Consider the following 72,089-nt stretch of genomic DNA (forward strand, 5'->3'; position numbering starts at 1 on the left):
AACCTATCAAGTAAAATTGCAGGAATTAAAAGGAGAACTGAAAAAAAATTGATTTTAACACACCTCTCTTACTTATTGATAGATCAAGCAGACCAAAAAAATCAATGAGAATATGGATTTGAACAACACAATTAACAAGCTTAGTCAAATAGGACATCCAAAGAACGTTGCAACCCAAAAACTTTTCAAGCACTTGTGGAATATTTAAAAATTTAATCACATTCTAAGCATAAAGCAAATTAAAAAAAATTTCCAAGACTCAGTATAATGCCAGCCACATTTTCTAAACACACTAAGTTAGAAATCAATACCAAAAGAATATTTTTAAAATCATATATTTCATATTTAAAAAGTGCTTCTAAATACATGATGGACTGAAGGAAAAAAGCCCAATGGAAATTATACTTAGAATTGGATGATAATGAAAATACTTCCTAGCAAAATTGTGGAATGCAAAAAATAGTTCTTGTGAAGAATTTATAACCTGAAATCCATAAATAAGAAAAGAAAAATTGAAAATAAAGTAAGCATCCAATATAAGCAGTTAGAAAAATAATAGTTGTGTAGAATCAACTAAAATAAGATAAAGAAAAGTGAATAAATTAACATACAAAAATAGAATTATTAGGATTAAATATATATATTTTTTGAAACTACTAACAATGTTGACAAACCTCCAGGAAGAGTGCCAAAGACCCTAAGACAAGAGCACTTCTGGTGTGTGCAAAGAACACCTGAAGACTAGTGTGTCTGGAGCAGAGTGAGTGAGGGTGGAGAAGTGATGGTGTAGGAGATGGGACTAAGAGATGGCTAAGGGCTAGATCACGTGAGGCTTGATAAGCCATTACAAGAAATTTAAAATTTTGGTTGATGTCTTAAGAAGGTTCTGGGGAGACTAGTTAAGAGTTCACTGTAGTAGTCTAAGCAAGAGAATGGGAGCTTAGACATCCTAAGTTGGATATGAGCTTGATAGATTTTGAAGGTAGAGCCAACAGGATTTCTATTTTGCTTGGATGTAGAGAAGTAGATGATAGTGAACTGAGCTACGGTGGCAGTCACAAAGGTGGTGAATAACTCAAGATAATTGGTTTCTCGACTGGCGGAAGAACTGTATAACTACACTTGATTTTATATGAATTTCAGTCTCTAAGGTCAGCCCATTACCCTTGAAAATCCCTTGGAAAGGTGCCATATTGTACAAATTCTCAGTATATTCTACAAACAGAATTCTTCCCCACTGTTAGAAAACAGTGCTGCTGCTTGATTTGAGCACTAACTTACCTTTAAGAGTCATATTGTATGAAATATATGTATTTTAAAACACTAGAATCCCAGTTAGTATGGTAAATACTCTATGAGAACCACCCGGTCTCTGAGACAGTCCAAGGAAACAGCAGATTCATGACCAGCACCTTCCACTCAGAATCTTACACGCATGAAGGAAAGAGCTAGAAGCAACCGCTCATCTTGTACCCTCTTTCTTTCTCCTCCTTCCCCTTCCGAATTCACCTAAATTAAATGTGCATATGACATACTTATCAATAAGCTCAGCCCCTTTTATCGCTAATGGACAAAGTTAAATTAAGCTGCTTCCGCAGAACTGGCTTCCCAAATTTTCATCATTGAGAATCAGGCCCATATCCCTGGTGCTACAGGAGTATATACATCAGCCTTGCTTTTGATTCGAAACTCTGGCATGCGGCTCCAACCCTGTCTGTCTGTCTCAGAGAAGGTTCCAATCAATTCTCTTGACTCCTTTCCTTTTTCCCTTACTTGTAGGAGACTTGCCCTAACTTAACACAGTTGCAAGAGCCACGCTGCTCTACCCTCCTCTTAGGCCTGGAGACCATGTTCTAGACCCACACCCTTCTCATTCTATCCAAGGATAAATCTGCCGGAGGACAACTATCTCCACCTGCTTCTCACTCATATTCTCCACTATGTTCCACCTACTTGATTGAATGTAAGTCTAGCACTACCTTGCTTTACAAATGACAAACTTCCAAGGTCAGTGCTTATGGTGACTCTATTATAGTTCAGCAACCAGTCTCTCCTTTTCTCTTAACTTTTGTGGGAGGAGATGATGAAAAGAAAGACTTCTTGGCAAAATTCAACCAGGGCTCCATTGATGTTGGGTTTGCATTGTGACTTTTCTCTGGCCTTACACATCATGTGTTTCTGCTGGCTTCTTAAAAAGCTTCTGTCCTCCACTATAAGAAAGTACCCTGAATAACTGATGTCCTTCAAGACTGCATCCCAGAATGAGAGCCACAGAGCTGTCCTGGATGTAACCCACAGTTGAAAGGGAACTGACTCAGGTTACCTGCAGACTTACGGCTGAGGAATGTATGCTTATCATTGTAAACCGTTGAGATTCTCGGATTGTTTCTTAAATTGCGTTACTGTAATAAACATCTGGCTAATGCAGTGTTATTCCCATTATACAAGTGAAGACAGGTACAGGAAGTAAATAACTTAGGCAAGGTGAGCCTGGAGACTCAGACTCAGCTCTTACCTCTGAAATGTCAGCATCCAATAGGGCCTTCCAAATACTTGCTCTCCTTTAGACATGATGCTTTTCTTATCTGTTGACATTTCAAGCTAAATTTATAATCATATTTTCCCACTTTTGTTTATTAAACATTTATTGATTTATTACCATGTTCTATATACAATGACAGGAGTTATCCTTTACTTCTTCTTCACTCTGGTGATGAGTTTCTGTCCAGGTTTTGATTCCATTCCTCATCCCATCTGCCTTATGCTGCTGTAGTGGGACTATCTTGTCTGATTTTGGAGTTTTAAACTAGAACAGAAATAGATTTGGCACTCTCAGTGAAAACAGGGTCATTTGACTATCTGGGGAGGATAGAGTTGGGTTGTATTTTAATTCACAGACAGAGCTTTATGATTAAAAAATAGTAAAGTTGCAAAGAAAGAAAAGTTATTTTGTAAAAAGTCTGCCAACATCATTAGTGTGATAAGAAAAACAAATAATATGTGAATATTTACCAAAAGATTCCCTTCCTTGTCTCCTCACTGTCTAAGGAGACACATGTCACTCCAATTTACATCTTCCCTTCCTCATTCTCTAAAGAGTCTGGGCTCCCAGCATTTCCTGATACTGACTTGAAAGAATAGGCAGAAAGAGACAGAACTGGAGAGACAAAAAGCTAGTAATGGAAGATGTGGTAGGCAGAACTTTGGCTCCCATGGCCTTTTCCTTCTGTGAACACAACCATGGTTGGGTGGGGTTACATGGCTAAGGAGGCTTTGCAGATGTCATTGCTGATGTTACTAATCAGTTGGGAGATAGGGATATTAAAATGAGATTATCCTGAATTACCAGGGTGGGGCCCAATGTAATCACGTAAACTGTTAAAAACTAAAGCAGTTAGATGGTTGAGGCTGAAGGGACAGAGAGATTCAAAGCATGAGAAGAATTCAGTGTGCTTAGATTTTTCCTCTTGTTCCATACGCAGGGTCTGTCTTTGCTGGCTTTGAAGATGGAGTGGGCCCCAGGCCAAGGGATGCTAGGGGCGTCCTCCTGTGAAAAACAACATTTGGCCAGCAGCCAGTAAGACTATGGTGAATTCAATCCTATATCTTAAGGAACTGGATTTTTTCTACCAGTCACCTGATAAGTTTGGCTGGCACCTTGATTCCAGCCTTGTGAAACCCTAAACAAAGGACCTACCCAAGTTCAGCCTGGACATCTGATCTAGAGAACTATGAGGTAATAAATATATATATCATTTAAAGGTGTGAAGTTGATGGTAATTTGTTATGGCAGTCTTGCAGGATTTCTTTTCCTTTGGTACCCACAGTCCTTGGTCATGCCACTTCGAAGAAAGAAGAGGTAGATCAGAGAGTGGTGGACAGTAAAGCAAAGCTTATTGAGCAATAGTAAAGTTTATTGAGTGATAGTACAAAGCTCCGGAAGAGGGAAGGGACCCAACAGGGTTGAAACATAGTTTCTAAGTCTAAGGGTTCTTATGAGAATGTTGGCGGGCTCTTTTTAATCTGATTAACCCTCTGGGCGCCTGTCATCCAATCAGGGTTTTGTCCATGTGCTCATCTACCTATCAGGTAAGTTGTTCATGTGGGAAAGGGTGGAGAGCTCCTTCCAGGGTGGTGTAGAGTCCTTTTAAGGGTGGTTTCCTCTTAGGGCGGAGGTTTGTCCCTGCGTGCCTTTCTTCCGACTATCCTTCATTAGCAGCAATAGAAAACTCTTCCAGAAAAGAAAGGGAACTTAAGTAGAAGTTGGAGATATTAACCTAATAAAGATCTAAGAGAGCTAGAATGAGAAGGACAGAGAAACTATATAGCTGGTGCTGAAAAGAAATTGGGGGAAGAGTTTTGGGGTGCAGGTGAGTTGGAGAAGAGAGAAAAGTGGGGTACATGCTAAACGGGATGCTTGTAAAGTAATTTCTGCTATGGACAGTGCTCCTTCAGATATGATTCTATTCAGAGAAGCTATGTGGGAGCCTGGGATATATTTAGTTCCTATAGGATGAGCTAGAGTTGGAGAATTAAAGTCAAGAATAAACCAAAAACATTTTGGTAAACCAAAAATTTGGTATGTGAGTGGGATGTGAGTAAGGCCTTGAACCGAAAGAAACTTGGCCCCCTGTGGGTGAACTGAGCCTCAGAGAGGGCCAGCAACACTTACCTAGGAAGTTTTAAGTTTTAGGTTTTATTGACATAAAACCTAATTTTAAAGAGTATAGTCAGCGGTGGTCTTTTGCAAAGCAGAACTATGTGAAGAGACACCATTCAGTTTGTTAAGGCATAATTATTGGTCATCGGTGATCTTTGCAAGTTTATATTTGTGAGCTTTGTATAGTTTACAAGACAGAAAGAAAGCTTTCTTTATTGTCCATTGAAGACACAATATTGAAGAATTCGAGGATGAACTGTTTTGTTTTTATCCTTCTCTCTGAAAACAAGTCCATAATCTGCAAGTTTTGTGTTGCTTTAGGAAGTACAGTACCTGTTTCCAGTAGTTCTGATATCCACTAGCAGCTAGAGAAATCCCAGGTAATATAATATAACATCAACTAGCTAGCCTGCATGGGGAACAGGTGCTGTGATTAAGTTTCTTTTCTGGGTAAATAAGAATAAATCAGAAAGCTTCTTTATTTCATTCCTTATTATTCGCAATCTTCATAAAATGTGTACATCTACTTTCTTGTGAATGGAGAATGAACGTAATTTATCTTTACTTTCCATTTGATGTGATAGGGTACACGTGTGGGATAAGAATTTGAGTAGGATGTGAGCTTAAGCTAAATCATCACTCAGATTGAATGGATCTGATAACCTTAATTTTAGACGTTGTGCTGAAAAACAAGGTAAGGTAAAGTTTCAGAAAATTGATCTGGTGAATTGTGCTGTGACTGTAATTTGTTTTTATGCAATATATGTTAAAAATAATATCTTTCTTTAAAGCTCTGGAAGAGAGAAAAAAGTTCTTAATGCATATAAAACACTATGACATGGTTTTCTAAAGCAAATCAGATCGGCATATTTTTCATAATATTCACAAATGATGCTAACCTTTAAAAAAACTATGCAATATTTTTCTCTTTAAAAGAAATTTCTCTTCTGTTGTCTCTCTCTCCCTCTCTCTTTTTTTTATAAATCCAAGGGAAATTTCTGCTTATATTGTCTTTATATTCTAAATTATATGATATTGCTTTTTCCAGAGACGTTGCAGGGGCTTACCCTAGGGTGAACATTAAGGGTGGTGTGGATGGTGCTTTAGCAGCTTCAGGCAGGCAATGACTGTTTCGATCTGTTCTGAATGCTTCTGAAAACCCTTTGCATGATTGCTTCAACTGATCAGTCCTCGGGGTCAAATTGGCCCCCTTCTGCATCCCTCCCACACTGATATACCCAGCAAATGATTACCTCCTAAAGAAAATCCAGAATCATTGTCTGAAAACACACCAGGGAATAGTCAGATGTATAGTATTTTTATTCCCCAACCATCCACTAGAGTCCTTGAATGCAAAATAGACCAAAAGTCAGTTTTAATGATTTTAGAGGATCTCATACAGGAGATACTTAAAACAGGAGAGAGTTGAAAGCAGTTAAACTTAGTGAATCAAAGTAAAGGTAGGAACTTTTAAATGACTAAGTGTGATACCAGAGGAGATTAGAAGTGATGACCATTAAGGTCTCGGGGCAAAACAGGAATAACTTGTGAAATATTGCTTGCTCTGAGGACAGCAGCAGGGCCAGGTGATGATTTTATGCTTTGTTTTTATTTATGTTCTTGAAGAAGAGAGACTCATTAGGTCAATATGATAAGTTTAAGAACAGTTTGTGCTTTAAGAGGAAAGGTAAAAAATGTTAAATGTACCAATCAAATGTCAAATAGAATGGAAATCACTTGTGCATCATGTCCACAGCACTCCAGGTTTGGTGGCTGAGATCGTGTGGCTGAAATTCTCCCAAAAGTTCATGCAGTTTAATGAGTGTGCTTTCTTCCATTCCACGTGGAAAGGAAAGCAGTAAACACTGAATCCATTGATACTGCGAGCGTGTGTAGGGGAGCAGACCTATGTTTCTTGGTAAAATCAATTCAGCATCACCCTCTGCTCTCCTCCACTGGGTTTGTCTTCCTAAGTTGCGTTTTATTTCCTTCTAACTCCACCATTTCCCTATTGTTCTCTTTCCTGCATTTGCCAAACTACATATGACCTCCCTGTTTTTACTCCAAGATCTTGCAGCCCTTTAACCTTTCCAACCTCAAGTATTCCCCACTCATACGAAGGCCACGGAAACATGTTTTGAAATAATATGCCAGGTAGAATGGTATCTCTCACCATTGAAAGATAAGTTACATTTGACAGTGAGGAGTATAATACTTTAGCATTAACTAGACCCATGCAATGTCTTTGTATAAATATTGAGAGTGATGTATTATAAATGTGTTCCCATTATAGCCTTGCCTAAAAATTAGATTTTTTTTTTAATTTGTCTTCAGAACATGTTGACTCGTAGCTCTCTCTCTCTCTCACACACACACACACACACAAATGGAATTGAATTCACAATATCCTGCTTGTTACCAAGTGCTCTGGGTTGGTTATATGGCATGATTAGTATTGATCCTGGGGGAATAAAACTAACAGGGCTGTTGTTTGTAGAGCAAAAGAGAAATTTATTTTTTTTATTTGTAGCTATCAGTTTTTAAAGGTGAGCAAATCCATGTCTTCAGATTAACGCTGGACATTTTCTTTATCACGTCTTCTTGGTGGAAATGTTGAGTGAAACCTTGGGTCTAGGAAAGGTTTTGTTATGAGACCTCTCACTCTGGGGCACTTTAGTAATTAACCATTTGTTCTCAAGAAACGAGGGTGGCATTTTGTTTATATTACTACTACAGCTCTTGAAACAAACAAAAAACTGATTTTGTTGAAGGTTTGGATAGTATGAAATGTGTTTAACAATTATTTAAAGGCAGTACTAATGCTATGAAAGTCGGGTCACAGAAAGAGTAAAGCTATCAATACTAGAGATGAGACAGAAGAGAGTGTGCATTTTAAAGTAGAATTTTAAGGCAAATTAATTTACTTCTGTACCATATGAAAATATTTTGGGTATTTTTCATAATTGTCCATCTACAAAAGCCTTTGTGTTGCTGGTAAAATTTAACACATGACTTTCACTGTTTTGACCTTTTTGAAATTATGCTTGTTTAAAGATGAACTAGTGTATTAAGGAGATTGTATTTTAATGTTTGAAGTTCATGTTATAGGCCACTTTAAAATGAACCATTTTTTGCTCGTCTTAAATTACAGAGTATTATAAAGAGTTTGAGGGAAAAAGATGAGATTATTTGAATTCCTTATACACGAAAGATATAGATAACTCTGACAAGGCATGATTTTATGGTGTCGCCTTTTGATACTGTTCAAAGACAAGAAACATTAGGAGTAGACAATGGGAATCAAGATGGTACAAATAAATCTGAAAGCATACCCTCAGGACCTAAAGACTTCCTGGGATATTCTCTCGGAAGCCACAGAGAATAAATCAGTCTGAGCCTTCCAATACCTCTATAAACTGCCCATTTGCTGCTTAACTTCAAGTTCTCTTGTCCTAGGACTGCTAGAGAAACACGTCAGAGTTTTCTGAACTGGCAACCCAGTAAATTTCTGGCAAAAATGATCACTCTGGTTGCTTTCCATCTTTACAGTGCATGCAATCTCTTGCAGCCTTGGTTTTTTTTCTCCACTTAGACACAAAGTAACTACATCCCTCTTCATTGCCCAAAGTATTCACCTTTTCTCAGATCTTATCCTTTTTGACTCCTCTTTAAAATAGATTGTGTTGTTTCTTTTTGAAAATCCCATTTTCATTGGAGACTGATTTTCTGAACTGCCTACATAGGCTTCTTTTTGTCTTGACATCTCCAAATTGTACTTTATCCCTAAGATTCTACCCCAAAATCTACTCTCTCTCTCTCTTTTTTTTCTTAATAGTCTCTGGAGATCCTTTCTTCTCTTATTATTATTCTTTTTTTCACCACCTCTCTGTATCCAACCTCCCATACAAGATATCTAGGTCTTTGTTTTCCAAGTATCATTTTTAAATCTCAGAATGTGTACTTCAAAAGCCCACCCCTAAACTTTTATTTTTTTTCCTTTAGAACTTTATTTCCATTTCTATTGAAAGCAACAATATTATTCAGCATTCCAGTTTCTCTACCCTCAAAGGTGACACACATCCACTGTATTAGAATGGGCTCCTGAGAGGAAGAGCCTGAGGCAGGGACTTGATGCTGTGGTTTATCAAGGGAGAGCTCTTCAGGGAACATCTGTAGAGACATGCAAAAAGCAAAACAGAAAAGGTAAAGGAGTATAGCAAAAATGTGGTTTAGGTAAAGGAGGTGGTGAGGCTCTGGAGTATAAACCAAACCATAGAATCGTTTGCCCTTGAGCACAGGAACTGGCCTTTTGTGCTCCAGTATCAATCAGTAAACGACTATAGGCCCTTTCAGAGATGGAGTGGGTAACTTCCCAGGAATACTCACTCCCATTCCATGGAAGGCAAGCCCCCTGAGACATAACAGCTGTGAGCTTTTAGGAGATTGGCATTTACAGCAGCTGATGGGTAGGTGTACTGGCCATGTAAATGGGATGTCTGTGAGCACTACCCTATCTATTACACCTACATACACACATCCTTCCTCAATTGTCCAACTCCACAGTGGGTAAGATATTTATTATTCCCACTGCTACCACCATAGTAATGACTGATCATATAGCACCTGGGCTTGTGTCATACTCTAATAATTGATTTCCACCAATTAATTTCTTCTAAACTCTCTCCTATTTCTAAGCACAACACTAATCACAGTTTTGGGGACACCTGGGTGGCTCGGATGGTTAAGCGTCTGCCTTTGGCTCAGGTCATGATCCCAGGGTCCTGGGTTCGAGTCCTGCATCGGGCTCCCTGCTAGGTGGGGAGCCTGCCTCTGCCTCTCTCTCTCTCTCTCTCTCTGACTTTCATGAATAAATAAATAAAACTTTAAAAAAAATAATCACAGTTTTGTTCTGGTCCAATGCTTTTAATGATTCTCCATTGCTTTGTGAAAAAGTGTAGGTTAATATTCTTATCAGCCAAGGTCTTTACCTATCTCTTCTCAACCTATCCTTCCAAGTTTACTCTAGAACATGTAACATGCATACTTCTCTAACTGGATTATCTCTTTTGTAAATATTTTTAAGACCCCATTTTATCTATTACTTATTAATTAATTAATTTATTTTTGCTGCTGTGTTCTACTACATTTGAAATGCTTTTCTCCTACAACCCATATTTTAATGACATGATGTGTCTTAACTTATTGTCTTTTTAAAAATTATTTATAATATTTACTTATCTACTTCCTGAAGCACTTAGTACTCACATGAGGCAGAGTAGATACTCACAAACCTGTTTTGCTCCCTACTGAATTATAACCTGTTCAAGATATCTTTTAAACAACTATAGTGTCTCTCATGGAGCAGCCCTCAGTATTTGTCTAATTGAATTGAACCACCAGAAAGTAGCCTATTTTTGACTACTTTGTCTACTTATCAGAATGTTTTCATAGCCACACAGTAGAATGTGTTGAATTTTTTGTTTAATGTTTCCTGAAGTAATTGAAACTCAGTAATCATCTTCTACAACTTATTATTGGAAATAACTTCAGAGAATATTAAAAATAATGTATAAAAATATGTTGGGAGGAAATCTGGAAGATACCATTTTCACCCAATGATCAGAGTTACCATCAATATTCATTTATGTTCCTCCTGATACGGTGAACACAGCATTAATTTTATGCATGCTTACTCATCTTCAAAATAACTGCACTGTATCCTTCAAAAACGTTAAGGTCAAGAAAAAAGACAAGAAATGTTCCAGATTAAAGAAAACTAAAGAAATATGTCAAATGCAATGTAGGAATCTGAATTGGACTTTTTTAAAAAAAAGATTTTATTTATTTATTCACGAGAGACAGAGAGAGAGAGAATGAGGCAGAGGCAGAGGGAGAAGCAGGCTCCCTGGGAGCCTGATTTGGGGCTCCATCCCAGGACCCTGAGATCATGACCTGAGCTGAAGGCAGATGCTTAACCAACTGAGCCACCCAGGCATCCCTGAATTGGACTTTTGACCAGAAAATAAAATAGCACAAAATATTACTGGAGTAATTAAAAACTAAATGTGGGCTATAGGTTAGATATATTTTGTATTAATCTTAAATATTATGATTTTGATAATTGTGTTCTTGTTAAGTAAGAGAATATCTAGTTTTTTTGTGGGCTTTTTAAAAAATATTTCTTTAAAAACATCTTAGAAATTGGCAGCCTAATTAAAGGCTCTGTGAATTCTAACAATAAAAAAAAAAAAAAACCTGCTTGGTTTAAACAAGGGGTTAGCACACTTTTTTTCTGTAAAGACCAGATAATAACTATTTTAGATTTTCCAGGCCATACATTCTCCGTTGTACCTACTAACTGCATTGGTAGTGTAAAGCAGCTGTAGAAAATACTTGGAACAAATAGATGTGGTTGTGTTTCAATAAAACTTTTTAAAGACAGGCAGAAGGCTGAATAAACTATGTACCACAGTTTATAATAACTGACCATAGCCTACACTTCGTTGATCACAGAAATTTTTTCCATCCAAATCCCAATTAATAACCTAGGTGCTTTCAAATAATAGACAATTTTTTTTTAAGATTTTATTTATTTATTTGACAGAGAGAGACACTGAGAGAGGGAACACAAGCAGGGGGAATGGGAGAGGGAGAAACAGGCTTCCCGCCAAGCAGGGAGCCCTATGCAGGGCTGGATCCCAGGGCCCTGGGATCATGACCTGAGCTGAAGGCAGACGCTTAACGACTGAGCCACCCAGGCACCCCAATAATAGACAAATTTAAATGATAGATAAATCCTACTTGCAAACAAAGATAATTCTTTTATTTATTTTTTTAAAAGATTTTATTTATTCATTTTAGAGAGAGAGAGAGAGAGAAAGCACGAGCAGTGGGGAGGAGCAGAGGGAGAGGGAGAAGCAGACTTCCCACTCTAAACTCAGAGCAGGGAGCCTGATGCGGGGCTCAATCCCAGGACCCTGGGATCATGACCTGAGCCGAAGGCAGACGCTTAGCCGACAGAGCCACCCCGGCGCCCCGAAAGATAATTCTTTTAAACAACTGTTTTTTTTTTTTTTTTAGCTTTACAAAGGATATATGGAAGATATATTACATGTTTTCCAAAAATATCAAGGTCATAGAAAAGCAATTTAATATTTTTATGTTGTATTCAAGAGAATGTCTAATTTTAAATACATACTGAAGTCCTTAGCAATGGAGGGGCACAACATTTCCAACTTTTCTAAATAGATTAGGAAAAGGAATATATGCATATATGTAGGTATATCTGTATATTGATATCTAGAGATGTAGACACTGAGAGGATGGATAACAGGAGGAGGAGAAAGACAAAGCAAATCGGACAATAGCTAAACTATTGGTGAACATGGGTGGATGGAATGTATATGGCAGTGCTTACATTATTTTTTTTTAATTTTTATTTATTTATTTTATTTATTTATTTGAGAGAGAGAGGGTGCACAAGTTGGGGGAGAGGGGCAGAGGGAGAGGGAGAAGCAGGCTTCCCGCTGAGCAGGGAGCCCAACGCAGGGCTCCATCCCAGGACCCTGAGATCATGACCTGAGCTGAAGGCAGACGCTTAACTGACTGAGTCAACCAGGCGCCCCCTTATATTATTCTTGCAATTTTCCTGTACATTTGAAATTATGTCAACATAAGAATTTATTAAAAATGTTTTGTGTTGTATAGATAGCGTTACATGATAAATTATATCTCATTTGACCAAAGCTCCCTTGCCTCTTAAAGACTTGCATATTCCAAATTAAGACTAGTTGCAAACACTGAAGTCATCTTTTCATTTTCATTCTTGTCTGTTGGGGAATTATGTTGACTTGTGCTATGGATCAAATGTTTGTGCCCGCCCCCCCCACACTCCTGTGTTGAAACCCTAATCTCTAGTGTGATGATATTTGGAAGTGGGGCCTTTGGGAGATAATTATGTTTAGACGAGGTCATGAGGGTAGAGCCCCCATGATGGGATTACTGCTCTTTAAAGAAAAAAAGACCAGAGACCGACCTTCTCAGCACATGTCAACACAAGGCTATGTGAGCATCCAGAGACAAGGTGAGCAGACATTCCAGGAAGAGGACTGTCACCAAGAACAGACTCTGCTGGCACTTTGATTCTGGACTTCCCATTCTCCAGATCTGTGAGATCTGTGTCTGTAGTATTTTGTCATACTAGCCTGACCTGACTAAGGCAACCTGATTACTTCCTGGCTGAAGTAAGGCACTGGTGTAAGTGTGCTTGTGGTCTGTTAAAAGGGCTCATGTGAACCATGTCTTAAAGTTTTACATTTATTTTCCCCAAGGCCTCACCACAATTAAACTATTCCCTCATTTCCTGCCTCATTTTAAAAATTTCTCCAAAAACCAAAACAAATTTTACTGCATGGTGTCTCTCAATAAATTGAAAGAGTTACTTGCTCCTTTTGGGGAGTAGCTGATGTAACAGAATTTACTATTGCTATCTCAAATTGTTACTCAGTATACATTTTATGTCATATTTTTATTACTCAAATACATACCTTATATTTCACTTTCTGCGTCATATTTTTATTTCCCAGTGTTTTACACAGAGAGGTCTTAATATTTTCTGAACTAATGAATACATGAATGAAAGATGAATTTATTTTCCTAAATTCAACTCAAATCATCACAACTGAAAGTTAGATCCAAGGGGAGCCTGGGTGGCTCAGTCGTTGGGCATCTGCCTTCGGCTCAGGTCATGCTCCCAGGGTCCTGGGATCGAGCCCCGCATTGGGCTCCCTGCTCAGCGGGAAGCCTGCTTTCTCCCTCTCCAACTCCCCCTGCTTGTGTTCCCTCTCTCGCTGTGTCTCTCTCTCTCTCTCTGTCAAATAAATAAAATCTTTAAAAAAAAAAGTTAGATCCAAGATGAAGCTTAATTCTGTTATGTTGGAATTTGTTAAAAAATGATTATTTCTGAATACACTAGAGTGCCTTAAAATGGAATTAAGGTGACTCTGATTATTAGGTACACGGCCATGAAATATAGGAAAATGTAGGAAAGTCATATGCTGTCTCTCAGCATAGGCAGAGTTTATAGCCAGTTTTACAGTGTTGTGGCCAAGTGTGTCCATAAAAGAGAAAGGTAAAAATTGGTTATGAAGTCGAGGAAGCCCATTTACCTTGGGATTTATGTTAATTTATGAAATTAGTTAAAGGGAAGAATAAAAATGTTTGACACTGGAAGTGCGTGCAGGGACTCAGTGAAAACTGTGATGGTTGAAACAAACTGCTCTGCCTTTGATGGTAGGGGTACAGATGAAAGGATTTTTTTTCTTTCTTTTTTGAAAATTATGCTTTTTACTTATCAATTACTGTTCTATATATCAGCACTCAATATTTTGGTGATTTTAAGCTGTTTCCAGAGGTTATTTCTTTGAAAATATTCTTCTAAATCTTATAGTACCTGCAAACTGTATATTCTTTTAAAAGCTAATCTGACACAGGGGCATGTGGGTGACTCAGTCAGGTAAGTGTCCAACTCTTGATTTCCGCCCAGGTCATGATCTCAGGGTCCTGGGATGGAACCCAGCACTGGGCTCCGTGCTCAGCGGGGAGCCTGCTTGAAGATTTCTCTCTCTCTCCCTCTCCCCAATTCCTATAAAATAAATCTTAAAAAAACCAAAAACTAAACTAAACTAATCTGACACAAATCGAATTTGCAACATGGAACTCATCCCCAGGAATGCTGTGAGCCAGGTTAATGTCCTGTTTGTCAGATATCACTAATAATAAAATAATTTTGCTGTTTGAGATATATCCCTCCGGCATGCAAAGAGCAGAGAGAGGACTGGCTATGAGGGACTGAGCTCACTGCCACCCCCACCATCCCGTGGAAACCTGCTCTCCTTTCCTCTGCCCACTGTAGCAGCAGGACCACGCATCTCCAAGAGGCAGAAAACCTACTCATCTTGGGTTGCTCCTTTGTACTAACATCATGCTACTAATCCTTAAGTGCTACCTAGTATATATTTTCTACTTATCCTGGGTCTTTGACCTCTTTGCTCCTACTTCTGTTGATGCTTTTCTTTATGGCCTCCCCACATCTCAATTAAATTATAGCAATAGCTTCAAGTCCCACTGAATTTATCTTCTGCAATACTGCAGGAGAAAGACCTTGCCTCCCTAGAGCCTGGACTTGTCACTCAGTTCTTGGATTACTTTAGTTGGTCCTACTTCACCTTGAGAATGAATTCTAGACACTTCGATGGAACATACAAAACTTTAGTCGTTTCTATTACCACTTTGCTATAGTGGACAATTATGTATTTTTTTCTTGACCGACATTAATTCTCTTTGTCTCTCTTTCTCTTCCCCTTTCTCTATTTCTCTTTCTCACTCTCTTTCCCTCTCTCTCATTTACCCGTATCTATCTATCTATCCATCGGAATTTGGTAAAAGGTAAACCTCTTAACTGCAAGTAGAGTTGATGTTATTGCCAATCAGGATGGTCTGCTCTCTTTGGCTAAATGATAGGCACATGATCCAGGACACACGCAATCAGACACTCTGAAAAGGTGATTTTTAGATGGCTATGCTGAATAATTGACAAGTGTCTGCATTTATCATGTCTCTTTGCAGTTGAACATGTTTTCACTCTTAATGGAATAATCTCGCATCTCTCCACTTCAATTCAAATATCACCACTTTGGGAGTTTCTTAACCCCACCACCCTGGGATACAGACCCTCCACTTGTCCTTTCACTGGATATGATAAAACTGTACTTTGAAGGCCCTTGTGGTTTTGACCAATGAGGTGTGAACAGAAGTTATTTATGCCACTTCTGGCCTGTGCAGTTAATTGCTGGAGTGGGAGCCTCCACGGCTCTTTCTCACTCTGGCATTGGCAATGATCGTGAGGGAGGCTGCTCTGTCAGCCTGGGTAACTGATTAGCAGACACACAGTGGGCATGTGCTGTGAGAGAGACATAAATCATTGCTGTTTGAAGCTGAGATTTTGGTTTCTCCTGAATGAAACCAAGTGAATAGAAACAGCATGGGATGGCCAGTAAAAAGGGCAGAGAAGAAATGAACTAAGTCACAAACAATATAAGTTAGCAAGTTTTATCATAAACTGCTGAAGTCTGATTTTATTTCACCCATATTTAATAAATTGCAAGCACCATTAGCTACTGTTTGCCCCAGCCCAGAAGGGGAACTTCTTTACTCTCCTTGCTGCTGGAAAGGCCACAGGCAACAATATTTACAGCCCCAGCCTGTCCTGTCCATTGTAAAGAGGAGTCATTTCACACAAGGATTGTGTGTACAAATCGAATCATACAATGTTCGGGGTGGGGGGTGGCAGCGGCTGGGGAGCAAAAAGAGGATGACAGCAAAAGAGCAGGAGAGAAAGTGAGAGCAAGAGGTGGGGCAAGAGAGCACGTGTGATTTCCCCTGCATTCTGCCCCACCGCTCCTGGGAACGTAGCCTCTTAAATGTTGGAGATGCATCAGGAAAATTAATCTGTTAGTTGTGGCATTGCACTCACCAGCACGTAGGTAAGAAAAGCATTTCATGACAGAAGCCTATAAAACACAATGCCCATTACTCCTGTAATCATATCACATAAGCAGCTTCATAAAGCTCTCATACGAGGCCTTCCTTAAGGGAGGGCGGCAAAGTGCTACTAATTATATGTGTGCTCTACAAAGAAATGTAGACATTCAATTAATGTTCGAACAAAAGCAATGTCTAAAAAAATAAATCTATCCCTCAAAGCAGAATTGTCCAGCCTTAAAGTATTCCAAAATACAACAGATAAATGTAGATAAATGCAGCGATTATGTAACACACTCAAATTCTCTCAAATTCTTTGTATTGCTATATGGCACGACAAAGCCATCTGATTACAGTGAACAGAAAAGTGGAAGACCGCTTCAGCATCTGGGGCTTGTAATTAGATCTCCTGGTTTATTTCCAATCAGGCACTTTTATGTTAGTGGTCTGAATAAGACAATTGCAAAATTAAAGTAGTCACATTTAAAATTATATTAAAGTATCACTAAAAGAAAATGAAAAAAATATTTTAATACAAATACACATTCATTTTAATAAGTGCTATGATAGGAACATTGCACATTATCAATATCGCTGATTGATTCATAACCTTAATCCCACATTAAGTGGCTGGCAATATTTACCACAAGATGGCAGAGAGTGAATGCTAATGATTTAACGCGAGTTCTCTTGTCCAGAATCACCTTATTCTAGTGGCATTCTTAGACTGAATCTCAGAATATGTCATGAATGAGGTTCTCTTATCACGGTCTCAACTGGCACAGCTTCATGGATTCCTAAGTCATCCTGCTCAGAGAACCTCATTTTCCCACCCATGTCCTTTAAGGTGAGAGAGGGAGATAGAGAGAGAGAAAGGGAGAGATTTTCCTTAGATTAATTCATGTTCTTGGAAGACCAAGATCCAGCAAATACATATAATATGATACTGTTAGGATAAAAATATACACAAGTAAAATGTTGTTTATTGATTCTCTATAAAGAAAGAATTAAAAAAGGATATTTCTTTTGTGATTTCAGTATACCTTACTGAATGTGGAGTATAGATTAATAGATTTTCAATAAATTTATTATTATAACCAATGAGCACTCTCTTCCTGTTTGAAGGGAAACAAAGCTAATTTAACCAAAACTGATTTTTCAATCCAGATTCCAATCAGTTCTAAACACCTGTTTGAAGGCATGAAATAAATTTCAATTTATTATGTGACAAAACAAAAGTATGTATATCCATCTTGTAGATTAGTTACATACATAAGCTTTGCAGTGACTCTTCTGTTAAAAAATAGGAATCACATCTTTTAGTGCTAAAAACTTAAATTAGTTTCTCAAACTATTTTATTTGTTATTGACTATGGTGATCCTGTAGAATACCAGTGTAAATTGGATACTTCATAAATAGTGATTTACAGTTCAGTGTATGCTGGAAACCAAGAACATTTTTCATAAGTTGGCTTTATTGTTTTCTGGACAATGATTGTTCTTGCCAAGCATGACCTTGGCTCAGAAGATGGATTGTATTATAGAACCTTAACAAGTCTGCTTTTACTTCCTTTTCATCATTCTTTCGCTTGAAGGAGAGTAGACAATCCATGCTCTATGGGAGATGTTGAATAGCATGTCATTGTGTGAAAGTTCTGCCAGATCTTAAAGCTGAAAGTTACTTTGAACAGTGAATTTGAGATCTGATCAATTGGGATTGGTTTTAATTTCCTACCTTATGCAAATGTTGGCATTCAGTGAACAAATATGATTAATGTTAAAGGTAAATACTAGATTGTATTGTTACCAAAGGATAGCTCTTCCCATATGTCCTCACATGTACAATACTAGAGTACAGTGCTAGGAGATCTTCCAATTTTTTTATGCTGTTTTTTTTACAGATTCACTAGAGACCCAATCCACTATTCCTACTGCCCTGTTAGGGCTTTTGTAATTCCTATAAACGCTGATAAGATACCCTAACTAGAAATTATTAGAAGCACAACATTTGCATTAAAAATGATGAGTAGTCACAGATAATTATTATTCTTCTATTGACTGAATTTATGGGTTTTATGTTTTTTTCTTCTTTTAAACTTAGAAAACAATGATTATCATTATATAATTATTAAAATATTTTAAGAATTTGTTAAGCAACTACTATGTTCTGAGAACTAGGTTAAGCAGTTTGGCTATATTACCTTTCATTTTGTGTCTCATATTGCTGATGGGGAAATTGAGAATTAGGGAAAGTTATTTGCCCTCTGCCAAAGTTCTGCTTTAGAAGTGGCAAGTGCCCACGCCCCTCTCATTCCATTGGATAAGGCAGATAGCTTGGCCAAACGTGTGATCACTACAATAGGGAGTCCCTCAGAAACCATCTCATCAGGAAGAGGCAACAATTGTTTTGATATAAAACCACCTAAGGTATGTGATAAATGCAATCACAGATGAGCAAATACAATTAGGGAAAATAGGAAAGGACACACAATACTGCCTGCTGGAGTCTGTGATATTTCCATAGAAAAAGTGATTGTCATAAGGAAAAGGGAAACTTCCAGGAAATAAGAACAAGATGTAGAAAGGCACAGTGATTTGAAAATTCCAGCTGTGTTTGGAGAAAAATGAGCAAATCAACTTGATTGGAGCAAAGACTTGCCTCTGAGGCAGTTATGGGAAATGTGGCTGAAAATGCATTTTCTGCCATATAAGAATTTTTGACTCTTTTAGGCAGTGTGTGTGTGTGTGTGTGTGTGTGTGTGTGTGTGTGTGTGTGTGTGTGTGTGTGTGTGTTGCTAGGGGAGGTGAAGGAATCAGGAGTTTTTATGTTCCACAGCAATGAAAGAGCTTGAACAAGGTTTTAGAAAGATCATCAGGCAGCAGTGGGAGGGAGAGAGGGAGGGAAAGACAGGAGCAAGCAATTTCTAAGACAACAAGCCTTCACTAATGTTCATTTTATGGTTTAAAAAAATGGCTAATGCAAACCTAAAATAAAACAAAAGCACGAAGAAGGTAGAGATGGAGAATATTGAAGGGAGTTTAAGATCTACTAAGAAAATGTTAATAGGATTATTCTTCTTTCAAATACAGATACTCTAAATATAAAGTTTTGCAAAGCAAAATTAAAATGTTTGTAAAAAGTGTGCTCATTGAAAGTACAGACTTTGTCATGGTATCAGTGGAATGTTAGGTTTTTTTTGTTTTTGTGTTTTTGTTTTTGTTTTTTCTGACATGTGTTACAAAAGGGACTACCCAGGTCGATTTTATGGGCAAAAGCTGGACAATGAAATATTGACTTTGCTTATATAAGTAGTTTGAACTGAACTTAACCTTATTATGGAGAACAGGGGCAAAAATTATAGGTGATTACTCTTTTTGTGAGTACTTAAAATGAAAAGACTTTTGAAGGCTTTCTGTTCTACTAAGGAAATTGAACAAGGCAAAACAAGAAGAAACAAAATCCCTTTTCCTTGGGATTGCACTAATTATTTATATTATGCCATATCTAAAAGAAAAATACAAGCTTTGATGCCGGTCTCTCAAGGTTACTGCTTTGTGGGTATTTTTTTTTTTTCTTCTGTGAAAATCTGAAAATCCTAGCTGTTTGTACCTCCCACATACAAAAAAATCTCCCACTGATATATTTAAGATATAAATGTGATTTCTTCCTTTCCCTTCTATTCCTATAGCATTTTCCCAATGTTAACTTTTAATACTTTATTTTTTTTCAGAAGTTTTAGGTTTATAACAAAATTGAGGAGAAAGTACAGCGATTACCTGTATAACTCCTACCCCTATCCCAGGCATAACCTCTCCCATTATCTACAGCACTCACCAGAATGATACATTGTTTACCAAGGATGAACCTACACTGATACATTATAATCACCCAAAGTTCATAATTTACGTTAGGGCTCACCCTTGGTGTTGTACATTCCATGGGTTTGGTCAAATGTATAATGACATGTATCCATCATTATAATATCCTACAGAGTATTTTCACTGCCCTAAAAATCCTCTGTGCTCTGTCTATCCATCTCCTACCCCTCCAACCCCTGCCAACCACTGATCTTTTTATTGTCCCCATAGTGTTGCCTTTTCTAGAATGTTACATAGTTAGAATCATACAGTATATGTAGCATTTTCAGTTTGACTTCTCTCACTTAGCAACATGCATTTGAGTTTCCTTCATGTTTTTTCATGGCTTGATAGCTCATTTCTTTTTAGTGCAGAATAATATTCCATTGTCTGAATGTACCACCGATGTTCTTTTCTTTTTGAGAAATATTGGGAACTCTTCATCATGCACTTGATTTAGTTTTTATAAACTTATGTAAAATATTATAATTTATTCATTGTGTATTTTCTATCCAATATGCACAATGGAATTGGAATAACTGTTTAGTCACCCATAAACACATAGTTGATTAGAAGTCCCAAGTTTATTTTTTAAAAAACTTTTAAGAGAGTCATTTTGAATGATGAAAAGCAAATCATTTAAGTGCACCTTTTCAAATCTCAGAAAGGTTCGGTTGCTCCAAATTTTCTAACCCGTACATTTTTTTTAACCTGTACATTTTTATTTGAAGCTAAATTTTTCAATTTAGGATCTCATGCTGTTTCCAAATCAATACCAGTTTCTGGAAAATCTACACTCTGCCCCACCATCACAATAAAAATGTGTATTTTGCTTCTTTTCTGTGAAATTTTGTATGGTACAGTTATCATCAGTTACATAACTATGTTTTATTCTTTGCTACTAGGTGTTGAATTCAAAATGTTTAAATCTCCATAAAACTTGAGAGTTTAAAATCTTCTTTAGAAATTAACAAAATTCTGACTTAAAATTAAACTTGCTGAAAATTCAAATTTTTCTTATACCTTATATATATATATTATATGCATATTTTATTTATTGTGATAATAAAATCATTTAACTTATTTTTCTTGGAGATTAGTCCTGGGATTCAATGTCCAAACTTATATATGAGGCATAGGTTTGGGAAGATGCACAGTGCATAATAATATCTGTGTGTATGTACGTTGAGTGTGACATATGCCTGGCACTGTAGTGGGCACTTAAGCTTATTGTTTCATTTAATATGCTTATCAGGCTGTGACATTATCATTCTTATTTTAGAGATGAGTAAACTGAAGTTCTAAAGAGTCACAAGTATTTCCAAGTTCACTCAACTAGCAAGTGACAGAACCAAGAATCAAACCCAGATATTATTTTTTTTCATTACAGTAAGAAAAAACTGTCCTATTATTGAGTATTAGGAGGTATGAGTGTATAGTGCTGATACATACTGCTGAAATGGACTGTCCATGTAAAGCTGAAGGTTTTCTTAGAGATGTTGCCCAGTATCCTTGCCCCTGATGTAGTCTCTCTAGGAGGATAGTGGATCTAGAAAGTGAGAAGAGGTCAAAGCAGAGGAGAACCATGATCAAATGCTTTTTTATTTGACTTGTGGCCCTTCTTGTAAGAACCACCATGGCCGGAAGAAGAGGTAAATTGAAAGGTTTCCCTTATATATATTTTGGCATATCTATGAAATATACACACATATGGTAGGAACCTACAAGATCAATAATTCAAGACTGAGGAGTAAGCCCTTGACGCTGGATATACTGTGAAGATATCTTTTTAAGAGACTCTGGTAGCTGACCCAAGGATGCCTGATTTCCCTTTGTTTTTTATAGAATAAGTAACATGTACCACTTATTGCATAAACATTTGCTTTGGTTTCCAATGCCATATATGTAAAAGTTAATTGATTGTAAATAAGATATTTTTGAGTGCACTTTTTTAAATAAAGTACAAAATTTAGATGATCATGGAATATAATTAATATATTTAAATTTTATTATTAATCAAGAATTACCAAGACAGAATGGAAAGAGAAGACTCATGAGGAAGAAGCTTTTTGTTTACTAGATATCCAAAATGTATTATAAGGATCCATAAACATGGCACTGTTCAGACTAATAAATCATTGTACGATAATATATGTGATAAAGGTGAGATCTTTAAATCTGTAGGGAAAAAGGTACTGGTCAATAAATTGTGCTGGAGTATCTATCTAGTCGAGGAAAAAAAAGTAGATCATTGTCTTGCTCTTTACACCCCACCCCCCAAAAAGGTCAATAAAGTCTACATTTGAAAATAAATTTAATGTACTGAGAAATAATGTAGGAGAACATTATAATTCTCTTTCTACTAAGCTTAACAGAAAGCTATAAAGGAAAAAATACAAATACAAATTCAAAACATTAAGATGGTAAGAGATATATAAAGAAAGTTTAAAAATAAATAAAATTTCACACATAAGTAAAAAAAAATAGTTAACTTTATCTCGAAACGGTGCAATATAAAAATAGTCAAAGAGGTGAATAGGAAATTATTAAGAAATAAAAATGTCTATAGATATAGGAAATCTTAATTTTTACTAGGAATTTGAGTGTTTCTAATTTATTATTTAGTATTTTAAAATAATAAACAAAATAGATTTTTATCTGTCAAGAGTCACAGAAGTGAAAACAAAATTTAAAAAGATATATGCAGCTGGGAAATCTGGAAAGTGGATTTATCTCCTGGAACTGGTACCACCTTTAGAAGAACAGAACTATCAAATTTTTAAAAGTTGCATGTTGTTTATCCTCGTAGTTTCACTTCTAAGAATCCATTCTGGAACACTAGATAACGGTAATAGTAGACTACTAGGATACTATGGTATTAGTTTGAAAGTGAGAAAATTCACTCCACATATTTTCTAGCAGAAAAAAAGAAGACTGAAGATAACATATCCAGGAATAGGGGAATGTTTGAATAAAGTTGTTTTTTTTTTAAATGAGGGGACTTTTTAAAAATATTTATTTATTTTATTTTAGAGAGAGGTAGCAAGTGGGCAGAGGGAAAGAGAGAATCCTCTCCTGAGCATGGAGCTTGATGTAAGACTCAATCCCAGGACCCTGAGATCATGATCTGAGCCAAAATCAAGAGTCAGCTGCTTAACCAAGTGAGCCACCCAGGTGCCCCTTGAATAAAGTTTGATACATTGGTACTGTTTAAAATTGAATTCTGCTGCAAGTGGTAGGAAACAAAAAAGCAAGAACACAAAACAAAAATAAAATTGAAATGGATGGCATGAGTTAGAAATAGATTCCTCTGTCATGTATGTGTGTGTGTGTGTATATATATATATTTATATTTTAAGTAAGCTCTATGCCCAACGTGGAGCTTAAACTTAAGACTTTGAGATCAAGAGTCACATCTTCTACTGACTGAGCCAGCCAGGCACCCTCAGTTCCTCTCTCATATAAATGTTGGGTTTATATGCCATCTCTAGTTCATGAAACTCCTAGGGGACACAAAATCTATCCATTTCACTGCCCCATCATCCATGTGGTGTGACCTGTCATCCTCATGGTTCAGCTTGGAAATAACCATGTTCAGTATGTAAATTGGAGTAATGTGTGAAGAGGAAAAAGGGTAAGGGATCAAGGCTTGTGTTAAGAATGATCTAGAAACTGCAGGAAAATATGTCTGTTCACATCTTACTGGTCAGAAGTTAGTCACATAGCCAAGGGTGTGGACAACATTCTTGATGGTCATTTGACCAATTAAAATTTGCATTACTTTAAGGGTGCCTGGGTGGCTCAGTCGTTAAGTGCCTTTGGCTCAGGTCATGGTCCCAGGGTCCTGGGATTGAGCCCTGCATCAGGCTCCCTGCTTGGTGGGAAGCCTGCTTCTCCCTCTCCCACTTCCGCTGCTTGTGTTCCTTCTCTCACTGTCTCTCTCTCTGTCAAATAAATAAATAAAATCTTTAAAAAAAATTGTATTACTTTAAACAAAGGGATTTTTGATACTGGTAAAAAGCTAACAGCCTTTGCTAAACATACTATAAATAAAGCAGCTATTGGTATACTACTTGGAAGAATAATATTGAAATATAATTGAGTTCAAAAAAGAGCAATTTTCAGAAACTTATTTCTTTCATGACTTTCCTTTGACTTTGTTCGCATGTAAATAAAATGATAATAATACTAAGTACTTTCTAGAATTGTCATAAAGATTAAATCAGATATAGTTATATTAAGTGCTTAGAATAGTGCTTGGTTCATAATAGATGGTATGTATTCATTATTATTATAATGATTGTTTAAAAATATTACATGTGGATGAGTACATGTTTATGGAAGTGCATTTTATTTATTTATTTATTTTTACTATATACACTTTTGTATTTAAAATATTTTTAAACATGCACTACTTTTACTTTTTTCTTAATCTAGTAATAAAAACATCTACCTGGATGAGTGTCAAAAGCAGTGTGTTTACAGATTTTCCTTATATAGCTTTTTAAGATTAAGTTAACAAAACTAGAGGTGTGAACTGTGCTCTTATGGTATAAAATATACTCACATCTTTTAAAACAGGGTACTATGTTGCATGTATTTGATTCCTAAAAGAATGTTAGCAGATAATATTTGGTAAAAGTACTAGAGGAAAAATATCAGATAAGGAGTAGATGAAAACAAAGTTTTAATTGTGGATATTCAATTTATCAATATACCATTTTATATGTCCCTATTAATAAAATGGCAGGAATAATTATTCATCTAAAATTTTAAAAAATTCTCAAAACTCTACTGTTGTCTTTGGTATTTGCTGTGACTCATGTATTTAAATGTAAACAAGTTGTATTAACGGACATTATAACTCATAATTGAAATTTAAGATTAGCTATAGTGGAAAGATCAGTTATCACAGCATATCATCAATTAAATGGAGAAATAATGAACTGTTATGATAAAACATTCTTATCAAGTTATCAGTAACTATCATAGGGGGTTTCATTTACATTATCATACACATATGCACGTAGGTAGTATATAAAATGTATACATTATATATATTACATACATAAAGGTGTGTGCGTGTGTGTGTGTTTTGAAATTGTGGTAAAATACAAAACATGAAATTTATAATTTTAACTATTCTAAAGTGTAGACTCTGGTGGTGGTTAGTACCTTCACAGTGTTGTGCAACCGTCACCACAATCTATTTCCAGAACATATTCATCAATTCAAAAGGAAACCTTGTACCCATTAAGCAGTCAGTCCTCATTCCCTCTCCCCAGCCTCTGGCAACCACTAATCCATGTTCCATTCCCACGCATTTACTTATTCTGGAGTTTTCCTGTAAGTGGAAGCATACAGCATATGGCTTTTTGTGCCTTCTTTCACTTAGCATAATGTCTTCAAAGTTTAGTGTTGTAGCATGTGTCAATACTGCATTTCTTTGGAGCCTGAGTAATGTTCCATTGTACACATATATCAGATTTTGTTCATCCATTTGTCAGTTGATGGACATTTGAGTTATTTCCACCCTTTAGCTATTGTGAATATTGCGCTCTAAATATTTATGTACAAATTTTTGCTTTAAGATTAAAAAAAAAAATCTTCCAGGTATACCTAGGAGTAGAATTGTTGGGTCATATGGAATTCTATGCTTAACTTATTGAGGGATTGTCAAACTGTTTTCCTGCAGTGGCTACACCATTTCACATTCCCACCAACAATGTTAGGTAGGTTCCAGTTTCTCCCAAACCTTGTTAATACTTGTTTTTTCCTGCTTTGGGTTTGTTTGTTTACAGTCATCCTAGTGGATGTGACCTGCTATCTCATTGTGATTTTGATTTGCATTCTGTTAATGACTAGTGACATTGAGCATCTTTTCACGTGCTTGTTGGCAATTTGCATATCATTTCTTTGGGGGGAAATATATATTCAAGTCCTACGCCCATCTTAAAATTGGATTGCTTGTATTTTTGTTGTTGAATTATAAGATTTTTTATATATTCTGGATACTACAGTCTTATCAGATATATTATTTATAAATCATGTTATCAGATATGTGATTTGTAAATGATTTTCATTCATTCTGTGGGTTGTCTTTTTACTCTTATGATAGTGCCTTTTAATACACACAGTTTTAAATTTTGATCCAATTTATCTGTTTGTTTTTTTTTTGCTGTTTGTACTTAACGGTGACATTGCCAAATTCAAGATCATGGAGATTTGTCCCTATGTTTTCTTCTGAGGGTTTTATAGATTTAGCTCTTATGTTTTGGTATTTGATCCATTTTGACTTAATTTTTGTATATGGAGTGAGATAATAGTACAACTTTATTCTTTTGATTTTTGACATTTGTTTCAGTTTTAATAAATTGTGTTATTATAATTAGCAATTTAAGATCCTGCAAATATATTTTGTAAGCCAATGAATGAAACTAAACTTTTCTGAGCACCATACATGTGCTACTGTGCTAAAAGCTTTACATGTTCTCATTTATTCCTCAAATAAATCTATAAGACACTGAATAAGAGCCAAAAATCAGAATTAAAAATCCTCAAAATTCTCCATAGCAATGGAATAATGCATTTTTAAAAGACTTTCGCTACTTAGAGCTATTTAAATTAAAAAAAAATAAGTAAGATAGTGGAATGTACGTAAATATCTCATTAATAGACATTTTTGTCTATACAATTGTAATATGTCTCTAGCCTCAACAAAGATTATATAATGACCATCTATCCCTAAAATTAGCATATTTTGTAGCTTTCTCCATGTCAAAAACTTAAGGTCTAATAAAAGGTAATCATAATTGTATTTTTAAATAACCCTTTTCACAAATCCTAAAAACAAACTAACATTGAAAAGTTATGCTCTAAAACTTGTATAAAATAAATCAAGTAAAGAAAATTCCAAAAAGAAAAAAATAGATTTGTTAGAGTTTATAATATGGTGATTGTGGCTTTTGAATTATCTCCAAATTAAAAGTTTCAGGCATTTTGGCATGGTGGAGTAGGCGCTGCAATGGAGAACAGCAGACTGAACCTACAGATTTCATCTCTTTATCCTAACTAGTTAGAATATTTGAGGACAAGACATGTGACTTCTCTAAGTAGCAAATTTCTCCTATGTCAAAAGTCAATGTCAAAAATACTTAACTATCACACTGTTCAAATTCCAATTCTTCTGTTTATTGGTTTGTTAAGTTATATGACTTTAGAGATGTCCCAGAAGCTCTATGGACCTCAGTTTTCTTTTTCTTTTCTTTCTTTCTTTCTTTTTTTTTTTTTTTTTGAGATTTTATTTATTTATTTGAGAGAGAACGAGTAAGAGAGTGAGAGAGCACAAGCCAGGGGAGGGGACAGAGAGAGAGGGAGAAGCAGGCTCCCCACTGAGCAGGGAGCCCGATGTGGGGCTCAATCCCAGGACCCTGGGATCATGACCTGAGCCGAAGGCAGATGCTTAACCGACTGAGCCACCCAGGTGCCCCAACCTCAGTTTTCTTATCTGTAAAATGAAGATTTCGATAGGCCAGACTTCTAATGCTTTGTACAAATTAGATATTTAGCTTCTTTCTCTCTTGTCTCTTTGAGCTCAATCTCCTCATAGTAAAATTAAAACCATACAATGAGCATTTATTTCAGATGACATACGAAGTTCTATCAAGGTTGAATGTCCTGATTTAAAAACTAAAGAACAATTTAGTAAATATGCATATTATAGATCAAAAGATGGTAGAAAAAAATCAATAAGCCAGCTCAGTCTCTATGGATATACAAATCTATTGCTTTCTTGGGACCCATATTAAAAGCTTGCTTTAGGGGAAGAGGTATATTCAATAGCAAGGAAGTTTAGCCTTCTTTTAAATGCTCGAGTGAACTATTCAGTTTCCCTCTCTGTCTTCCTTAGATATGGCTTTGGATTCTGCTTTTGATATAATGGCTCTGGGCAAGAAAAATGCATCTCTGATCCTTGGGGCACCTGGTACATCCATCTGCCCCTAGAGGAGAAAGGATCAGAGTGAAGCGTGACTCATAAAGCGCAACAGCTGAATGGGAGTGTGGAGACACGCACTGGATCAAGAGCAGAGGACAGCAAGTATTTGAAGAAGCAATAAGGTCGCTTCTTGCTCACTGACAGGCAAAACAGTAGGAGATAATTAGCAGTTCTGGGAAAGATCCGGGAAAATACATTCAGGAGTGGTAGCAAGGAAGGAGGGGAAAAGGTAGATAAGCAGAAGACAGACAATTTGAGGGTCTTTTGTATACAGAGATGATGGTTTATTAATCTTTGTAGGACTTACTAGACTCCTGGCTTGTAAGAGTCATTATCTGTTGGTTGAATTTTTGATAATCTTAAAGGAAGGAAATTTGAGGGACGTGGTAAAGGGAGGCCATGATAATTGCCTGTATTGAGCAGCAGCTGGGACTGTAATGGGTGGCTTGCAGTATCATAGTTCATTTCTTTCTCTCTCTGTCTCTTTCTCTCTCTCACACTCGCACACACATATGCGTATACACACCACCTGTGTGGAAAGAATTATTACCTTTCTTTTTAGAGTTGAGGAAGTTGAAGCTTGTAGAGCTTAAGTTATTTGCCTATGGCTACTCAGAGAATAAGTTGAAGTCAGCATTCACGTTCAACATTGTCTGGCCCCAAGTTTCTCAGACCACCTTTTATCACCTTGAGAATCCCGCCTCTTCCTCCAAGGTACTCATTAAATACCCAGGGAATGTGTTATTTAAAATTCGTAATGAGGCTTCTAAATATGACGAAAAACTTCTAAATATTTATCTTATTCAAATTCTTCTGATTATAATTTTTACTGACTTGATACGTAAACAATTTTGGAATTTATAAAATCCCTTCCCCATATTTTATGTCTGCTAGGCAAGCAGCATGAAAGCTGCTGATATTGATGGGATATCTTTCTTATAACTAATCCGTTTATGTAGCAGAGTTTCATTGAGTAACAGTTAAAAAAACCACAATATATAGAAAGGTGTATCAAGTGTACATAGAAAACTGGAGACGAATATAGAATATTGCAAGTGCTGATAAGGTTTTGATTGTATTTAAAGATTTTTAGTCATGTTTTAATTCTAAATTAATATGAACAAGTAAAAATACTACCATTGTTATGAAGATTTTTTAAAGAAGTTTCTTGCAAGACTGTTCGTTTGTGAACTTCATTATCCATTTGTCCGGAAATAACATGATGATATCGTTTACTCATTCAATAATTGATGTTTTAATTTCTTTACACAAATGGCATTTTACCTTTTTTTCCTGTTATCTCTTTTCTCTGGCATTTTTCAGTGCTGTTTTGATCGGATAATTAATGACATAAGTGTTTATTTAAAGGTGTTTTCTGTTTCAGGATACTCTAAAAAATTCCATTATTATCGCAGAAAAGTGCACTTCAACAATTAGCTGTTAAGTGCTGGCATAAATTAAGGCTCTATACAGGTAGACAAATGAATCTGTCACATATATAATTGCCAGGCAAAGTGGTTACACTTTTAGCCATTTTCATTGGTTTACTAATGCAGCTTTCTGTTCTAAAATGATAAATCATCATTTGTTAAGAAATCGGTCTTTCTTCTGTAGCAAAGGAATATGTTTTCCAGCCTTAATATAGAATCTTCCAGGATTTCAAAAAGAAAAAGTGAGGGCTCTTAATGGTGTAAAACAATGTCTTTTTTTCCTATGGTGCAGGTATGGTGCAGGTTCCTGGTGAATGGTTTATAATTATTCATGGACCAAAAATAGTGTTAAGGAAAGAGATTTGCATGCCCCAGACGACACATAGGCACAGCTGAATACTATAACCCCAGAAAAAGTAACTCCTGAGGTGGCAGAAGTTGAAATCTGTGTGAAATGTGCAAAGAAAGTGTTTTAAGAACAGGTCACCTTTAAATTGCCTTTAAAAAGCCTACTGCTTTTGTGCTTTGTCTATAGGGAGCCTCTGATTTTAATTTTTGACTGAAAGGCTTTTTCTTTTTTTTTTTTTTCACTTTTTTTCTTTTTCTTTTCCTTATTTGGCCTGGCAACATGGCAGTGACACAAAAGTTTTCATGGACAGGTTAATATATTCTCTGGATAAACCCAGGATACATTCTAAAATCAAAAGATTTAGCAGTCTACCTTTCAGTTTGCTGCAATTAATTGAAGAGCCCAGGGCTATGTAAACATTGGTACTTAAATGTCAGCACTTGGTTCAGGAGTTGTATTTACATAATCTGTTTACTAATTGCTGACTCAGTGCATTTTCATGATACTGAGCCTTGAACAGTCTGACTTTGGAGTGAACCTCCTCTTCAAACTTTGAACCTGAAGGAAGGAAAAGCCACAACCAGTGGATGAGGAGACAAAGTGGTGAAGCCTCCGATAAGGTTATTAGTGAAAATAGCTGTATTGAGAGTCTCAGCGTCCCTTGAATCATTGTCTCATCATTTTCTGGACTTCAAATAAACATCTGCATATGTGAGGGGTTCACAGAAAGCACTCTAATTGCGCAATCTCTGTGAATTTTGTAATAGTAATTTTCCACTATTTTTGACTTTTTCCCATTATTTAGATTGTATTTGAAGTTTCAGTTGGAGCCTGTAGTTGACAGTTGTTTCTTTCAGAAAGTACAATTCTCAGAAAGTCCCAGAGTGTCTGTAACCAAAGAATAAATCAGAGGAATGAGGTTAAAAAAAATATCTCAAAATGCATTACAGAGAACCAGCCATATTTATATTCAAAAAAGTAAAGTCTATTTAAAGGAGAGAACTTACTAGAGCAAGGAAGTACTTGACCACTTGTTAAGAGAATCAGAATATTACACAGGTAAGAACAAATGTGATGGAAGTTGTATAGACATACATTTCATAGAAAGTATCTCAAAGAATAACTGTGTATATAAGAGAGTGTTTCTCTCTTTCCCTCCCTCCCTCCCTCCCTCCCTCCATTCATCTATCTTGAGAGATAGATATAGGTAACAGATGGGATTAGCTAGCTAACATATAGGATTTTTATAAAAACGTGACTGTAACAGTGATGGAAAATTCCATGATAACAAAATTTCATGTTGTGACCCCTAATCATTATGGGATATCATTGAAGACCATAATAAGTGACCCTGAGTTTATCTCAATTAGATTTACATCTTTCTGGATAACTTCAGAGGCTTACAGAACTGGAGGACATGATCTAGTGGAAGATAGTGCAGAGGCTACAAGCAAGAGCAAGAAGGGGGGCTATTTTCAAGTGTGGTCATTAAGTATTCTAGCCATTTGAGATAGGCAGGGGGATATTAGAAAATAAAATAATAAAATCTTTAATAAAGGAGTTAGTTGATCTTAATAGCTTGACAGAACACCTGTGTTTTCTATCCTCACTCATTTTTAATGTCCTTCCTGAATACGTCCTCTTAAATTTTTACCTTCTCACATCTTTTAATATCTATTTCAGAACTCATTCTTGCCAGGAAGAATTGCATATTTAATTTCTTACTAAAAGAATGGCTTTTCATTCCTTCAATATTTATAGAGCCAGTTTGGGCTATATGAACTCATATGGCTAAGAAAACTTGGCTGGACAAGTACCAGAGGGCCCAAAGCATGAAGGAAGGAAAGAAATGATGACTTTCTTTGTCAACATTTTTAAAGTAAAAACAAGCCATCAGTTTAGTTCTGCAACCACTCCGATTGGGAACATGGATGCCTTCAACATTCTGAGTGAGCCATGGTTAAGCTCCAGGGGGAGCATGGAAACACTTCCCTGCTCCCGGTACTGCCTCTTGACAAGTGTCATTATATCACAGTCACATTCTTGCTTTCAGTTGACCATGCCATTTCCATTCTCCCTTAAGCGTAGCACACAGGCTTTCTATTCATTCTATTCCTTTTTTTCCTGCCCATCCAAACCCCTTCCACCTGTACACTCCAGCCCCCAACACACATGAGATCTGATCACATTTGAAATTACATTCACTATAAAGACCAGTTTGAAGAGGGAAACATTTTTTTTTTTTCATAATGCCTCCTAAGTAGTCCTCTTTATTATATTGTACAGCCTATTCAAAATCCTGACCTGCATGAAAATTCAGTGTATGTAACTCTATTACTACTGATTCGGGCAACTAATTGTTTCAAATAGGTTTCAGCGAAGTAATTTAATTAGAATTTGAATGAATGCTTATTTGAAGCCCAAATTCAGGCTTTATTTCTGAGAATTGTGCCATACTTAATGATGATGGAGGGCAATACACAATAAATGATGTTTCAAAATGCATTTGGTATTTTACGATATTCAGGAGGTAGGGAATGGGGAGAGATGAAAGAAGAGAGATGGAAAGAGTCTTTGTAGCAATCTGAGGTTGGCCAAGGTTTCAGGATACAACTGGGGAGCCAGTGTGCTACCCTAATATATTGGGAAATTCTTTTCTTCATCACCCACACTCACAAAAGCCTGTAGCAGAGAAATTTAATCATTCTTTGGTGGCATTCTGCACTCTGACTCAAAAGGGCTTCTTTAAATGCTAATGTGTCTACCTTACAACTGTGTCCTAGAACAAATTCCCTGAGTGGAATTCAGGTAGCTTCCTTAGTAGAAGATGATTTCCTGATCTTCAATCAGAGAAGCCTTATTTCTAGCAGGAGTCTCAGGTGAGGCTCTCATTTTACAATTTAGTTTTATCTCCTCACTTAGACACAGATCATATGATAGGATTTTTTCCAGTCTTTTTATCACTGATGTGAGAAAAGAGCTCTCTAATGCTGCTTGGAATTTCATTACTCTCTAGAATATATGTAAAGAAAATAATGGCCTTAGCAAAGCTAAATAGCTTTTCCTCCCCAGTTTTAGTTCTAGTTTTGTTACTGAAAAATGCCTATTGATGCTTGGAATTTTGTCTTTGGGTCTACATTGCAGTTTGCTTTTCCTACATCTCTAAAATTGCTGTAGCTAGTGTAGTGGTTCTTAGTCCCTTCAGGCTTTTGAGCTAAAAATGATAAAGTCAATAAAATATGGTCTGCCAAAAATGGACATGGTTTGGATGCCAGTTGATTATAAGAGAAGCTTCTAATCACAACAGTTCTCGTATTTGTTGATTGAGATGGTGATACAATTTTTAGCAAAGGAAAGGAAATCAATGTTTTCACAGAAAAAAATTTCTCTCGGGACTTCTTGACATGGTTGTGACATGCAAAAATGATGGATGCCCATGCTGAAATTTTTCAGCGACCAGACCTTTTATTTTCAATTAGATACTGTATTTTTGTTTTGTTTTTGGTAAATCAAACACTGGGCTGCAAGTCAGGACTCCTGGGATCTGTTCTTGGTCTCGTTGCAACTTTATGCATTGGGCACTTTATTGCATTCACTTTAACACTTTGTGGTATACTTTATTGTTTTGCGCTCTAATTATGCAGGAATTTTACCTGCCTGACAATATTTAAAGCTCATTCAGGGTAGATTGGGTATCCCAGTGCATTCATACTTTGGGAAGAATCTCTCCAGAAGTGGGCCTGGAGAATACACATGATAAAGATTATTGAATGAATTAAAGAATCAGAGGAAACATGAATGAAATTAGAATAACCGATGAATGAACTAATTTATTAACTTTATGTATCCATGTAAAAATATCTACCATATGGAACCTCATATGGAATGGTAGATACAAATGAGGTGACTACAAATTCTTTGCTACTTCTTTACCTTTGAAACTCTGTCATGATGTGATGAAACTCTCATCTTAGTGATTTGCTTGATCAATAGAATGCTGAAGTGATATTCTTGGGCTTCTCAGGCTAGCAAATAAGAAACATTGCATATCCTGCCTGGTTTTCCTGGAACACTCTTTCCTAGAGCTCAGTTACTATGCCATGAGATGTCTAAACCACATGAAGATACCATGTACTGGCTGTCTTTGATAACCCCAACTGAGCCCATAAGTAAAAAAAAAAAAAAAAAAAGCATCAATTTCTGGCCATATGTATCAGGATGAGTTAAATCAGGAGAGGGAAGACACACACACACACATACACAAGTATTTGAACAGGGAAAGTTAAAAACAAAGAATTATAATTATGGGGAGCCTGGGTGGCTCAATTGGTTAAGCATCCGACTCTTGCTTTCTGCTCAGGTCCTGGATCTCATGGGTCATGAGATTGGGTCCCATGTTGGGTTCCCCACTCAGCCAGGAGTCTGCCTGGATATTCTCTCCCTCTGCCCCTCTCCCCACTCAGCCTCTCTCTCTCACTCTCTCAAATAAATAAATAAAATGTTTAAAAAGAAGAATTAGAGGTGCCTGGGTGTCTCAGTCATTAAGTGTCTGCCTTCGGCTCAGCTCATGATCCCAGGGTCCTGGGATCAAGCCCCACATTGGGCTCCCGGCTCAGCGGGAAGCCTGCTTCTCCCTCTCCCACTCCCCCTGCTTGTGTTCCTTCTCTCACTGTCTCTCTCTGTCAAATAAATAAAATCTTTTAAAAAATTTTTTTAAAATTTAAAAAAGAATTATAAATTAGGGGGCGCCTGGGTGGCTCAGTTGGTTAAGCATCTATCTTCTGTTCAGGTCATGATCCCAGGGTCCTCTCCCTCTCCCTCTGCTTGCCTCTCCCCTTGCTTGTGCTCTCTCTCTGTCAAAAAATAAATAGAATCTTAAAAAAAAGAATTATAAATTATAACAAAGGATATAAGATATGAGGGGTTGATTAGTATAAAACAGAAATATAAAGAATATATCAGAGACAACATAACATACAATATCAGATATATTATTTAGTGTCATATGTATTTCCTTTTTTATTTATTTTTTAAAGACTTTATTTGTCAGAGAGAGAGAGAAAGAGAGAGAGAGAGCACAAGTGGGGGGGAATGGCAGGCAGAGGCAGAGGGAGAAGCAGGCTCCCCGCCAAGCAAGGAACCTGATGCGGGACTTGATCCCAGGACCCTGGGATCATGACCTGAGCTGAAGGCAGATGCTTAACGACTGAGCCACCCAGGCATCCCTTTAGTGTCATATGTAATAATAATTCTCCCTAGGGCTGGGAAAAAGTGCCAAAAGTAGAGCCAGCTCTCTTTCCCACCCCATCCCTGGCCTGGGCTGAGATCTCCAGACTTTGTTGGAGAACACACAGGTATTGAATGGCAGAGAATTTCTGTAAACTGCCAGAAATCTGTCCTCTAGGGAGTCAGGGAAAACTTCACAGGGAAATGTCTTGCCAGAAGTGCTCCACTAAAACACTATTCCAGAGGTGTGCTGGGCAAAGCTGCTTTTGCTGGGAGCTGCTGACCACCGTGTGCTGCAGGAGCCAGGTGTTAGAGGATCTGTACACACTACAGAAGCCTACAAGCACACAGGAATTGGAAGCAAAACCCATTCCTCCTGCAATGTCTCTCCAGTGACTTCCACTGACAAAGCTTCAATGCCAGCTGGCAAACAAAAAATATTTACAGGACCCAGATCCAATTTTGCAGAGCAGGTAAAAAAGGGAGAATTTGGAACGGAGTCAATAAATTCAGAACTGGTCCACCATGCAAATGAGCAGTCTCGGTCATGCTTGCCCAGGAAAGTTTTCAGTTAGCTCCAGATCTGGTAGCTGTATGAGAGCTACTGCATCAGAAACCAAAAATGAGAAGCCCCTGAGTCAACCCGCAGAACTACAAGACAACAAATTGTCACCTTATTCTATCAACCCACTATATTCTGGGGTGGTTTTCTTACACAGCAACAGATAACTGGAACATATATTATCAAGATAGCCTAATAACTTGTTTTATCTTTCATTTCCTCTTTATCTTGAGGCAACACAGAGACTTGGCAATTTTGAAAAACTACTTGTTACAAGTCTTCAATTGTGGTTTGGAGATTTATTATTCATGGATGGAAAGAACAGCCTGAAAAAGATAATGCTGCTTATACGATAAAGTTGAACCATATGTATCGACATTGTAATCTGGTGATCGCTTTGATGCCATGTTGAGGGAATGCTTTGTAGACAGAATTCCTCCTGAAGTGGCCTAATACTATATCTTATAAAGCACCTTTATTATTTATAATGGATTGGAAACGGCTCTACTTCATGCACTGATATCACTACATATTATGAAAATTAAAGGAGGAGCTATTAATAAAATTATATCCTTATATTATAGATAAGGTAGTCTTGCCAAGAAGGTAAGCTAAATGTAGGAAAAGTATCCTCTATGTGGTCTATACATCAATAGAGATATACTGATAAGAGCTCAAATATTTGAGGGTCACATGAAGACTCACTAGTAAGCACCACTATGAAATAGTGTTCTGGAAAAACCTACTCAAGCGTCAGGATACAGGTTTGACCAGCACTGAGGATTGTACTCCTAGAAGATGACAAAACAACAGAATTATTGGAGTATCTATTTCTCTAGAATCATTTGTCTTTTCCTGCCACAGTGTTTGGAAACTTTACCAAGGCCAGAGTACAGACAGGGATAATTTTTCTCTGGTTACCGTAACCAGTGAATTTAGTGGACTGTGTTTTGCATGCTTACACTGGTTTTCAGACTAAGAATCCATAAAGTCCACAGGTTTCCACAGGGTGGGATGTTATGAAGGAAAGATCCTTAAGCATCAGCCTTCAAATTCAGCTTTTGTTATATGTCTTATGATTGGGACATCACTTCCCACCATTGAATCCCATGATTTCCCACCACGAAATCTATGCTTTTGTCTGCATAGACACCCATTTTCTCCTTGTATACCAGAAGAAACTGATTTCTCCAATTGCATAGTGGGGGGGGGGGGAGACATTATTAATAAGAGTTCAGCAAGTGGAAGCTGGAACAATTCCAGGTAAACCAGAGTGTATGGGCATCCTATTCTGATGCCATTCCTTCTAACTTACCAAAAGACTTTTTCCTGAGGTAGCTTTTCTCTTTCCTACATTATCAGTCCTTACCCCTTCTCACTCTATAACATTCCGAACATCATAAACAGATGTTCTCATACATTTCCTAACTTAAAAAAATTCCCCCTTCAGGTGCATTTCTAGACTCTTTGTTAAAAATGTTTAACCCACACCATACACACACACACACACACACACACACACACACACACACACACACACAGTTACACACAATTTCCACTTCTTTGTTTCTCATTTGCTCTTAATCTACTCTTTTATTGGTTTCCATACCCCTATTTCAACTAACATCCTTGTTAAAAACACTAATGACCTACAAATTCAGTGAATGTTTTCTGACATCACCTTGCTAGATTTTCAGCAATGATTCACACAGATGACTATTTCCTCCTTGAAATATCTCCCTCTCTCTGCTTTAGAGACAGCATGCTTTCTTATTTTTTCTTCCTATTACCCTGCTCCTTCTAAGTTTCCTTTGCTGTCTTCTCCACTTAACTAATCATATTAAAATGACTCTAGGCTTAGTCCTGGCCTGCATTTTCTTTTTCTACAATACCTTTGGCTATGTGATCCCATTCATTTCTGTGGCTTTCAAAATCATTTATATGCTAGTGACTCACACTTATATTTCTTATCCAGACTTTTTTCTGAGCTCTAAATTTATATACACTTCTAATTTGCCTATTTGAATGTGCCAGAGGAATTTCCAAATTTGCACACTGAAAACAAAACACATCCATTCCATTCACACCTGCACAATCTAATTATTCCCACTGTTTCTATATTTCAAATAAATGTCACCATTGCCACGGTTACTAATGTTAGAAATGGAGTGATTCTTGACCTTTCCCTTTTCTGGTCTCCCGCATTTAATGTATCTATACTAGTTGTGCCTTCAAAGCGCATATGTCTGATCCGTGAATGTCTCTACTATCATCACCTGAGTGTAAGCTATCATCTACTGCTTGGATCACAGGACTAGCTTCTTAGCCAGTGTTTCCCCTTTTACTCCTGCCTCCCTCCAGTCCATTCTCCACACTCAAGCCATACCTATGTATTAAAAAGTTTATAGGAGATTATGTTGCAATACTGCTTAAAACTCTTGAATGGTTTCCCATTGCCTTTAGAATAAGATCTAAATTTGTTGCCATGGTCTCCAAGGCTCTGCATGATCTGTCCCCTGCTTCAACTTCCCTTCTCATCTTATACCACTCTGCCCCTTATGGTATTTTACTCTCTAGTCTCATGGCCTTTGGTCAGTTCCTAAGGTTTCCCATCCCCTTCACCAGCTCAAGGCATGCAATCCCTTGTATCCATGGTTTAATCTACCAGGGATGTTATCCCTCAGGTCTTTCTCACATGAAGAATTGAAAACAATTAAATAAATCATAGCCAATGCACATGATTAACCAGTATTCAGCTCTTATAAGGATGAAGTAGAATTTTACAGATTTAAGGAAAAAGCTCCAATCACATTTTAAATTTAAAAAGTAGGTTGTTTCTAATTAAAAAAGATATATGCACCCCATGTCCATTGCAGCATTATTTACCATAGCCAAGATATAGAAGCAACTCAAGTGTCTGCCGATAGATGAATCGATAAAGAAGACGTGGTAGACACACACATACACACACACACACACACAGTAGTATTACTCAGCCATTAAAAAAAAATGAGATCTTGTCATTTGTGACATCGTTGCCAGAGGGATTGGAGGTAGAGGGATGGGCAAAATGGGTAAGGGGAGTGGGAGATAGAGACTTCCAGTTATGGAAAGAATAAGTCACAGGGATGAAAGATACAGCATAGAAAATAGAGTCGATGGTATTGTAATAGCATTGTATGGTGGCAGATTGTAGCTACACTGTGGCAAGCCCGGCATGATATATAGACTCGTCAAAGCACTATGTTGTACACCTGAAACTAATGTAATGTTGTGTGCCAACTAGATTCTACTTTTAAAAAAGATACAGTTATTACTGTGGACCTCAGTTCAATATGACTGGTATACTTATTTTTTTTTAAAGGTTTTATTTTATTTATTTGACAGAGAGAGAGGGAGACACAGTGAGAGAGGGAACACAAGCAGAGAGAGTGGGAGAGGGAGAAGCAGGCTTCCCGCTGAGCAGGGAGCCCGATGCGGGGCTCGATCCCAGGACCTCGGGATCATGACCTGAGCTGAAGGCAGACGCTCAACGACTTAGCCGACTGGTATACTTATAAAGAGAGGAGAAGGACATGGAAAGGGAGACACACAGGGAAAAGACAACAGACATGTGACAACAGACACAGAGGTCAGAGTGAGCATCTCTAAGCCAAGGAGCACCAAAGATTGCTAGCAAACACCGGGAGTTAGAAGAGGCAAGGAAAGATTATCTTTTATAGATTTCAGAGCATGGCTCTGCCCATCACCTTAATTTCAGACTTCTAGACTCCAGAACTATGAGGCAATAAATTTCTATTATTTTAAGCCAAGAAATAATAACAATAAATAAATAAAAAGTAGGTTGTTTGCAACTTCCTGTGAATCTATGATTCTTTCAAAATAATTTAAAAAACAGACTGTAGAAAATATATAAAACAAGTATATGTATAAACTATATTAAAATGTAAAAATATGTATAAAACATGAATAAACACAAAACGCATGTCTTTGTGTATATTTTTTAAGGGCAAAAAAAAAAAAAAACAGTATGAAAAACTCCAAACCAAGTTGCCAAAAAGAAATTACTGCCTTAGTATGATACAACAGTGGGGCTATATATTTCAAGAAAGCTTTGCACTTTTTATACTATACACATTTGTTATTATTTTTTTACTGTAAGAATGCATCCCACAGAGGGTAGAGTTGACCAAGTTTACAAAGTCTTTGCTTAAAGAAAGCCTGCTTACCCCTTGACTATTTTTATGACTTTTAAGTGTATCATACACTATATGTAAATGAAAACTGAAATCAATAATTTAATAATTAACATTAATAATTAATGATCTTACTAATAATAAAAATTGAATCATCTAAACTCTGTTAGAGGCTAGTGAAAATGGAACTTTCTGGAAGAAAACTAGTGATTTTATGATGATATTGAGTGGTTAGTGATTGTTCTGTTGATGATTTTAATGAAAATAAAATGGACTGTGTAGAGACATCTTTATCAATGAAAATATATTACCAAGTTACTATTTGATATGTATCCTGTAAAACATCAGTAATGTATTATATACTTTTTTGAGAGTGAAAACACAAGTTCTCTGAATTTACCTTAAATTGTGCTAAAAATTAGATTTTTCTGCCATCAGGTATCAAACATAAGGTGGTGTGTTGTCCAGTAAAAATAACATGGATTGTAATTTAGGGAATTAGATTCTAGTGTAACTGAATATTTTGCCTTGAATAACTGAAAACCTCCATCAAACAGTCTTATCTACAAAGTGTGAGGATTCTACTAGAAAGCATTTTATAACTGGGTTACCTGGAACTTTGCAAACATTTGTTTAAAAAGAAAAAGAAAAAAAGTTTGAAAAATGCCAGTTTAACCTGTTTTGCATTTTTGTTTTTGCTCAGAGCATTTTCCCAAATATTTGACAATGTATTTTCAATATGAATCTCCAAGAGATGAGAGGTGGGTAAATTAGGCAAGTATTTCTCCACATGCATTTGATTACAGAACTCAGAAGGTTTCCTTTGGAATGGACTAAATAATATCAACATTCTCTTTCAGCCAGAATGGTCTATGCATCAGGGGTATGCCATCATGTTAAGTTAGGGATGTGTGCCTTTTTCCTTCTGCCCCTTTACTTGCCGTCTTTATTAACCTGACATTAATTTCAATACAAAGTGCATGCATTTCCATTCCAAGTCTCAGGAAAAAAGGAACTTGGTGCTCTCTAAAACTGCCTCTCTCATCACACTGTGTGTGTGTTCCGATCTGGTTATCATCATCAAATACAAGAACAAAGTGTCGTCCTCATGTATGAGGGGGCATGGGCTAGGCAATCCCTCATTTTCCTATTTAGATGCCATGGACCCTAGTAGGGAAGCTAAATTGGTTAGTGGTTCTCTGTGAAATATAGTGGGAAATCACTGGAATTAGAGGGAGATTTGTGTGTTGTGTGTCTCCTTTTGTATTTATTTAAATTGTGATGAAATATACGGAGCACAGAATTCACCACTTCCATCATTTCTGAGTGTACAGTTCAGTGATGTTAGGTGCATTCAATGTTGTGCAACCCATCACCAATATCCATTTCCAGAACTCATCATCTTGAAAAACTGAAACTCTCTACCCATTAACCAGTAACTCCTCATTAACCCCTCCTTCCAGCCCCTGGCAACCGCCATTGTACTTCGGAGACAGATTCTAGTTCAGCTCCATGTATGGCCATTTACTTCATTGTTTGATCTTGGGCAAATATTATTTCTTTGTCCCTGTTTTCATTTTTATAAAGTCAGAATAAAAGTATCCACCCTTTAAAAAAGCATCTGCTAGGGCGCCTGGGTGGCTCAGTCGTTAAGTGTTTGCCTTCAGCTTGGGTCATGATCCTAGGGTCCTGGGATCCAGCCCTGCATCAGGCTCCCTGCTCTGAGTGAAGCCTGGCTTCTCCCTCTCCCACTCCCCCTGCTGTGTTCCCTCTCTCGCTGTGTGTCTCTCTGTCAAATAAATAAATAAAATCTTTAAAAAACAAAACAAAACAAAAAAGCATCTGCTATGTGTAAACAATCAAATTGTCCTGGGGGGATAAATTTTTCCATCTATCTATCTATCTATCATCTACATTTGTAAGTACAATATACATTTATACATACACACATACATATATACATACACATACACATAGTTTTACCAAGTACATCGATTTCTTCAAACTAAACAAAATAATTATTTCCCTTGACATCATTCACAGTAGTTTCCTGACTTAAAAATCTGTCAAATTCTGGAAAATCCCTGAAGCCAGGGGCCTAGAAGCAGGAGCTATTATTATTTAATGATTTGGTCATTTCCTTAATTAAGTTTTTCTTAAATGTGAGAGTTATAGCCAAAGGTCCTTAAAACTATTTTTCCCATGTATATACTTTGTATTCCTTTTTTTATTCTAGGGCGTCTGTTAACTATTAACTTGTGATTTTTTTAAGCTATGTTTTTTGAGGCTGACAATACAACTTTTGAGAGTAAAAGCTAATGTGGTGTCTCAAATATCAGCTATAAACTGCATAATTTAAGACCACTCAACAGGTTTGAGTTTTTATAAGGCACTTAGATGTGCTATGTACTATGCTTGCTGAACTCTCCAAGCCCTGACTCCTATTCAATGCAATTAGAACAGTCTTGTCCATTTGTGTTTCCAGCAGCGCTGCAGAAGACCAAATATATTGACTTTTAGAAAATTTTCTGAGTTCAAATGTTTCTATATATAATTGAAATTGTCATTTAGCTATTGAAGTTATATATATATATTTAATATTTTTTTATTTAGTTGACAGAAAGAGAGCATGAGCACAAGCAGGGGGAGCTGCAGAGCAAGAGGGAGAAGCAGGCTCCCCACTGAGAAGGGAGCCCGATGCAGGGCTTGATCCCAGGACCCTGGGATCATGACCTGAGCCGAAGGCAGATGCTTAACTGACTGAGGGACCCAGGTGCCCTGAAGCTATATATTTTTTAAAAGCCCAGTGTTTGATCAAAATATTTCCCAATTTGGAGCTGAAGATTATATCTTATCAATCAAGAAAGGAAGTATATGTTGCCATAAAATTTATAAATATATAATAATGTTTCATCTACTATAATGAATAACCATTTCCCCTACTTCCTTTTTATTATGAATGTAATTGTTAATTTCCTCATAAATTCTCACTTATTTTATATTATTTCACACTTACCTTGCTGAAATGGAACAGCCAAAGCATTGGGAGTGAAATTGAACCCAAAATTTCACTCCATAGTTTTATGTGGGGAAAGGAGATGATACATACTGTTTGTTTTAGTGTTTATCTCATGCTATTTCTGTATAAGTTTATTATGAGATAAACTTTCTAAAGTCAAATAATATATTATGTTTTATCTGTAAAAAAAATTGGACTTTTTGTAATTTTTTAAATACCAGAGGATACCAAAAGCCTATCAAAGTTAATTTTAAAGTTTCATACATAAGTGAGTAGGAGCCTTAATTATATCTATTACAGGATTATCTTCACTAACCTTTTTTTTCTTCATGGACTGAGCATTTTCCTCTTGAACAGGACTTCCCAGAGACAGCAGAATTAGAACTTGGTATCTTTGTGTATGCAGCAGGTCTCCAGACAAGAGCACCGATCAAAAGAAGCTAGATTATGGGACAATAACAAATTTTCATGAAATCTCAGTAACCTAATGAAGATTTATTTATTACTTGTCCTCCATGTCCACTGCAGGTCTGTAGAGGGACTCTATTCATTATAGCCCCTCAGGGATCCAGGGTCGTGGAGCAGCCACCATCTTGAATATCGCCACTGGGATAGAAATCTCTAGAGAGTATCACATTAACAATTATGTGTACTAACATGGAAGTGATACATGCCACTTCTGCTTACAAATCATTGGCCAGAACTATTCACAAGGAATGCCTTGTCTATTCCTAATCACAAAGGACAGGGAAATGCAATCCTAACACGAGATGGGATAGTGAAGATGCAGAAATAGTGAGTAATGACTACCTCAGTTTTTGTGACCAAGTGCTCAAAGGAGCAGAAAAAGCATGCTATTTTGGTTTTTCATATGTGCTCTTGCCTTCTGTACCCTGAAGCAAACAGCAGACCCTGGCAGCTGGTGAAGAAGAGATAGATGAGGAAAAGACTATTTCTTGCCTAAGGGCTCATGTAATCATTCCAGCATCGTAGCTCATAGACAATATACCAGAATAAATAGCTACAAAAACATTTTTCTTGATTCTTTTAATATTGGTTATCACAGGCTTATCTCCATTGCCCTCTTCCTCATTTATATCCACAACACAGCCTCCAAGTTGTTTGGACATATCAAATGTTATAGAATGTTAAGGAAAATGGCAGAAATACAATACGCAAAGGAATCCATCATATATGACTTTCCCTTGCCTAGTCCAAGAGAAAAGTCCCAAGAGACAGTGTTATGATGGCAAATGTTTAACAACTGATTTCCAAATAAAGAAATCCAGATTTGTTGGACTTGTCCGTATCTGTGGTGCAAATCCTCCCACTGTGACAGATAATATATCTATCTCTATCTCTATCTCTATCTCTATCTCTATCTATCTATCTATCTATCTATCTATCTATCTATCTAACTATCTAGACAGATAACTGACTATGTGCTAACACTGAAAAGGAGTTGGGAGGAGACATTCACAACCAATTGGCTTTGACCAGCTAATAAGTCAGGTGCAGCACTGCACCGAGAAAAGCAACTTTTCATGGGGTCTTCTTAGTATGTTGTACCCATGTTTCCAAAGCTACTCTCCTTTTTTTTGTCTCTGCACACTCACAAGCACATCCTTCACAAGGACCAAACTAAATTTCAGACACAACACATAAACTTCTAATAAGGAAGAGAAACTTTTCTTATGCGTTATTTTTAAAGCCATTTCTTAAACAATGCTGTTAGTATTTTGCATTTTATCTCGAGAAAAGTTCATTCCACCCACCCTAGAACTCACCTCCTCCCTTTAGATCTCCAGGGAATAACAAAAATACCCATCCCTGAACCAAAGATCTCTTTATGGCTACTCCCTTTGCTACAGAAATCCCCAATTAAAGCTTTGGCAATTGGGGAGGTGGGGGGAACGGAAGGGTTTAATCTTTCCATTTGCTTCTTGTTGCCCCCAGATTGTGCAGGTCCTGGTATAACAGATCTCTCCCTCATATTCTGGCCCTAGTTACCAACCCACCAGGTGACCCATCCCCTTCCCATCACTACCACATCTGCAGTCAGTCCAGGCTCCTTGCTTTTTCCCAGATACACCACGATCATTTGGATCTTTGTGCTTAGTGCATGGAATTATCCTACCTCTAACACATGCACTTTTTGTGCTTTTTCAAAACTCAGCAAAACTCAGAATTCTATGTCTAGTTTTGTCATTGTGAGGACACCTCATTTTTCCTTATCGGTGTGGCTAACTCTCCTGCATAAGCAACCAGATATCACAGATATTAAATTTTGCTAAAATTTGCCTTATATCATATGTGTCAATATTTCTATTTGTTTTAATATAATTACTTTATGTAAGTCTTAACCTCTCCAAAATATGATAAATTCTTAATATTATGGACTCTAATTCTTTTCTATCTCCGATATATTTGGCATGGAGTTAAGTTGATATTTTATTAAGGGTTTAATAAAAACTTCCCAAATCAAATTACATGCCAAAATATTACTTATTATGATCCTTATGTTTTAAAACATGAGAAACTTGAGATTAAGGGCTGCAAATCATAAGAGCAGCAAAATAGAGTTGAATATGAATGGGAATTCAAATACTGTTGAGTCTTGAATAAATAAATTTTAGAAGCAAAATTAATAAAAGAATATTGATAACTTTTAAATTTTGTTTTAGTTTAGGGATTATCATTCAACACACCTAATTCATCAAACTTTTTTTTCCCCCCCCTTTTTTTTTTTTTTTTTGCTCATGCCAAGACAACTTACTGCTTGATTGGATACAGACCTACTCTGGAATTAATTTTATTTGTCTTATTATCAGTAACTTTTTTTCCACTCACCTGCAACTATTTTTCTGCTTCTTTGAAAAACAAAGATTTAGTTACCTGGGGAACTGAATTTAGTATTCTTAATAAAAAATCTCATGAAAAAAAGTAAGGTCTACAGTTCCAGTAGAAGTTAAAGTTGCTTGATGTAAATTTTAATCAACAAACATTTGTTGGATGTCTTCTGTGGAGAAAAAAACAAAATGAAAAAAAAAAAAACCCACCAGGGAAACAAGGTTCAAAAGAGATGCATATATGACTTTCATCTTTAGAAACTTGGAGGAGGTCATTGAGAGAATGTGACTTCCAATTGATCCTGGAGCTGGAACTGAGCTCCTCAGAAGCTCCTCACCTCCACCACCCCTTCCCCTGCTTTTGGAATGTATATTCTGCCCACCATTCTCACAGTGGGAGCTGTTTTCAAGGTTACAGCCTTGAGAGAGCAGTGTGTCATTGAGACCATGTGGATGGTCTGTGTGACTGAACCCAGCTAAGGCTTCTGTATAAACTTTCAAGATTCTGTCAGGCAAGTGTGGCTCATCCTGTGGCCCCATAGGACAAGTCTCATAAGTAAGTTCCCTTGCTTATTAAACGTGCCACCTACCAATCTGGAATGATCTGTCTCTTTCTTCAGTCTCTCCTTGACTTTCCTGTTCAAAGACCAGTGTGCAAACAAACTTACGTGTTTTTCAAACATATAAAACCATTTGTAATGAGAATACATATAGAAGGGCTAAATAGTTGTGAAGTTAAAGGATTTATGGCAAATCAGGGAAGCTTGCGTGAAGAGGCAATGTTGAACCCAGTCTTGAAAGAAGTGTAGTAGATTTATAAGAGAGATATGCCTTTTCAAAATTAAACATAGAGAAAATATAAAATTATTTTTAGAGATAAAAGAAAAAAGTAATTGAGCACTATTTATTTATAGTGATGTTATAGAATAGAGTGGTCAGTCCGTTAAGCATCTGGCTCTTGATTTCAGCTCAGGTGGTGATCTCAGCGACCAGATATCCAGCCCATGTTGGGCTCAGTGATCCATGGGAGTTAGTGTCTGGCTTGGGATTCATTCCCTCTGCCCCTCCCTCCACTCCTGCCTGTGTGTGCACTCTCTCTCAAATAAATAATAAATCTTCAAAAAATAATAATTATAGCTAAATAAGACATATCCACTGTAGTACAAAAATCAAGCTGAAGAATAATAAAGATGTGCATGGCTAGACTTGGGAATCCAGTATGGGAGAAATTTTTAAGTTCTAACCTGAGAAGATTAAATAAATAACAGGAAATTACTGTAGGCTTTTCAAGGGAAAAATACTATACAAAAATAATGTCTAAACATGATTATGCTATTTTAGTATCTTAGGTAGAATAATTTGATTGAAAGTTGATTTAGAAAATGCCCTATAAAACATGCCCATATATTTAACTGCTTTGGGGCATATTTTTATTATAGTGCCTTCTCTACAAAATCACCCAAAATTTAAGGGACAAATGTAATATCTCAATAAATGATCTAGTTAAAATCACTAATTTCAGGGAAGAACAATGTCAAAAATGTTTATTTGTTGAACTGACATCTTTATTTGTCTTCTTAACTTCACTGGGACCTCAGAGACCTCAGAGCTAAATTTAATATTTAAGTATAGTGATCATTTTGTTTAGAATTTCTGATATGATTGTCTCCCTATATTTATATGGATTTTTATCTTTTTTCTCCTTATATAAAAACCATATTAAGTACACATATATTTATGCTTTAATTAAAATCTTTTAGGAAGATAACCAAATTATAGAGTGAACCTTAAATCCCCCCTTCCCACACACACATTCTGTGAAAAAATAGGGACATTTTACAAGTCATTCACTCTTTCATGCCCTCATCAGCTGTATGTCAGTAACCTAAACTGGTAAGGAAAGTTAACTTTCAGGCCTAGTCTTAAACATTCTAAGATTTAAAGGCAAGGAGGATATTCTTTATTCCTTATATATCTCTTCAACTTCTACCTAATTCATGAAACTCATTTAATCGGAAACAAGCATGCTTAAAATCATATTTTAAAATGATAGTTAATTTCTTCAAGATAATCAGATGCAAGAGCATTGTATTTTTTAATCAAAATAAAATTTAACCTAATTTCCATCCATGATGATTAGTGGGAAGTCCCATATCGGTCATTTGGTAAGTCTTTCCTTATTTCTTGGAGAAGAAAACAAACAAAAAACAAAATAACAAAACCAAAAGCTTGAGGCTCATACAGTTGAAAGAAGTGACCGGATCTTCTGTCTTCAGATATTAGGCAACTCTTCTAGACTCTTTCGCTTGGCTTAGACTTGCATGTTCCATAGAAAAACAGGTACCTCTCTGACTGTACCAGCGACCTCCAGGCTAAACCCTGCAGCAACAGAAGGCCCTAGCAGGTAGGGTGTTACCTCCATACACTCATGGCCATGCTCACGGCCTTCTTCAGGCATTCCGAATTGGAACAATCCCTAATCCCTGCCACCCAAGAAAACCTGTCACTGACTCTCAGTTTCCTAGATCCAATCACATTCTCTCAAACCAACAACTTACTCAGCCTTCAACTCTTGTCTTCTAGGGTAGCCAGGTTAATATTTTGATAGGTTTAACCTTTCAAAGTAAGTTTCAACATTGGTGGTGTGGGGGTACAGGGAGACATATTAACCCATAGGCAATGAAAAAGCATATTTCATTAGGCAGCTTTTATTTTCTCTTTGTTTTGTTCAGTACTGTATCTCCAGCACTAAGGATAGTGACTTCACATATCAGGCTCTCAATTAATTATCTGAAGAAAAGTAGGAAAGAAGGGAGAAAGGAAAGAAGGAAAGCTGGACAGACAAAACTCAAATGAAAAGACATGGCAGTATTCTTAAGTATTTATAACAAAGTACAAATTTAATATCTCTATAGACAATCTGGTTACAATCAAACCTGGAATTGAAAAGAACTTTAAAGGTCAGTATTATAGCAGTTCTCAAGCATGAGAAGAACACCCACTCACAGACACATTTGGAAATGGTTACTGGCATTTTTGTATAGCACCAGGACTGGAGGATATTACTGGCATTTGATGCCCCAAGAGGTAGAGATACCAGCATGTTGCAATGTGTGGGACAGTCTTGTACAACAAAATCTTTTTTTTTTTTTCTTTTTTTTTTTAAAGATTTTATTTATTTATTTGACAGAGAGAGAATGAGAAATAGAGAGCACAAGAGGGAAGAGGGTCAGAGGGAGAAGCAGACTCCCTGCTGAGCAGGGAGCCCGATGTGGGACTCGATCCCGGGACTCCAGGATCATGACCTGAGCCGAAGGCAGTCGCTTAACCAACTGAGCCACCCAGGCGCCCTTGTACAACAAAATCTTATTCTTCCAAAAATCCGATAGCATTCCCATTGAGAAATACTTAAATAATCCTACCCATCTTTATAATTAAATCCTCTCTATAGTAACACTGTCAAGTGGTCTTCCAGATTATACATTTAGGCCTAAACACTCCTCCCGATGGAGAACATGCAAACTCCAAGCTTGTTACTTCCTTCGAGAGTTTTGATTATTAGAGTGAGGTACACCCGCAGAGTGGAAAGTGTAGAGTCACGTGCATAGGAATTTAAAGCACTCCAGCATTTTCCTTTCCCACTTAAATTAACTCTAAAAATTTTTCCATGTCAACAGAACAGTTTCCTAACTCTGCATTAATTCATTTATATGGCACTTCATCAAGGCATTCAAAGATAGCTGTATATTTCTATCTAAATTTCCTTCATTCCTAACTAAGCAAACTCCTGTTTCATTTTTTTTTATATAATTTGATTCTATTCTCCTCATTCTGCTTTTGTCTCTCTTAAGACTTTCTAGTTTATCTAAACCCTTCTTAAAGTGTAGGGCCCTGAGTTGAATCAAATATTCCAGGACAAGTTAGAATCACACAAAAAAGAGCAGAACCCTTCCCTGAATCATTCTAGATATTTGGCTTCTATTAATGCATCTTATTAATCACCTTATCAGTGTTTGCAGTCCCCTTTTATTCTTTACTCATACTGAATTTAGTATGGACAAAAATCCCTGAGTTTCTTTTTTTCCGACGTGTTCAATTGCTAAGCCATACCTCCATAATTCTACCCTCGTAGTGTTCCAAGATCCATTTTATTCTTGTAATCCTCATTTTATTGGACTCCTTTCAGGAAAGGAGTACAGTCTGTAAAAATTTTCTTTCAGTCTATTGTAAAACCATCTCAGCATTATTTCATCTCTAAATTTGATGTATGTATCTGCAGTCTCCTCAGTGAAAACCCAGATAATTTTTATTATGGCAATGCTCAGTCCAGAGCCATATGACAAGCCATAGGACACTCGTTTGATTAACATACGATTACTATTTCACCCAAGTACTTATCTGTTGAGTTTTCCCTTCAAACATCTCATATCACTCCCTCTTGGCTGAAAAGATATTACATATTTTAATAAGTATGCAGCTGAGCTCTAAATACACCTTCTCCACCATGTTTCTCCAGGTCTAACAATATGTTTGCTTATTTAGGAAAAAAAAAAAGGTAGACATGAATGTGACCTCTTTTGCGTCCTGCTAATTACTGATTATTCACCTTGCTGTTCACAAACTATCCTTCTATTAGTGTTAGATAATCTTGCCTAGCATCAAAGCCAAGGTCACTAGGCTATAGTTTGTGAAAAGTTTTCACTTCTTTTTTAGAAATACAAAACTTGTTCTAGCTTCAGTTTTTTTCAGCTTGCCTCAATATCCTAAACTATCCAATGTCATAAAAAGTAAGTCAGTGATTTTGATTGTTTAGTGGTATCCTAAGAGTGTGAATAGTCTGGACCCAGAAGACAAGCCCTTTCAGGCAGCCCAGTCTTCCTAAGATCCATTCTCTGATCTTGGGTTTCAGGTCTCTGGTACCAATGTAGTTCTGGGTTTTATATCCTGAAGAGCTTTCTTTTTAACTGAAGAAGTAGCAGCTAAATAGATAACAAAGAGTCCTGCTTTCACTGGGTCATTTAGTATAAAGCAGTGACTAAAAGTATAGGCTTTGAAATCACAACGCTAAGTTTTAATCAGACTTCATGATTTACCACCATTTTCCGGCTCTGTAATCTTAGCAAATCTACTTACCCTCACTGAACTTCAGTTTTCTCATTTGCAAAATACAGATGATTATAGTTACTGCACATGGTTATTTTAGGTATTCAACGTAATCATGGATGTCAAGTTCATAACACAGTGGCTGTCACTTAGATAGTATTGCTTTTTCATCAATGTTAAATCAAAGATCTTGTTTGTTTTACTTCCTGCTTGATGATCTTCTTGCTTTTGTCACACAATTAAATATTCATCTTTCAAATATGTTTGACAGCATTTTAATCAAAGGGAAATGACAGATTTTGTACATTTCTCTATTTTGATGATGCAGAAAATATTAGGATTACAAGGATATAATTAGGGGTATTTGGTAGTAGTTCCAAAGAATAGAAAAGAAAAAATCTAGCTGAATAGACATACTACGGAAATGAAGATCAACATTGCCTATTTCTTAATTTTGGTCACCTTTGCTTGCTTCTTCATTTGTGGAAGGACCAGATGTTTTCTGCATTGATTTCAGTAGTAGAAAAACTGAATGGGTATGAAGTTCATGAAGGCAAATGATGTCAGCAGCCAATATATTCACTTTCAAAACTTGGCAAGGGTTTTGCTTATAATCACAGTAACAAACTGAATATTTCCAACTGGAGAGTAATAAGTCAAAATGTTCCTAATTAAAGCCTAACCAATGTTCCGGCTCTTCCTATTCCAAATAAGTACATAAGTAAAATTTTCTGAAACATTTTGACTTTTCGAAAAAAGTACATAAAGTTTGCAAAAGTGGGAGCATGGAACAATAGAACAAGATGCAGAAATAGAAGATCTCTCTGTGGTGAAGTAATCACAGAACACTGAAGACAGTAGAAAAGTTATGGAGTTAAGGACGTGAATAATAAGTAATCAGGACTAGGAGGCCTTATCTAGGTAAAAGAGAGCTTTGTGAATGCTACAAGAGAAGTTTAAGCTCTTAATTAATTTTTTCATTAGAAAATTGAAACACCTTGATTTCTCTATAATTCTTACTCAGTGTCTATACCAGGGAGGTCCATCTTAAAATGAGGTCTTTTTATGCTGCTCTAAGCCTTATTATGAATGAAGCTTTCTCAAAGTTGAATCCTAAAAGATTGATCAATTGATCGATCTATCATCTGTCTCTACCTCTATTTCAGTCTCTCCTTAAAACATAAATAAAAACATACATACACTTAAATCCCTAGACATTTTTTGTCAGTATAATTTTTTTTTTGGTAGAGAATCTGAGACAAAGAATAAAGAAAATGATGAAAAATCACTATTAGGATAAATGAGCTATGGATTCTGATAATTTTTATTTAAGAAACAGTAGGAATAAGTGTGGCTTTTTTTCAATTGGTGTCTTTTGGATGATGAAGATTTAACGGGAAGATAAATAATCTACATGAATCCAGAAAACGGCCCTTGAGTGTTAATATTGTTCTTTTTCCTTTGGCTTTTGTGTGATGAGCCATTTATAATTTTTATAAAAGCTACCTGAGAGGACAAATGTAATAATGTCTTGAACCCCTAGGCAGAAAAACACCACATAATTATAATTACATCTTTAAAATATTATTACCACAGTTTTGTCCTAAAATTTTTGTTACTTACAGGGAAATCTTTTTGTAGGTGAATCCCCCTGGCTATCCTGACTGCTTCTTCCCCTTCTGTCTAGAAATATTTTAAATGAGCTGAATATGATCTCTCAGGGAAGCAGAGTGTCTCCCTTTGGAAAGCAGCTGGATTAGGGGCACTTGACCTTTCTGAGTTGGGTATGCACAAATTGACAATAAAAATCTGAAAGGAAGAGAAAGTGAGCTGACTGGAAATTCTCTCTTAAAGACTTAGATACCGTTGTTCACTGAATTTGTTCTAATTAACATGGTTAAGTTCCAGGATCTAAAATGAAGATAATTTCTTGTTGAAATAGATATATTTACAAATAAGATCTAGATGACAATTGTGGTTTTTCAGGAGATGAGGGTGCTTGTTTCTTAAATAATTTATTCATCATTTCAATAAATATTAACTGAATGTACTCTGTACTAGTTAACTGGTGACACAATGGCAAACAAAACCTGGAAGATACAGTCTAATAGCAAGACAGACTGATCAGATGTAATATTATAATCATTTCAAGTCCAATGAAGAAGTACAGTGTCTTGAGAGTACACAGCAGGCGTCCCGACCTCATAAGAGGGGTGGTGGTGTTTAGAGAAAGTTATCCTGAAGAATATACATATGAGTAAGTCAATATTATCTCATTGTTTCCAGCAAAAGGCACTTTGTCATCTAATTATGTTTTTCTTTGTTCTCAAAATACCTTCTATGATGGTTTACAAGACAAGGACAAGAGAAGCCCCTTTATACTGGAATTCCAATCCCCTCTCTAGCTTGCTGAAGAATTAAAAATGGTATGGTTGGGTATTACAAAGTATTAATATAATTGGTTCAATGATGAGCAATTAAACTTTAGCTCTTAAGGAATATCATTGGGATTCATTAGACCGAGTCCTGTCTTTTTCTCCCTGTTGTCCTGTCGTGACTCCTAGAAATCCAGAGTGGATATTATTTTCATCTACTGATTGACAATGAGGAAGTCAATAAGACAGTGTTTTCTAAACAATTCTATGGAACGCTGCCCACATAAAAATAAAACAAAAATGATCTCAGCAGTCTTATTAGCAATTTTAGAATGTAGCCAAAGGCTGTGTTCATAGAGACCGAGGTCTTTCAATGTGTACAAATGACCCTAGAGTAGCCTATGTTTCACTTATCCTTGTAGGAAAAGTTTTCATTGCCATTGGACTGGACTCTATCCGTTCTGCAAATAGTGTTGTTCGTTTCTGTTTCTGTCATTCAAAGTATCTCTCACGAGTTCTCTTTTCCATTTTTAAAACACAGGGCACATGAAGGATGCTATATAAAGTCAAATTCATTTTTATAATCTCTGATGGCGTCTTCATCCTGTTAACTGTTATTCTGGGATTTTGTAGCCACAACACAAAGAATAGCAATCAACAGCAGAGTGCAAGATGAGATGGGAATCTATGCCTGATCACCAGACACTGCATCTTCGGTGAGACTCACGCTTTGCCTTCTTACTGTCCATTTGCAGAAAATGCAAATAACCTTTTAATGACAGTGTGTACTCAGTAACTTAATTTTGCTTCTTTTTCACTCTAGAGTTTAATTGGAATCTCCAAAAGGTCAATATTTTTTGATTTGGAATAGACCACTTCTACATGAACTTAAAATGATGGGCCCATTAAAGTTTTTGTGGAGGAAAATTTCAAAATGGTGACACCAATTCTGTTGTTTGGAACTGTTTTACCTTCACACTGAATTTACAAACAAATTCCATATTTACAACTAAGAAATGATAATGAATTAAAAATAACTAGCCACTATTAATACCTTTCCATCAGAGGTTCTTAAACACTAACAACTTTATTTATTTATTTATTTTGGCATAAGATACTGAGATGTAAAACTACCCAAATATTAAACTGCCTGTCAATTCTATGTACTTTCCCCAGTGAGGAAACCAGGATTAAGTGACTTGAACAAGGTCTCAAAAACAGCGCAGCAGCAGGTCAGAGAGTATAATTCTGCATTCTTCATTTGAACAGTCTGATAAAGCATAATCAGCTCTACCCACCTCCCTGAATTAAATAAGGCTATCTCTTTTGCTATAAAAAATCCTGCCATCACACACCCCTTTGATGGTCTTCCTAAGGTCAAAAATAATCCCATTAGAATGATTTAGGGATATTAAAATAATCCTTTTGATCTCAACTTTTTTGTGTGTTATTCAGTGTAATTCTTTGTTCAACTCATTCACCCATTAAGTGATTCAATGAATATTTATTAGGAGATATTATATACCAAACACTGCACTTGGTCCTAGTCAGATTTATAGATCTCTAATTAAAAAGTCTTACAAATTTAAATCATATTTGTTTAAGAGTTTTAAATTGTACTTATTAAAACAAAAGGAAAAATAGAATTTCAAACCAGTTCTTTTGTATCAAGAATTGAGGGATTTCATGATTTCCTTTCCTGCTTTGCCTTCTTTGTCCATTAAATACCTCTTTTGTTTCCTGAAACTTCCTATTCCACAGCTGAGGGCTATGATCAGACACTACAAATGAACTATGAGCTTTTTTTGCATTTGCTTTGGATGAAATAGTATCATGACTTATGGCGCCAAAGTGGATGGCCAAAAGGAATAAGACAGCAATAGTCTGGAAATGCTAGTGAATTATTCTTAACTTCTAAAATTTAACAAAATAATTCAAGTCCCCTAACCCCCCACCCTGGTTAAAAAAAAAAAAATAAAACCTATGATATTATGACTCTGCTCAATTTTGCCTTTTTAGGAGATTAGGACATTTTTAATGTCAGATGGTGAAGTTCATTTTTGACCCTTTCAATATTCCTCACACAGAATTGATCGTTTCCATTCTGTACCTTTGTGCTTGTTAGTGAGTTTGTTACTGTGTGCATAGTTCTATTGCTGCCTTTATAACTGATTCATAAACACGTGCTTTGGAATATATTTTTATGTGTATTTCTTTACTAGACTCAAGCTTCTCGAGAACTGTGATTTTGTTTTATTCATATTATATTTCCTAGTGTTGAGATTTATATTTCAAGCCCTAGTGCAATGCTTGTCACATAATCATAATCAAAAAATGTGAATTGAATAAAATGAGTTAAATTAATTTCAGTTCTCTTCAATATTTTCTTCAGAGGTAAGAATACTCCCAATATAAACAGTACACTTACCAGGTAAGTTGTAGCTGTATATCAATTCATGCTAGTACAGAAGCTTTAGAAAGTAATGCTGCTTATAGGGTACTTTCTATACTAGTATTACGCATTCTACCTATGATCAGTTTCCCCCTCCGCCAGTAGATCCCTGGGAAGAATTGTGTAATGTCCAATTTGCTTTCCTGTTAGATAACTTGAACGCTGAAAGGAAGACTGCTTCTTTGGATTGGTGAGGAATATTACAAACCTTTTGGGCTACTGACATGAAGATTAGAATCTTCAGAGATGGAGCCAGTTAAATCTCATTTTCCGGTTCATGGTTGCCACAGATCTGAGCTCAGGTTAGACTGGAGGAAGGGTAGCAAGTAAGAAAACTCAGAATAATATTTTAATAGCTTATGAATTAGCCTTGTTTCTTTCAGCCACTATTGCATCTGCTGTGACTAGTTCTGAGTTTTGCATTATTCTCCCATGACTAAGCCCCAGTTTTCTTTCCTGTATTCCCAGCAATGCAGTTCTAGTCTATACTTACATTCTCACTTCACTGCTTTGATCCCCTAAAAACTGTCTCAGCTACTCTGGTTCCCAGGTCTTTTTTTTCTTAAGATATTTTATTTATTTGAAAGAGAGAGAGCATGAGCAGGGGGGAGGGGCAGAGGGAGAAGCAGACCTCCCCCCTAAGCAGGGAGCCCAATGTGGGGCTTGATCCCAGGACCCCAGATCATGACCTGAGCCCAAGGCAGATGCTTAACCAACTGAGCCACCCAGGCGCCCCATCCCAGGTCTTTCTTATACTCTTACAAGACCAGGTGTCTTTATAGGAATTTCATTTTTACTGAAAATGAAAATTTTTACAGTTCTCTTCCTTGCACCTAAAAGTAATAATCCTGTGTTCTGCTCCATTATCACTGTTTTTGCCATTATCTACTGTTCATCTCAAATATGGATGACATTCCACCTTGACTCTATCATCTCCTTTTCTTACAGCTTGACATTCCAATTCCCTTCTAAATACCTGTTACTTCTGACCTGTTATTTCAGCTGTCTGCTCTCTGGATCCCAGCCATTCCTGGAAAAGTTAGTTCGGCTACTGACTGACCACACTGAATTAGCATGACCTGGTCCTGAAGTCATTCCCAAAAGTACAGCAGGGCGAGGTCTTGCCCTAAGGGATTTCTGGATGCCCAGCTCCTCACCAGAGTTGCTTTGCAAGCAACCTGCGGGTAAATGTTGTAAGTACCGAAGCTCCAAACTCTGAATAGGAAAAGTTCAAAGACTCATTCTTTGACTTCTCTTTTTCTGGCTGGTGTTATGTGAATAATGAGAAATCATAATCTCCTGGAACAGAAATGTTAGATTCAGGGTTCAGTACTGGCTGCTTCTATAGTCTTTGAGAGAAAATTCATCTTTCCAAACTTCTTTAGAAACCATTTGGAATTTAGCTGTTTCCACTTATGATTCCATGCACTCTGACAAATTGTTTTCCTCTTTGGTATTTGTGTCTGTCAAGAAATCATAATTGTTAATGCACACCTCTGCTTGGTTATCATTTGACCAAGTGTTTTAGTTTTACTTCATCTCTTTTTTCTCATCAAGATCTTTAATTATTATTTCTGCTCATCTCTCAGATTCTTTCTTATTCCCCATCCCCTCAGGATGAACATAGTTTCCAGCAATGAGTTTATCAGAATCACAGAGAATAGGGAAAAAATTAACCATTTTATTTCAAATGTTATTTACCCAGTTGCTTACTAGAAACCATATATGTTTTATTTGTCTTGAAATCCATAAAGAGAACATATTAAAGCAGTGAATCATACCTCCCACTGGCATTAATGTCCTTCTCTGCAAGCTTGTGAAGCCATTTTGAACATATGCATGAATTCAGATGTTGTGATATAATAGCTTGGGGAATTAGGCAGCCTTTTTCATTCGGTTCTGTAAATAACAAGAAAAAGATAAAATAATTTTATCATTAAAAAGCACCCTCTGGTTCAAATCCCTTAAAAGAATAGTTCATTTTCCTAAGTTATAAAATGTTCAATTGATTTCTTCTATAGAGCATTGGTTTCTCATTGAAATTTAACATTTCAGTAAGGATCCACTTTTTGAAATATGCAATCAAGGAAGCAGGGGCATAGAATATATTCTGATTTAAGTAACACCTGGAAAACATCAAGCAAAGTGAAATCTCTCAGGTATTTAACTTCTTATTTAAAATATAACATAAATTACTACTGGAAATGGACTAGGCCATAGAAACACACCCATCTCAAGTCCAGAGTCAAACTGTGAATCTTTTTTTTTTTCAACTTAGATGAAAAAGTGAATTATTCTATCTGCCAAACCTAGATATTTTGTCCTTTAATAAGAGGAGAAAAAAGACAATTATTTGAATAATGTTTTATAAAAGGAGATGTATTCAATTACAGGATTATCTTTTTGGATAAATACTGCATTAAAATTTCTTTTATTTAATAAAATTATGGTTGGAATTATATGTTAGCTTCTTGAAAAGAAGCATTTTTATTTCTGAAAATTAAAAGTTTGCAAACCTACAACTGATATGTGAAATCCAAAGGTCTAGGAATTATTTTAGAGAACCATATTTACAGTGTTCTTATTTCTCACAAGCAAAACTCCAGCAAAATAAAAGTATTCCTAGCAAAACATTTAAAATGAAGGCATCCTTGCAGATTACTTTGCATTTGAATGGTTTTATTCCCTTTATACTCTCAAAAAGCATTACATTAAATATTAATGCAACATTTTGCTCCTGTTATTGTTCACTTTCACTTCTGCTAAACATTAACTTCTCAGCTTATACAAAAAAAGATGTAGATGAGAAATGGTATTTAGTGATATAATATAGCCAATCTCAAGTTATCATATTAGCTCCCACATGCTATTTATTGTGTAATGCTCGCAACTCAAAAGACTGACACTATTCACATGAAGTTATCACCAATATGCTTCTTTGCTTACCATCGCATGCTTCTTTTCTATTATTCCTTTCAAAGATGCAATTTCTGGAATGGATGTAATTATAATACAAAATAGAGAACATTTGTGTAGAAGCACTTTTTGCTTCTTTTTCTGGTGAAGATAGAAAGCATAATAGAAATAGGCTTTCTAATCAAGATTCTTCTTTCCTACGGAACAGGACGTTAGTTATGGAAGCTATTTCAATAATAAAAGCCTTAAGTGCAAGGCTTCCTAGAATAATAATAAACAAAAATAACTATGACAACTAGGAATTTTAGAACTTTAAAATTTCACTTGCCAACCAGTTCCACATGCAATTATTCACTTGACCCTCATATTGGCTAAAGAATCAATAATACAATTCACCAATCTTGGGTAGCTGAGCAGCTCCACTCAGGTCTTGCCTCATGTAATGAGCAGAACTATGTCAAGTCACTTGGCTCTGTATCTGCTCTTCATTAACAATATTATCTTCAACTTTTTTTTAAACCTTTTTAAGCCTAATTTTCTACATCTATTGGGCAGGTCTATCACAGAATTGATCTGTGGATGAAAATGATAACATAACACCACTTCCCGGCCCGTTATATAGTAGTAGGCTTCCAACAAATGGACACTGGATATTACACAATGAATTCTTTCCCCCAAATCCTCTATTTGAGAGTATATTCTTTATCCAGGAGTGAGGTAGTCCAAGATCTGCCATTCTCTCCTTCAATAACAAATAACCTATTGGCTCAGTGCCTACTTTGTGACAACTGGTGGTCCAGTTACTATTAAGCCAAAAATACATAAAATACAGACCATATATTCAAGGAATTTAATTTCAATGAATAATAAATTCACACAAACTGGCAGTTTTAGCTGATGAGGTAAATGATTGGAGTTATTCACTGACTACTGTATGAACACAAAGGAGGGAGCTTCAATTCATGTTGAGAATCAGGGAAAGCTCACTGGAGAAGCATGGTACCTAGCTTGGGTCCTGAAGAAGGAATATAATTTCCCCAGGGATATAAAGTTGGGGTGACATAATTTATTATGCATCATTTCTAAGGCACAGTCTGAAAGAAGAAGAGTAAATATAAGGGACCAACCCTGGTGAATATGGTAATATAAACTTTTATTATTTTTTTGGTGGAAATAGGTGTAGCTAATACTATAATTAGGACAATTATTTCCCTTTCTCAGTATGGATTTAGACTTTACCATCTCCATGAATTATTGGTTTGGGGAACTAGGTATGAAAGCATCATTAATCTAATAATTATAACCCAGAACCCTAGGAAAGGCGAAGAGAGACTTTTTTTATGTCAAATTTGGTGGGGAACATCAGACAATATGGGGTCTTAGAGTACTCAAACCTGTTCAAGAATGCATGTCTAAAAACCCCGACCGACCTCCTGCCCTTCACACTTTCTCATATGCAAACAAACACAGCACTGTGTATTTCATTTTAGACTAAACCACTTGGTCCTGAGAACATTTTTTGTTCTATATTGTTAGAGTTGAAAGATTGAATTGGTTGGGGTAAATCCATTATGGATTTTGTGTTGCTCATTCCAGGTCCCCAGTCAATGAAGGAAGGTCTTATTTCCCCATCTGCTGGGAGTTGTCAGCAGACAGCCTTGTCAGGGATTTTTTTAGGTTCAGAGAGCAACTTTGTTCACGGTTATGTCTCTACCCTGGGAGGCCTATCATCAGTGACTGATGCACAAGTTTATAGAGAAGTCTGTCCTGGCCCTACTTGACACCACACTGAAAGGACATTCTAGCTCCATAGCTTCCTGTGGGGTTGGCCAGTCTTCAGGTCTGCTTCACAAATTCACTCCTTCTTTTGCCCACTCCTGCTTCCTTCCCTCTCATATATGGGAGCTGATTTCTGGAGGGCATCTCTTCATAAGTATCCTGTGTGCAAAATTCCACCGCTGAGTCTGATTTCCAAGGAAATAACCTAAAACAATCCTTTAGTAAGACCAAGCTATATGACAAGAAAGAATTCCTGAGGAAGGGCAAAACCTTTGTAACAAAGACTTTTTCTTTTCTCTCTTGGATTCCAAGGAAGTTATTGTCCTTAAGACAGAAGAACAAGGCTGCAGGATAATCTAACTTTACCTTTCATTCCACTCTCTTGGACTAATGTCACAGTTGTATTTAGCTTACACTTGGAAATGTTTTCCCCTATGTTGTGTTTGCCCTCAGTAACTCCAGGCCTTGGCAAATTTTGTTTTACCAAAATAGCTGTAGAAGGTGATTCGGGAGGAAGTAAGAAACTGAAAAGGTAGAAGTGTGAACTTTTCAACATCACACCTGTGCTGAACACTACCAGAGCAGTAACAAGTCACACCAGAGGGGGACAAAGTCCTTGAGTTTCAGGGTTGACCAAAAAGAAATTAAGAGCTGGCTAGAGTAAAGCTGAGAGTGAGGGGAAGGAGCAAAGCACATGGCCAGAAGAAGCAGCCGCCAGGGGGCTGAGTCAAGGGTGAGGCAATGCTGATCTTTACTGTCCCTCATATATGTGTGTCCAGGGGACGAGAGACAGAAGGGTTATCATTCCATCCACCGTCTTCCAGACCCTGGGTTGGGGGATAATATAGCCACAAATTAAACATACTTGGCCCTTAAAATTTACAAGCTCTTTGGTATTATTCCTACATAAAATGGTGATCAATATTTTTATTCTATGGAATACAAAAGCATGCAAATTTCTCCTGATTGCACTTGCTGCAACACATTTACAAAGATACTCACATAATCTCATATGTGCTATAAAATATGAGTTTGGAAAAAGAATTTATTGTTAATGTCCTTTATTAAAATATGTATTATATTGTATATATATTACTATAATGTGTGTATTAAAATATATATCTTATTTGTGAATGCTTTTTAAAATTAAAAAGCATCATGTACTACTGTAAGAAAACTGAAAATATAAATGAGGAAAATAAAACAAAAAAGAAACAGGAATAACCATTATCATAAAATCATTTTCACAATGCTGATCATCTATAGTATAAATTAAGATAAAATATTTTGCATTTTTATGCGATATGTTTTGAATCAGCCCATGGACTATATAATTCACATTTTTTAAAAGATTTATTTATTTATTTATTTGAGAAAGAGAGAGCACACAGAGGGAGAGAGAGAAGTAGATGCCCCGCTGAGCAGGGAGCCAGATTCAGGACTCCATCCAGGACCCTGGGATCATGACCTGAGCCAAAGACAGATGCTTAACCGACTGAGCCATCCAGATATCCTATAATTCACATTTAATCATTAGTGATTCATAGACTTCTTCTGGTAATCTATCTATCTATCTGTTTTTGTGTAATTATATATTTATATCCTATTTTGTTTCTGGGTATAGATAAAATTATACATAGAATACATAGAATATTATATATTATGTTGTATATTAATTAATTATATATCATATTATAGCCATGGGTAATATATTGCATATCAATTATGCATTAATTATTGAAGATAATTAATTAGCATTATATTTGTACATAGAGTCAGTCCCTGATTTACTTCGACTTACAATTTTCCAACTTTACTACGATGCGAAAACCATATGCAGTCAGTTGAAACTGTGCTTCAAATTTTTGAATTTTGATCTTTTTCCAGGCTAGTGATATGTGGTATGATACTCTCTCAGGATGCTGGGCATCATCAGTAGCTAGCCGCAGCTCCCAGTCAGCCTGTGATCATGAGGGTAAACAACGAATACACTTATAACCATTCTGTACCCATACAACCATTCTGGTTTTCACTTTCAGTACAGAATCCAATAAAGTACATGAGATATTCAGCACTTTATTATAAGATAGGCTTTGTTTTAGATAATTTGCCCAATTGTAGGCTAATATGATTGTTCTGTGCACCTTTAAGACAGGCTAGGCTAAGCTATGATTTCAGTAGGGACATAACCCCATTATAAGTTGAGGAAGATATGTATTATACAGTTCATTAATTCTTAACTTGTGGCTATAAATAATAAAAGAGGATATGGTCTCTCTAGCAAAGATTTTGAGAATAACAATAATAGTTTCGAATAATAGTGTTTCAAAGTATTCAAGTTTGAGGATGATGCTATTCCAAGTACATCCAGATCTTGCCCACGACCTTCTAGCTAGTCATTCTTTCTTGCTAGAATTTATGAACTGTGTCAGAAGACTTGACTCAACTGGCCCATTGTCATAGTTTGTGCTTTACAAATCACTTACATATTTTTCTCTGTCAATGTCCGTTAACTTTGTTATCCTTTTTAGTATGTCTTGGATTATGTATTCTCTGGAACTCTCTTAAATCCAATAGTTAAAAAAGTGTGTGTCTTCTATACAGAACAAATTACAAAAGGGTATCACTGAAAACTAAGGAGACCTTGACTCATAATACACACATGTGACCCAAACAGGAGCAAATCACATTAGAATGCTAGGTTCTATTTCTGTAAATGAGAACTTTGCCACTTCTGTCAAAAATAGACAAGTCTGGCAATACATTTTTTTTCCATGTTACTTTTTCTTCACACACTGCTGTCATTTATGACAAGAGATCAACATTTTTAGGGGAAAGCAAAATATTATATATCTTGATTAAGCTACATAAAATCTTGTGTACTTTGAACAAAGGGAAATTTATGATACTTTATTTGATTATTCAACAAATATGTTGATCATCTAAATGCCAGTCACTGTTCTCATGTTAGGCATATAGCAATGGAGTTCTATATTTAAAAAATCTCCCTTACTGATTTTCATTTTGCTTCTACTCTACACCCAGTGGGAAAATTTAGTTCATAATTTCTGTTTAATGGCTCTATGACTTATATTTGTTAGTCAGAAAAAAATCTGCTGGTCCCTACACCATTATGTCTATTTCACTCTGACAGTTAAAACCTTGACAACATTATATTTTTAAGTGGTACAAAATTGTCGTACCATTTTTTGCTTTTAAAAACAGCATGACTTTATTAATTTTAAGAAAGCATTGTTTGAGAAGGTTGCTTCTTTTTCATATTGTCACAAATTATAACTCTCCTAAATCTTACGCTTCTTAATCATGAACAATATTTTGTGCAACAAACTATCACCTGGGTGGCTCAGTCGATTAAGCATCTACTTTTGGCTCAAGTCATGATCTCAGGGTCCTGGGATCGAGCCCTGTGTCGGGCTCCCTGGTCGGGCAAGCTTCTCCCTCTCCCTCTGCCCCTTCCCTGCTTGCGCTGTCTCTCTCTCACACTTGCTCTCTCTCAAATAAATAAATAAATCTTTCTTTAAAAAAAGAAACTATCTTATTAATTTTCCTATTAACTCTTTTTTTTCTGTCTAGCTTATTCTATTTCAGTCAAATAAAAGAAGAATCTTATGAAGATGCAATATGAAACATGACCATCTTTCAAATTAAATAATTTGACAGCTACTGGAATAAGACAATACTGTCTTTCCAAATACAATACAATTTTTATAGAAATCAAAGACAATATTTAATAGTTTTAAAATTATGTATTCTAATTAGATTTAGGTTTGGTGCAACATGTCACTTTACATGATTGGTTAGATACAGTAATCAAAAGGGAAAATATTACTCATACTACTATTCCACATTTTCATGAACAAGTTAATGCTTTAAAATAAATGAATGTCATATTTTCTTGGACATCACATCGATGAACAGTGCTTTTCAAAACTTTCTATCAAGTAATGTAAGCTGAAGCCAACGAATAATTTCTTTTATTTAAAAGAAATACGTTGTACCGTCCACATCTCATACATTTACCAAAGCGTTTATTTTAAAATATTTATATGTCCAAAGAGGAGAACAAAATTACAGAAGGTGATACAGAATAATTTTTAAATGATATATTGTAATATGTTTAACAGTTTATTTTCTTTAGCTGTAACTTGTCAAGAAGTTGAACCATCAGTCTCTTTTCTTTACGAAGAATTATCCCTGAAATGACTTGTTGAATTTGAAACCCTAATTAAAGACTTAATTAGTTGGCAAGCTTGTTAAATTATACTTTCTAAAAATGCATAATGTTCAAATGGATCTAACTTATAGTAGTTTTGGACAGTGCTACATTTATCTATCATATGCTATTCTCTGGATAATTGACTTTGCTCTCCACTTGACCTTCAATGAAAAAGGAAGCTACAACACACAGGTCCATAACCTCTAAAGAACTAGAAATGCTGACATAGCCAATCCACATATTTGCATTACACATACTAAACTAACAGACGATAGTATTTACAAGGCTCCACTAAATGCTTAAATCTGTTTTGTGGACAAAAGGATTTTTAAGTTAATTCATTTTGTGGAGAGAATAATTTAAACAAGTTAGCATTTTGTTGACAGAATTATGATGAAATTCATTTTGTCTACATAATTGATTGGACAGCTAGCAGAATACATTTCTCCCCAGAATGAAGAATATGCAGAGGTTGTCAAACAGCATTTCCTCCTTGGTCTCAAATCATTCTGTCGACAAAATGAATACAAAATCCTTTCGTCTACAATATCAAAGTGAGTGTTAATTATCGGGGAATAGAATGCAAAGTCAAATTCTTTTCTGTTAAATATTGATAGAAAGAAGTCATACTTTTCACTAACTAGATATTAATCTCACACAAGGATTGTTTTGAAAAAAGCTTAAATGTAATCTCTGTAGTAAGGGAAGTATGTGGTTTGTTTTCTCCACATTCAATGCTACTCACATGAAATAAACACTTGGCTAAAAATTTAAATTGAATGACTGGCATGAGAAACAGGAAAATATTGAGAGGTAGGGTACAAAGAGAGTCATGAATAGTACATGATACTAAATATTAAAAGCTACATAGCCAGTTATGAACACTGAATGTAAATTTACATTGTTCTCCCAGATGCACTTTTAATTGAATTAGATTATTGTATTATAATCCACTTAAGCCTAGAGGCTTGCACCATGAAGATGAGTGGTGTAGCAGGGCCCTAACAATCAATCTGTGCCATGCAGTTCATACTTCTTTGCATTTGTATATCACCTATTGCCAAAAAAAAGTCTGTGATTACCAAAACTACATTCCTACAATAAAGGTAGATTAAGCCATTCACAAGTTCACAAGATACATAATAATTGGAGATGCTTTCTCAGACAGCCTCTGTTTTGAACCTCTCCATTCTGAAAGTTGGAGCAAGAAAAATTGAACACATTTTGGGGAGAAGAAGGCACTTTTAGGGCTGGCCACCCAGAAAGTGAACTAACGTGCATCATATATTAAGCTTCTGTGATTATTTAGGTCTGTAGTTCTATTCTCCTTCATAAATAAGATTATGGAAGCATTTCTTGTCAATTCTTGACTCTATGAATTTGCTCCAAGGAAAATCACCTTGTAAAATCTAACTTGGATGGATTGCTTATTCACCATAGCCCACCTTAAAAGCTATCTAGGTAATTTACATCATTAGGCTGATAAGGCCAGAGGTTAAATATTTTGAGACAGTAGGATCACTTCTTCCTTTTTATAGTATTTTGTGGTTGATTTGCAAACTTCTGCCAGCTCCCATTTTGTTTCAAATTTACAGACCAATGTCAATACTCAGCTTCACGTTCAGTAGAAAAAATATGGACAGAGTCAGAAAGTTGTGTTGGAAGTTGTTTTGGAATAAAAAAGCAAATGTTCACCCAACTACAGACCAATTGACAGTGACTCACTTGAGGCCAGAGCAGATATTTGTATATAAAGCTAGAATGTATTTAGTAGAAAATATATTTTGGTAAGGATGTTGGAGAAACTGCAGAACTAAAAATGGCAAAACCAGACTGGTGTAAAATTGAGTCACATGTTGGAAGTGTAAGAGGAACGGGTTTTCTCTACCTGCAATTCCCTACCTGGCATTTTGCTGGGAAATTTTTTGCCAGATATATTTTGTGTGCATTTAGAAATTGTTTATTGCCCATCTGAAACCAGTTAGACTTGGAAGAAGGACAAAACAAAGTACATCATGCAATTTTTCTATCTTCAAATTGATCATAATTAATTTGGGAATATAATACACATATGATGCATTTAGGAAATAATTCTGAGGCCACATAATAAATACATGTCATTATACACACAGAGACATTAAAATGCATTCATTCTCTAGTGAGGGTCTCGAAATATAAATATTAGTAGAATTTAAAGCAAAATATGTAGGCTAACCATTTTTAAGTAATTTAATATATTTTAAAATTTACATCCATCTTTAATCAAAACTTTTGCAAGGACACATAAAATAAAACATGTTTACATGAATTTTTTGAGGCAAGTAAAACAAATGTGAAAATATGAAATGGAGCCAGATGTGAGGTAGATATACATAGCATACTGATCTAGACACTTACTGTTGGTCACCTCACATTTGGTTTAAAACTAAATAATTCATTACACTTGTGTACAGATGTTTTTTAACAGCCTTATCATTTCCAGTATATTCTATTTCTCTATCACACACGTGCACGCACACACACACACACACACACACACACATTAAGGAAGGGATTACTATTTCCATTTATAGATGAGTAATGATAATCCCAAAGTTCAGAGATGATAACAAATTACCCCACTCCTCAGAGGAAATGAGCTAAGATTTAAAGGAGAAACTAGTCCATGGACCTAGCTCTTTTGAGACAAATACAGCTCTCTTTATTCCACCATATAAGATTTCTTAGAAGAAATACATCTTGAGCTGGATTTAAAAATGTGATTGAAAGATTATCTTACATGAGATGTTGTTAAAAAGATGCAATTTGACCAGCAGGAAGGAAGTGAAATTTCAGGTTAAATCTTATGAATGAGCTTAGCTGTCATAGAACTTGGTTACCAAGTTGAAGTGTAACCTGAGAGAAAAAGGTCTCAGGGGAGTTTCCAGAAAATGAAATGGTGGCATCTATACACTGCTTTTAAGATTCTCTTTTAAAAGAAAGTTATGATGAAATCAATATATACACTGTTTGAGGTGTTTTAATGTCTTAGTGAGAAAGAACAAACAAGGGGACACACACCTCAATGATATTGTTATCTGAAACATTTTCAGTGGATTATTTCAAAATTAAAATAATTTTATAGGGCATAATATATCTCTAAGTATCAGATGTAGTTCAAATAAAGAAAGCCCTTTTACAGTAGTAAATAGGGTGTCAGGATGATCAGCAGCAACACCTACCAGGAATGTAGGGAGGTTCTTTGGCACCAAATGCACTCAACCCCACAAATAGGACAGAGAATAAACCTCATGGTAAGCTTTACATGTGCAGTTGAATTAAGCAGACTATATCTGAGCCAGATAAAATATTTATAAATAAAAAAATAGTGGACTCTTGGGTGAGATGTATGTACCTACTATGCATCCTTTGGGCACTCCTCTAAAGTGAGTGTGAAGAGATTTATTTTTAAAAGCCTATACCCACAAAGACTGGGAACTCAAGAAAAGAGGCTTTGGAAACCATAGTTATACTAGCGACAAAGGACTCAACAGACCTATGCCAACTGAATCCTAAGCCTGTGGTGAAGAACTCCAAGAATCAACCTGTCCTGGACCAGAATTCTCAGTGGTTCATAAATCAGCAGTCCTGGGTGTGCAGGTTATCTATTGCTGCATAGCCAACTACCCCAAAACTTAGTAGTATGAAACAATAACCATTTTATTATGCTCACAAATTCTGTGGATGAAGAATTCAGAAAGTGTGCAGTGAAGATGGATGTTTCCGTTCCATGATGTCTGGGACAAAAATGGGGATGACTTGAATGGCTGGAAGTCAGAACAGCCAGGGCTAGAGAACATGCTTTCAAGATGGTTTCTTCACTTACCGCCTAATGGCTGAGCTGGATTAGACAAAGACAGGTTCGGGTTGAATATCTGACTAGAATGTCTACAGATGGCCTCTTCAGCGGTCTCAAGGAAGTTGGACTTTTTATATGATGATTCAGGACTATAAGAGTGAATATACAGGAGTGTATAGACAGCAAAATGGAAACTGCAAAGCCTTTTATGATCTAGACTTGGAAATCACATGGCCCTCAGTTCTCCCATACTCTATTGGTCGACTCAATGACAAATCCACTCAGAGTCAAGGAGAGAGGACATGAGCTTCATCTCTCAGTGCGGGGGATGCCATATCAGGTACTTCTAAAAGTGGAAATGAGGGGAATACATTAAAAAAAAAAATCTGTTTATGAAGCAGGTAATTATCCACTGTTCTCCAAACTAGGATGTTGACACACTCTTACTATAAAAAAAGAGTGGAGCTTTATTTTTTTCTGGAAAGAGTAAGATAGCTCTTTGCTTGTCCAGAAAACATCAACACAAAGGTATGAGGGAAAACTGAGGATTAAATAGATGCACGTATGCTGGATGCTAACATTCCCCAGCTTTCCCTTCCCCCTTAACTTCTAAAACACAGGGTACAGTGTATCCTTCCAGCAAGAGACTTGAAGATTCTTTTCTGGGGTATCTAACCAGCCTAAGTTTGACATTAAAGTTCCTCAGCTAAAAGGCTCAGCCAAGTCATCCTATAGCAAACCACACATTGCAAGCTCTTCTCATGACCTTCTCATCAATTGTTGGTATCCCAGAGTTATATGTAAACAGGCAACCAATGATTACTGGATATTTGAGGAAATCCTTTTACATTAAAAATAGAGGGGAAAAATAGAACATTGGAAAAAAATTAAGACTCTGCTTAGGAAACAATAGTAAAAAAGATTGCCACTAATATTCTCAGAATGATAAGAACAGATTTTGCAGCTGTAATATAAGAACAGAATAATACAGTAAAGATTCCTTCAGAGAACACAAAAGTTTTGGGAGATAAAATTGAAGTAATCACCTTGAAATAGAACAAAAGGACAAAGATAGAAAACAGAGAAAAAATATAAGGAAATTAGAGTATCAATCCAGGAAGTTTAACATCAAAATGTAAGAGAAAAAGGGGAAGGAAACATCAAAAAAATAATTTGAGGAAATTCTCCCAGAAGGAAGTAACTTCTCAGATTTAAAGGGCTTGTAAATGTCCACCCAATAGATTAAAACTGACATGCAACAAAGCCTATTGTCATATAAATCTAGAGTATTCAGGGCAAGAAGTTTCTACAAGTTTATACGAGAGATCAGGAATCATAATGCCTTTGGACCTCTCACTACGGACAGTGGAAGCCAGAAGGCAGTGGAAGAATGGTTTCAATACTCTGAGAAAAATTCATTTCCAAACTTGAATTATACACACACCAAACTATCAATCAAATGTGAGAGAACAATACAGTACTTTGACAGGCAAAGCCTCAAAATTTTACCTCCCTTGTACCCTTTCTTAGAATACACAACACAAAATAGGAAGAGTTATCGAGGAAAGAAGTCAGGGTTAGAGGAAGACAAGATCCAGACCCAGGAAGGTGGTGAAGGGAAATTTCAGGATGCTAGATAGAGGTAGGACAGAAGGTTCTGGGAGAGAATTCTTGGGGAAGATGCACTTAGTAGAATACCTGATGTATATGGACTTTTGAGAGAATATATAGGCAATTGGCTAAAGGCTTTGAGGTGGATTATTTAAAAAAAAAAATCATAGAGGGGCACCTGGGTGTCTGCCTTCGGTTCAGGTCAGGATCCCAGTGTCTTGGGATCGAGCCCCGCATCGGGCTCCCAGCTCAGTGGGAAGCCTGCTTCTCCTTCTCCCACTCCCCCTCTCTCGAACACAAGCAGGGGAGTGGGAGAGGGAGAAGGAGACTTCCCGCTGAGCCGGGAGCCCAACGCGGGGCTCGATCCCAAGACACTGGGATCCTGACCTGAACCGAAGGCAGACGCTTAACAACTGAGCCACCAGGTGCCCCAAATAAATAAAATCTTAAAAAAATAATAATAATAAATGATAGAAAACTAAGCTAATAAGAAATAAGGCAATCACTAATCCCCCTCAGGAGAGAGATAAAAAAATTGTCCAGGAAAATAAATGTCATCATCTCTTAACCACATTGCTCAGTTGTCATTAATAATTAACATAGGATAATGTAAGCTTGGAAAATGATCTATACAAAATGACAATGTTAGGATATTATGAATGTGAGTGCAGAGTATGGCAAGGAAGTTCAGGCTATGGGGTTGAGGGAAGGAAAGGACAGATTTCTCACTTCCATAGCAGGATATCAATTTGTGGGCTTGCAACCTCCAGAGGTTCCCAGGTGTAATATGAAAGTGCCATTACATGGAGGGCAGGAAGAGTGAAGAAAGACCGATCATTCCAGATTGGTAGGTGGCAGGTTTAATAAGCAAGGGAACTTACATGAGAGGTTTGTCTTAGGCAGCCACAAGACAAATAAATCTCCGCACCCACCTGCCAAATCTTAAAAGTTTATATAGAGGCCTTAACTGGGTTAGACATATATACTGTCCAGGTGGTCTCAATGCCACATCACTATCTCAAGGCTATGTTCTTGAGGCAGCTTCTGGGAGCAGAGAAGGCAAGCTGAACACACATTTCAAGAACAGGAAAGGAGATAAGGGGCCTCCAGATGCCTAGGTCCAGCTTCCTGGTCAATGGGTGGTCACATCATTTTGATGACCTCCTCCAACACCATCCCTCATGACCAGCCCTTACAATCTCACTTACCACCTTCTTCCAACATGTGCCCTGTAGTCAGCAAGGGATTTCACTAACAGAGAGGTGGCTCCCGTGGCAATTACCTGGCCACACTGGAGGCAGAGGCCATAGCAAAAATGCAGGCACATGGAAGAGAAAACATAGGTTAAGACAATAATTCCCCAGATCAGTGACAACTTTTTCTACCAAGAGCCCCATGATCCGGACCATTGATTTACCAAGTCCCCCAGGCTGGAAGGCAGATAGCTCAAGTTATTCACTTGTGTCCTTGCGGGATTCAATAAAAATGGCACATTAACAGACTTATCAGGTATGAACACAAAACATTCTCTTTGAATAATGGGACCTGTGCCTCCTTTCATGGTAGTAATCATGACCAAGGGCCTTTCTATTTCGGAGGACAGTTTTATTGTTTAGAGACAGTTCAGCGTTCAGTAAAAACAGGTTTTGTTGGTTATCATTTAAGGCTTGCTGGGTGAATTTAGTGAGAGCTTCTAGGTGTGCTTGATATCCTCTGGGCCAATGGAGGGAACAAAGACAGCAGCCAAATGATCGACTAGTAGAAACAGAACTTGATCAGCTGGCCTTGAGGAGAGGGAGGTTGGCAGCTTTCAGAACTTGACCTGTTTGTATACACCATGCAAGCTGGCTGGGGCAGGCAGGTGTGAGGAGAGGGCCTGAGGATGGGATAGGCAAGACCAGAGTCCCCACCCTCTCCCCTCTTTCACTGGTGGTGCTCCCTTCCAGGTAGAGTATATCTCAACAGGTTCAGGTTGCAGTAGGACAAGCGTCTCAGGGGAGATTGAGTAGTCCCCCTCACCCAGGGGTGCAAAGTAGCTCACCCATCCCCGACGGGATCCCCTTGCAAATTCCAGTAGATAACTCCTTTCCCA

Source organism: Zalophus californianus, chromosome 3 (genome assembly GCF_009762305.2).
Source record: "Zalophus californianus isolate mZalCal1 chromosome 3, mZalCal1.pri.v2, whole genome shotgun sequence".
Classification (NCBI taxonomy): Eukaryota; Metazoa; Chordata; class Mammalia; order Carnivora; family Otariidae; genus Zalophus; species Zalophus californianus.